General features: G+C 40.3%; 1 protein-coding gene and 1 long non-coding RNA gene across 2 annotated transcripts in view; both read right to left on the reverse strand.

Annotated features, from left to right (window-relative positions):
• Window positions 1-3231, reverse strand: part of LOC136366170 (uncharacterized) — a 14116-nt gene extending 10885 nt beyond the window's left edge. The window contains exon 1 of the long non-coding RNA XR_010744479.1: window positions 3219-3231. This is a non-coding gene — a long non-coding RNA (uncharacterized lncRNA). The remainder of the gene's footprint in view (window positions 1-3218) is intronic.
• A 28752-nt stretch (window positions 3232-31983) lies between these two features.
• RFT1 (RFT1 homolog) lies at window positions 31984-44619 on the reverse strand. The gene is made up of 13 exons (XM_066326833.1): window positions 44545-44619; window positions 44362-44447; window positions 43745-43861; window positions 42071-42260; window positions 41396-41497; window positions 40504-40638; window positions 39483-39561; window positions 39176-39226; window positions 38424-38554; window positions 37446-37590; window positions 37014-37119; window positions 35750-35999; window positions 31984-34936 (listed from the first exon to the last, which is right to left on the reverse strand). Exons 1-13 carry the CDS (start codon window positions 44605-44607, stop codon window positions 34772-34774), a joined length of 1620 nt encoding a protein of 539 aa, XP_066182930.1. The 5' UTR covers window positions 44608-44619; the 3' UTR covers window positions 31984-34771.
• Between the last annotated feature and the right edge of the window lie 22235 nt (window positions 44620-66854).

The following is a 66854-nucleotide window of genomic DNA, read 5'->3' on the forward strand; positions in this document are numbered from 1 at the left end:
TGTTTCTAGGTTAGGGCTCACTCTGGCCTTGAATAAAGACCAGTATTGCCTGCTGAAACCTGAAGTTAGTAAAGTGAAATACATTTATAAGTTTTTTTTCCATATCCCAAGTTTCTGCTATTTTCCTTACACCTTTCACACCAATCTTTGAGCATGAATGTGTTTCAGTGGCACTGACAGCAGTACCAAGCTCTTCCCAACTCGTGACTGAGACAGGGTGAGCAGAGTCAGCTGCACAGAGGCCAAGTCCCTCTTGAGGATCCCTATTTTCAGATTAGGGCACAGCAGCAAGAAAAAACTGGACACGTGTCTCAGTGTTTGTCATACAAACATCTGTTTCTTGCACTCATAAACATGCTCAGTATTGTGTGGAGAAGGGCCTTGGTTTTATTATGCTTTTTAATCATTCTCTAAATCTACAGTGGGATCAAATTATTTCATAGGATGTCAAATCACTGAAGATCCAAAAGAGGATGTAGAACACATAAATGTACCATGGTCTCTTGAAATTACTATTTACTCTCTGTCAAATCCTCCTCATAAGAGGAGGTAGGAGGAAAACTCTAGGAGCTCAGGGCACTTTCCTGTAGGAGACAACAGCATTCCCTGCAGGAGCTGCCAGTGAAAGGGACAGAAGAAACAAAGTCGTCTCCTAGATTTCACAGAATCTACTGACATCGGGGGTTTATTATCAAATCTCTTTTCCTAAAAATAGACCAGTGTATATAAAACAACAGGTTTTAGTACTACAGCTAACAATAAATGAATACATTTTACAGGCTGTGCCTCATTACTAAGAGATTCCTTGCTTTTTAGATTTCAAATTTAATCTTTTCAAGAGGTCCTATACAGAGCAGAGAAGAGAAGTCCATCCAATTTTTACTAGATAAGCTAAACAAGTTTACCTTGGAAAGAATAGTTTCATCAGACTAGGTTAGCACAAAGGTATTGGTGCTATTATTTATGTCTGGAGTGTCAGGTCCTGAAATGATATTCAGATTCTTAACTGAGCCCTCACATAAAAAATGCACAGCTCACACCTACAGAGAAACTCATGTGTGTTTCCATAGATACAACTATATTCAACCATGACACATATATTGTATGTGTGCATATACAGACAAACTTCTAAAAAACAGTCCATACACAGAAACTTAGGCCAACTTTGCTGCTCACCCAACTTCAATAATGATAAAGAATGCAATTAGAATTATCACTTTCCTCTTTCAGGAGTAACCATTATTTGCATTAAAGAATAGCTATTCCTCTGGGGTATTCAATATGCACCTGAAAGGGAAGAATACAGTCTCCTGAAAAAGATAATTTTGTCAGTTTCTAGTCATCCTTACAGGTTCAAAGTACTACCTGGAATATTAGATGCACATCTATCATTCATTTCTGCACTTACTCAGATTCACCCAGGTACCTTTTTATCCACTTATCATACAATCACAGGCTAAGTAAAATGGACTTGCATTGCTTTTAACAAAATCAGTTCAATATTTGACATTGCACACCACGAAGCTGAAGCCTGAAGGTGCAGAGAACAAAGCGGCTTCTATGATATTCTTAGTTTCAACATTTCAGAACTTTCTGCCATCCAAACCTGCTGCAAACAAAGTCCTCAAGCTGTTAGGTGAGGGTCATGGATTGGAGACAGGCACAGAGCACAGCACACACTGAGGGTCACTGGCAAACAGCATGTTTTATTGCTTGAATCTTTCTTATATAGTGGTTTAAAACTTGGGCTTAGACAAGCCACTGGTCTGAGTCTTAGCTCTGCCCAGCTCCCAGACCAGTGATATGCCTGCTCTCTGGACTGGCCATGACTGGCTGAAGTCTCTGTATGTGTTCCATTGTTTACCTAGGGACTTGTTTCTAGAACAAGCTAGGTTAACCAAACTGGATTTGTTATTACTACATTTATCTTATCTAGTGTCTTAGGTTGCAATCCAAGATGCATTCCATTCCCAAACTGTTGAAACTGGTTGAAGAGGTATTTTTCTGTATCTCATACCTCTGGAGGGAGGGGCAGCTGTTAAAGCAGCTGGGGCAGTGTTCTTTGACCCATCCTCCCTCCAGGGGGAATCTGCTGGTCATGGGCCATCCAGGCTCACTGCAGGGCTGAGACAATTCCATCATCCCACTGGGAGAGGCTCCACCCAGGGGGAGGAGCCAAACATTCCTCCCTGGATCAAACCTGGGATTCAGAGCACCAGCACAGCCTGTCTGCACTGGATTCCCAGAGGGAGAGCAGACCCATATCACCACCACTGGGCCTTCAGAGGAAAACTACAGCCTTCTACAGGATCATCTCAGCTCCAACAGAACCACATCTGTCACTGCAGGAGGACTGAATGGGACTGCTGCCAACACCCTGACCAACAGGGGGTCAGGCTGTAGTCTACTCTGTCAGTGTTTCTAGGATTGTTTTTTGTTTGCTTGTTTGTTTTTTTCTTTGTACTCCTACATCTGTATTTTTAATATTCCTAGTAAAGAACTGTTATTCCTGTTCCCATATCTTTGCCTGAAAGCCCTTTAATTTCAAAATTATAATAATTCAGAGGGAGGGTGTTTACATTCTCCATTCTAAGGGAGGCTCTGGCTTTCCCTGGCAGACACTAAACCAAGGCACCTAGCTAAAGACTAGCTGTGACATCAAGCAGCATATGAACTACAGCATTTTCAAGAGAAACATTACTTCCATTACACAAATGCTTATCTCACTTCTGTGAAAATTCAGCACCTGAGAAATTTCCCCCCACACACACAAATTTTCTTTGGTATACTTATTAGGAATAGATATTTTAATCAGATCTACAAGTTACTTCTATTGCTGCTACTCATAGCTTAACACCTTTTCATTAGTTTCAATAGGACCTAGCACTAGGGGAAAAGCATTCATTATTAAAGAGAAAACACTCTGTATATACACAACAGGCCAATCTCTTTAGTGTCTCTACCAGCCACACAGAGACCACACGATCCCTGTGTTTGAGGAAATCCTCCTGAGTCTGTAACCCAATCTCCACAGAACCCCTGAAGAAAAAGTTGGTGCTGCTCCACGTTTGTGACTATAAACTTTTGTCACAGCATGTTCAAATGGTAATAATTTTAGAAGGCATTTTAAAGGTCTGGGATTAAAACTTTTACCAACAGAGAGTTCAAATCAATTTCTACAATAAGATACACATTGAAAACTCTCCTAATGTACTTACCCTTCAACTGCTCCAATAAAAGAGTCCCGTGGCAGAGAATCTTCACCAAAACCAGAGCTATTTACAGTGCTATTGGTAATACAATTTTAAAAAGCAGCTATCAAAATGAGACAGATTTAAGAAACAGTTTTCTAAAGTTCTAGATGTGCTGAAATAAACCAGTGTCCACTCTCAATTTTCAGACTTTAAATTACTGGCAAACAGGAGATCCTGGGTGATACAAGTCCTGGAAGTGTCAAAGCCAGCACAGGCTCTGGATATGAATAAGCAGTAGACTGGTCACACAGAACTTACACCACGAATGGTTTCAAGCATCAGTGCTTTATTATTCCCCAGTACCACCTTTTATACCCTTTTGCCTTATGCATAACACCTGAGTGCCCTTTTACTCTTTTGCAATTGGTCAGTACAAATCAGCATTCCCTGCTCCTTTTGCTTTAATGCTGTTCACCTGTCTGACACAGCTGCACCTTAGCAGGGGTGAGATTGCCTGCAGCACCATCTCTATTCTTTTACAGTCCATTCTCCCACAGACTGGGAGCACTGTAGGGGGAGATACTCTCACATTACATATATTAGAGTGAGAAGTCAACAATATAAGATAATTAGAATTCTTAATAAAGCTGGCAAACTTCTCAACATGGATGTTACCACTGAGGAATTGGATCTAACAAAAAAAAATTTGTTAACAAAAAGGTTTGCCATATTTTCTGTGTGGCACAAAAACATACCATGAAGATAACTGAAAGTTCAGTTCTAGTTCTGATTTTTTTCAGAGGGGTATTAAAACCTTTCCTACCCTCATACATTTTAAGGGGTGAGGAAAGGCACAGAAATTTTAATTTAAGGAAAGAGAAATTCAACTGGAATAGTATTTTATAGAAGAAGTTCCAGTTTTTGTAATTATTTTTAATTCTTTCATGTGTCAACTGTAAAACACCATTCTATTCATCAGTTCACCATCCACCAAGAGCTGTGGTTCCCCACAAACTTAACAGAAGCCTTTTTTTTTTTTTTCCCTAGAAAACTGAGCATTATTACCACTTCCTGAACAACCTTTCCTGATGAATGAAAAGCCATTATTTACAGGAAGCCTTTGCAAGGCAGGAAAGACCAGACTGGGTTCTGGGAGAAAACCAGACTGGTTTTTGGGAGAACTGAGTTTTGCTCATCTCATAAACATTGTGAGAGCTGAATAAGAGCCAGTGTTACAAAGGCTGCAGTGCTGGGCCTGGAGCTGCCTGAGCTCTGCATCCAGAGCATCAGTGGGAGCTGGAAGTGCTCCTGGGTGAGGCTTTGCCCCTCTTCCATAAGGTCTTGGCCCCAGTACTAATGGACCATTCCCTCCAGGCAATTGTCACCAAATACATCAGCCTGGCAAAGACCTCCACTGCATGCTCAAAGCACAAGATCCGAATGCCTTTGATGGGTTACGGCTTTGCAGTACTTTACAGAAGACAGCACTTTTCACCTTATTATTTTTTTTGTGTGTGTGTGTGAGAATGAAGAGCACTAAGCTGCTGAGAGACTGAATTAATATCAAAATCAGGCTAGATACAGCTTTCAAGTTAAGAAACACCAGGCCAGGGCCTCCCTGAATAGGGTCAGCTCTCTCTCTTTATACACTCCCAAGCTTTAATAGCCTTCACTTGTACAACTGTAGACTTATTTTCTACAGGGCTCCCTCCTTGTTCTGTAATGACAAGCACAGGTGTTAACCTGCTGTTCCCCAACATTTGAATGCTCCACTTCGAAATCATCCTTTTTATTAATAAAGTAATAAGTACACCTTAACAAGGTACCCAAAAATACCAGATGGAAACCTGTAATATGCTGCTGACAGATCCCTTTTCTCAGTGTAAGTGCATAAGTATTCCTAAGACCAGCAAGAGCATTCCCATATCTCCGGTGGGGAAGGACAAGATTGATCTATGTTGTCAGGCAACCAATTGTAAACTAAATATAACACTTTTAAATGCTTGTGTATTGCAAATTCATTAAACACAAAAACTTGATAAAAAGGGTTGTGTAACAGAAAGCATAACCACCAGCTTTTTAAAAGTCAATGCAATGTGACAGCACAATTAGCTAAGATCGAATTTTGTATATTGACTATGAAAATTCCTCTATGAAATATGCAATCCTAATAAGCATGAATGTCTCATTGCATACACTCTCATGCAATATCAAATTTAAGCATGTGTGCTATGTGATCTATGCTTAAAAGAAAGTATCAAATGTATCTCTACACTGTTTCCTACTAGACTGCTCACAAAAAATTAAGCATTTTACACAGTAAATGTGAATCTTGAAACTTGTCCAGATTGGAGCATTAACAATCTTGTATTAGTGGACAGCCAAAAAGTTAAAGTGAATTGGACGAGAAGAGTCAGCTACAGTACAAAGCAAGTAAGAGACTTGTTGCTGGGGGCTGCAATAACAGCGCCATATAAGGAGTAACACGATCCCATTTTCTAGAAACAAATAGATTTCAGAGGCATTGTAGATAGTTTCCATCTTAAAAAGTATTCCAGCAAAAGCAGGTGGACTCGGACTAGGGGAGAGATCTGGCAACACTCAAAACAGCAGCTTCAAACCTGAGGACACGCGATGACATCATGCTAATTAGTTCACATTATAATCACACTAGCACAGCAATGGTGGCATCAAAGTGCTCCTGTGAACCTCACATACATTCACACACCTACACCCACCCTGTGGTGCCTCTGTCCTTGAACAGATTCAAAACTTGACTGTACAATTTTGCCTTGAGCCAACTGTAAATCGTCATTTTAACTACACAAAATATAAATGCTACCAGATACATGAAAGAAAATAGAACCAGCTGCATGCAGATAGGGCAAGCAGACCCTAAACCATTCTCTGTCACAAGGCAGGTATCAGACTTACAGATTATAATATATTATAAGGCTGAGAAAGAAGTAATTAAGGGTATAGAGGTTTGTTTTCCCTGTGGTATGTTTTCTAAATGTGTGCAGTTCTTCCCCTGATGGTTCTGTCCTTTTCTGTAACTGAAAAGGGGTTTCTAAATGGGATCCACAGCCTAAAAAGGTGTTAGTATTACATTTCAGCAGGTGGGTGAACAAAGTCCTGATAAGAGCAAACAGGGCAAAAAGAAACAGGTCATAAAAGAACTCAAAACATTACCAAGCTTAAGAAAAAATCCAATTCAACTGTGTTCAAAAATATCCAGCTTCTTTTCAAACAAATACAGGTATTTTTGACTCCCTGGTTTATGTTATAGACAAAATATTACCAGAATACTCTGTTGCTGTAAAGTGCATATATATACTATGTATTTTGAGAGAGAGCTCAAATAGAAACATACAAAATCTGTCTCTAAAATAGCCACTCATACACCAAATTATGTGAACCAATTGCCCGTATCTCACATTGCACAACACTCTTTCCATCTTTGTGACTTGAATCTAGACTTAGCTTACCACAAGTATTTACTCTGTCTGCAGCACAAACAGAACAAATAAAAAGAGTAATGGATGCAATTTTTAAATGAAAACAGATATATATAGGAAGGCCTAATTTTTGCTCATTGCCACTGTTGTGAACAGGAGAAAAGCTACAGTAGTTACCAATGTGTAGTGGCGTGGCAGGAGGGTGGAAATTCTTTGCCCTGGATTGCAATGTGTAGCAGTGTGTCTTTTTGGAGTGCAGCAACAGCCTTTCTAGATCCCAGTCAGCCTCTCTAGTAGAGAAACTTGCTTGAGAAGAATTCAGGCAGCAATTCAAGCTCACACAACCACACAGGTTACAAGGCTAGGTAAGCAGAGAGGCAGAAGGCCTCCAGCACCAAATAAATTTCCAGCAAGTGTTTATTCCATGTGCTGAAGGTGAAACTGGAGCCAAAGAGAGGGACCATGTGGTTTCTCTCAGTTATATAGTGTCTAAAGGTTCGTGGGGGTACAGGGGGCAGGGCAGAGGGCAAGTGGCCATAGGGAAAGAGGAACTGGACACCAGGCCCATAGCCTATGGGGAAACGGGGAAAGAGGATACCATAGAGGGGGTGATAGACTTTTGAAACCCAAGGAAAAGATTGCACAATGTCTGCAAGGAGTCATGGTGGGCAAGGCTTTTGTTACACCTGGGGAAGGGTGTCTTTAATCTTAGCTTTTCCAGAGCATAGCAACTGGAAATTCCTTTAATGGCACAAGGGACTCCACAGCAATGCAAGATGTGACCAGCAGTGTGAATTCTATTGCCATCTGTTGAAAGCAGCTGGGGAGGTGTTTCCATTATCTCTTCTATGGCCCATTCCTCACCACTCACAGGGCAGGGGGGTGTCTTCTGTCAATGGGGCAGCTGTTAAACCAGCTGGGGCAGTGTTCTTTGACCCATCCTCCCTCCAGGGGGAATCTGCTGGTCATGGGCCATCCAGGCTCACTGCAGGGCTGAGACAATTCCATCATCCCACTGGGAGAGGCTCCACCCAGGGGGAGGAGCCAAACATTCCTACCTGGATCAAACCTGGGATTCAGAGCACCAGCACAGCCTGTCTGCACTGGATTCCCAGAGGGAGAGCAGACCCATCTCACCACCACTGGGCCTTCAGAGGAAAACTACAGCCTTCTCCAGGATCATCTCAGCTCCAACAGAGCCACATCTGTCACTGCAGGAGGACTGAATGGGACTGCTGCCAACACCCTGACCAACAGGGGGTCAGGCTGTAGCCTGAGTCTGACAGTGTTTTCTTTTTTTGTTTGTTTGCTTTTTTCCCCTTTGGTACTACTTCATTTTTATTTTTGATATTCCTAGTAAAGAACTGTTATTCTTATTCCCATATCTTTGCCTGAGAGCTGTAATTTCAAAATTATAATAATTCAGAGGGAGGGGGTTTACATTCTCTGTCGCAAGGAGAGCTCTGGCTTTTCCCTGGCAAACACCTGTCTTTCCAAACCAAGACAAGGGGACATAAGGGCAGACCATCAGCCATACCCTCAGCCAATGGGGAAACAGGGAAAGGAAAAACCTTCTTGGATTAGGGACATATATGAACAACAGAGGTGGGCAAGGCCCACAGGCCAATGGGAAGAGCAGAACTGAGGTAGATTAACATAATATTGTAGAGCACCTTGGGGAAAGCCTTTTTGCTCACCGTAAACTATGAGGCTTTTCCAAAGCCTATGGTAGATTTTTCTAAGGCATCAGCCTAGAAGTTTTCCTGACAGGCTCAGGGGCCTCCACACCAATGTAAAGGAAAATGAGGCCCAAATTATTATGAATTGACTCTGGAAAGCATTCATTTTTTCTTCTATCAGATCCAGTTCTCTACTGGCACAGCTTGCTGCAGACACAGCAAACAATTAACTCCACTCTGCATATCTGCTTGGTGGGGAAAAACTTTCCTGTTACAGTAACGTTGACACAGACAGGTAAGAAATTTCATCAGAAATAAGGTGTCACAAACAAACATGACACTGAGAAAGTCAACATGGACCAAAACTACTCCACACAACTGAACTGCTCTGCCATGCACCATGACAACACACCTGCAGCACAAGGATGAAATCATGTATTAAGCAGCTGGATCAAGCTCTCCACAAATCCACACAATCCCTCGATGTCCTAGAAACAGCTGAGAAGTTGGCCTCTCTCCATCTGATCCCATACAAGCCACTTAAAACAATTCCTTCTTTCTCCCTCTAAATGACATCTTATTACTCTCACAGACCAGAGCTTCTACCTGTCCAATAATCCACTGCTTGTGCCAAGACACTGGATTCACTCAGCCTATTAAAATCCTTGTTAGATCACAGAGGCAAGACAGATTATTGAATTTAAAGATGCCCTCTGTGGGAAGGGATAGTTTGCCAGTAAGAATAAGGGGCTTCTCTCTTTTTGCCCATCAATTATTTCTATCCCAGTACTCTTACAACAGCCCAGGACCCTTTTTTTGTGGTGTTGATCAGTTCACATTAAAATAATATAAAACCTGTGTTATCTTCTCTTCCTTTTGTTTGTGCAGAAACAAGCAAATAGAAGTGTAGTGTCAGAAATCAAACACCTGAGTACTGAAGGGACATAAAATGCAACAGCTTGGATGTAAGCAGCTCTTGATGCCAGAGAAACTGAAGGTAGAAAACCACAGTTTCAATTTTTAAAAGCAATCAGACTTAAAGAATTTAAAGGAATACAGATCAGAACCTCAGGCTTATGCTGCAGGAGAACTGCCTGAAGTGAAGGAAAATTTAAGGACACATGCATAAACAGAACATAGAGAGGAAGAGGCAACACAATATTTCTAGAAGAAAATACGACTCGTGAGGTCCGAGAGTTCTTGGAAAAAGTCACAGCCATATGGAGAAGATACATCTGCCTGATATAGCATTGTTGGATTTCCACAAGTCTTCTGATCACGTATATTGGTGAAATTACTCATTAGAGTAATCTGTGAGGGATAGAAATCTACACGTTAAATTGGTTAAATGTTCACAGATGAATGATACAAAAATAAATCCACCATCTAAAACAAAAATAAATTCACCATCCAACCCACGAAGCCTCCAGTGTGGCCCCACTGCTCAAGTAGCAATCATGCAGAGATCATGCATAGCACAGATTTCTGCTAAAGGCTAAACTGTTCAACATATTCATAAATCATCTGCAAAAGGGGCGAATACCAAGATGAGAAATTCTGCTTATGCTGAGAAAGCATCTATAATAATAAAAATATAACTTGTCTGGAGAGATTTGTAGAGGATTTTGACAGAGCTGAGTGACTGATAGAAGAGCAGATAAAACTACTTACAAATTCAAAGTAGTGCATGCAGAGAAAGATGATCCTTACTTTATACACAGAGTGATTGACTTGGAAACTATTACCTAGGAACGAGATTTTGAAGTCACAATCTACACTTTTTTAAACACCTCGACTCAGACTTCATTAGCAGTAAAAAAATCAAATACTAGGAATTATTAACAAAGGAATAAGCATGCTCTAAACTAAATATATCAGTACTACATCTGGAAAAGAGGCAGATAAGAGTATGATGAAGATTTTTAAGATATTAGAAGACAGGGAAATTTAGATAGGAAAAAAGTATTCCATAACTCTCATAATACAAGAGCTATAGGATGTCAAATGAGATTGCAATATGTAATTACATGGTAGAACTCATTCCCCTAGGATATAAAGATTTACAAAGGTTCAGAAGTAAAGTGGATCACTGGAATAGTGAGGGAAGTGTTATTATGTGCTTCTCCTGCTCTTAAGCATTTTCCTAGACGCCTGCCCAAGCATTGTTACAAACAGGATCCGGGTTTGGAGAAGAGTCTGAATTGGGCTGTACTGGGCCAAACAAGCCCACTACAGCTCACTTCACATGTGGGAATTGCATTCTGCAAGGGACTTAACTCAAGTGAAGCATTACAGGATACTCTGAGCAGCTTACAAAAAATCAGAAAACAAGCCTAGCAGACAGAGTTTTCAACATTCTTCATAACATTATGTTGTTTTCATCCTTTGCACCACAAGAACAGTATGAAGAAAATTACTCAGCAGACCCTGCCTAACCCTAAATCACACAGCCACAAACTCCCAGAGAATCAATTCTCCCAGAGAATGTGCACATAGAAGCTGTAATGGTTTCTTCTAATTTCAGGAAAGCAGATTAAGATACTAACTATAATGAAAACAGAACAATAAAGGTAAGAGCAAGAAATTTTATCTCAGTCCAGAAACATTAGAGATCCAACTCTAGGACAAAATAGCCCATCAGCTCTGGGGTTTATGATTTTCCACATCAGATTTTTCCTCCTACGAAGTGCTAAGAACATTCCTTGTTTTATTTGTAGTTATTGCTTTTTTAATATATAGAAAAATACCGCTGTTGAACTATTAGATGACTACTTTTCCAGGATTAACATTAAAGCAACAAACATGTTCTCAACCTTACTTCAACTCTAGAGACAGAAATAGTGCCAGCAGCTTTGACACCACAGGAGTCTATAGGAGATATTGTTATAAACTCAAAACATCTTGTTTATGCCTTTATATTTAATTTCTATTATATTTCCAAAAAATCAAATCACAAAACAGTAATTTGCCTACAAAACAAATGAGCAAAGCCAGGTGCTCCTAATGCCACTACTTGATAGTTAGGGAAACTAAGGCAACAGAACAAATATTTGTTTACTGACTCACAACAAAAGTGGCAGAATGAGTAATATAACTTTACTCCTATATTTAATAGCAAACGTCGCTCTCTGCACAGTAGCCACATAACTTCCCAGCTAAGGCAAAAGGCTCCTTCTTCTGGATGTGATGCTTTGTGTTGGTCAAGTTGAATTACCTACATTGAAGGCAAGGACACAGAGCAATAAAACCTGCGATTCAGACAACTTGTGATTTATTTCTGCTTCCACCACTGCCCTGCTGCTTTGCCTCGAGCATTAATTTCACCTCACCCAGCTGAACATGTCCCATCCTTTGGCTCCACATGGTGCCCCTCAGTGGGCTGTAAGCTCTGCGGGGTCAAGGATTGTGTTTTCACACTCTGCAGCACCACTGCTTCCCACAGCTGGTGCTGTGAAAGCCCTTTGGGCCATGTCCAGGACAAATAGGACATGAGAGGATCCCTTCACACGTGCACAGGGAGGAAAACAAGGTAATGGGCCAGGGAGTGAAGGTAAACAAAAAAGTCCTCTTCAATTACACAAGTGGAATGTTCCTGACACAGATAAAATGTTCCACCTGCAGGAGGAAGACTGTCCAAAAACACCACATGCAGGAAACTGGGATGGTTGCGTCACCACTGGGGTGTTACCAGGCAGGGCCCACTGGAGGCACAGACAACACTGGACCTCATGGCAGGGTGAGGGTGAAGGTCACCGAACACTCCTTGAGTTCTCCTTAAACACTTGAACTAAATCACTGCCTGTGGAAGAAAACTAGTGATTCATTACCAATTCAGCTTCACTTTCCTGTGGGGGATAAGGGATGCTCTCAAGACAGATCAGAATACAGAAGAAAACAAGAGAAAGAGTCCCAAGCTTGAGGCATTTGCAAGAAGGGTAGGAATAAGGTGGAGCAGAGTTGGTGTATTCATGGCTAGTGAACTGGCCACAACAGTCAACCAGCTTTTCATCTTAACATAAAGGACAGTAGAGAGTTTTAATAATTTGGGACAGGTCAGCATCCAGTCCTACCTTCACAAACCTGAGACATTAACACAAGGCATCTCTGAGAACTTTGCCTATGAGTAGAATGGACACTTCTTTTAGTGTGTCTGAGATGTCATGAGTAGCAAGTCAGAGCCATATGAAGTAGGAGCCACCCCAGTGGATCTTTTTTTTAAAAGCACATTCTGCAATTAGTTTGAGCTACCTACTGTAAGGTGGCTTTCAGCTAGAAATATCTTTTAAATGAGAAGCTACAAGTGAGCAAATAGAGGACTATTTACAAACATTTATTATTTATTTACAGACACTCCTGCAAATGGAGCCTTCTCCCTAAAAAAAATTGACAGAAACTTAAAAGAATAGCACCATTTTCTGTGATGAGCATATCAGACACTTGGGAGGTTAAAATGTATGCCTGGCTAGAATAAAAGTAGCACATGAAGGTTCATGGGTCAGCTAACTGGAAGACATGTCCATCAATGCCACTAGTCCCATCATTAAGTGCACACACACATTCCACACCCTAGGAATTAAGGTGATATACTTAAGAAAAAAAACCTTCTGATTGCTCCTTTTGATTTTTTTTTCAAGAAAATCCATATATTTAAAAAGTCAGTTCATTAAGAAAAGTGGGTCTTTACATCAGGAAAGGTAAAGATTTATATAGTAAAAGCCCCGGCAGGAATAGCTCCAGTGGATGGTTTTAAACAGAGCACAGAGAAAGAGAAGGGGGTGGAAAAAGCCATTAGAAGCTCTAGGGTCTTCCAGTACATTCTCCTCTTTAAATGCAGAAAAAATAAGCACAAGGAAAGAAATGTGGAAAAGCTCACAAAGTCTGTACTAATCTCATGTCAAGAATAAGAGAGAGATTCAGTGGAGATCTGGATTTTTCTGAATCATTTGACTCAGCCTTAGCAGAGTATGGTTTTGTTTCTATTTCAGATTTAATAGGTTTCTGACAGACAGGTTCAGGAAACTTTCTATAAAAAGTCTTTGATTACATTACTGTCGATATTTTAGGTTTAAGAGACAGCTGTGGGAGCTCACTCAACCTTGCCACAAACACATACCTCAATTTAAACTGCACTGTCAGTATTGCATTACTGCTTTTAAAAAGCAGCATACCAACAGGATAACTTCTAATCTCTACGATACATTTATATATACACACAGGGTTTTAGACAGAACTTATTTCAAAGTTCAAATCCACTTTAATTCAAAGAGAGTTCTGTGACTTCAAGAGGCGCAAGATCAGATAAAACAAATGAAATATAATCAAGGTGTGTGTGATTGTACCACTAAGTGCTTCTTTTCAGCTGTAGATTTATGCAAAGTGAGAGATGAAACAATCCCCTTGAAAACACTCTAGAAGCAAAGCTACAGCACGACTCTGCCTGTTCTCAGCAGCTCAAAGAGGACATCCAGAAATGAAACTAAAACCAAGAGACTCACACTTGCAGTTTGCAATTTCCTCTGTGAAGAGGTCAGAGAATGCCTTTAATTGGAGTGTCTGACTTCTGAGTGCTCAGACTGCAGACTAATCCTGTATCTAAAGTCAATTTACTTAAGGGCATTAAAATACTTTGAAAGAAAGATAATTATACCAACAGTTTATAATTGCCCAGTGCCTTGTGCTAGTGCATGTGAAGAAATTTTATGTGTTTGGTGTAAACAACTAATGAAGTGAGACCACTGCTATTTTGTCTGTACCACCAACACAGCCACAGATAACTTTTCCATCAAGTCCTTGTGCCCACACAAGCAGACACCACAGGCCACTGGCTTCTTGCACAGTGCTCATTTCCACAGCAAGCACTTCAGCAGCACGCCTGCATCTCACCACAGATAAAATGATGTGACAGAGCTTGTAGAGAGCTCCCAGCACAGCTAGAGCAAGCACAGAGCAGAAGTGAAACAATGGGATTTCAGAGAGAGTTTCCCATACTCTGGTCTGCCTCAGTGTACTAAATCTGCTTCCCACTCTGTAAATGGGAACTCTTTAAATCCCCATTTGGTATGTTAGGGGGAAAGCACATTTTCAACAGTCCTACAGTAACTGGGACCTTAAAGCTGCAAGATGTTTATTTCACTGGTCATCTCCACATTGGAAGACCTTTCCCGTGCAGCACAACATCCCAAATGCCCAAGGCAGCAGCAATTAGAGTTAACACCAGGCTAACCTCACAGCACCACGGGATTGGCAACAACTCCTCACAACGTACTCCAGTTCACAAATGTTTGGCTTTGTGTCCTGTAAATTTAAATTTGCCTCACCTTGCCCACCTCAACAGTATCAGATTTTGGATTATTTACTGATATTTTTTAAGCAATGGAGGAGCAAACCTGTGCATGTTGACTGCCTCTGAAATAGTACTTTGACCTGAAGAGAAAAATATATTTTTAGAAGCAACTGGTTCACACAAAGCATCTCTTTTCCTCCCTTAACTCCCTTTCCCTTCAGCTCACACCTTCCAATTCTCCTAAAATGAATACATATAGGATAAAGCAGTTGAATTCATTAACATTTAAGTTTGCTCTTCCAGATAGTTATGCCTTATATAGAACAGGCAACAAAGTCAGAGTATTTCAAATACAAACTGCTGCAAGCCTGAGTCCTTTTTATTTTGAGAACAGTGCAATATGCAAATATGGCACTGCAAAGGACTGCATTTCAGTAAAAACTCATCACCATGTGTCAAATCAAAGCTTTTCTCCTCCTCATCCTCTCAGTATGAGCATTCTTCCTGTGAACCTGTGATCTAGCTAGAATATCTCCAACTTTTTTTTTTACAATAATGGGTGAAAATTATATAAATGCACTTGAAAGCTGAACAAAGTCTTGTAAGACACAGTTAGAGCTGCCAGAGTTTGCAATGCCCAAAATATACAAAATTAATTGAATCATCAAAACGACCTTCCAATTTGGTGATGTTACTCCTTCACCTTCCCACACTGCATTCCACATTATCATCTATTAAGTGCTTACTTTTGTGGGGTTTTTTTGTAGGACATGAAGGAATCAAGGAGTTATGTCTAAGATTTCATGCTGGGAGGTTGATAATAGAATCATCTGTAACCTGAAATAGATACAAAATCCAAACACAACTCTGGACTGCACTCTGACACAGACTTCCCAAGTACATCCAAATAAGTGATTTAACCTCTCTGCCCCATTTATGCCACCCACCAGGCATTTCATTTCTGTTCCAATGCTGCAAGTTACTGACATTTAAAGGCGAAAATCTGCATTACTGGAAATGTTCAAAGTTAAAAGTAGTACTCCATCTTTCAAGTCTCTGAAGAGCTACAAAGTCAGGACTGAAAAAAAGATTTTCTGGAAGCAGTCAAACGAGACCACTTGTACAGGTGAGATTTCTACAAATAAATGAGGTTGCTGGGGGAAAATAAAATATAAGTAATGGAAGACACAAGACATTAGATGCAACACATGTGCTAAAGGCTGCTGTAAAAACAGCAGCTCACCATGCTGCACCTTTGGAAAATCACCATGGTGCTGCCACACAAAAAAAGGCCACTCCGGGACCAGTTTTACCCACAATACACGTCTGTAGTTCATTTACCTGATGAATCTAAATTGCACAGTCTGTCTCCTGTGGTTTCAGCCTCCCTCAACCCACCCTGATTAGTCTTCCCAGCACTTCTCATTCGGTGGTTCAGATTGGCAGCCCCTAACTCGAGGGGTTGGTAATTGTGTCGAGTCACTCGGTGTGCACCTGAGAGGAGCAATTAGACAGACTCCTTCGGCACAAAGACAGACACCGAGTGAGGTGAATACAGTGACAAAGGTACAGGAAGGAGAAAAACAAATCTTATTGCTTTCATGCCAGTGTAATTGATGGCAGAAGCTCTAGTCACTAGAATACGACAGGTAATTCCAGCGTGGACAGTGAAAATCTGCGGGAAAAGACAATATGTATCCAGCTACGCTCACAGCACACGTGTTTATTCGCCAAGGAAATTTGGTGTTCCATAGCAACTGTCTAAAATAAGCTTGCATCACTGAAAATGCCAGCTTTTCCACTTGTAGTTGTGGCAAGCCAATACTATTTTTAGTTTGATTTGATGGGGAACCCTATATTTGTAGAAGGGACTGCTTTGACCAATAATGCAGATACTTCTTCTCTCTGCAAGCGGTGAAAGGACTGTTTTAAAATAACCCTTTCACACATAAGTAGACAAAATAATTGAAATAAAAACTAGTAAGATAAGACTACTAATTAACCCATTTGTCATCAACCCATCTGTTACCAAGCAATTTGGTCAATTCATTAAGAAGAACTGCCTCATTACATTTAGCACGGATTATGAGAAGTACGAAGCTTTAACACTCGAAGGCAACAGAAAACCTTCCTTCCTTGTGGAAAAGTTCCTCGTTGCCTAGAAAATCAATTAGCAGCACAATCAGTTGAGTAGATCATTTACTCCATCTTTTGGCAGAACAAAGGAGTGCAATGGAATTGAGTTCTCTCTTCCTCTCCCACTCCACCAACGCTGGAAACTCCGAGTGTTGCAGACACAAAAGGCTCATGGCACTGCTCCTCCCACACGGGGAAAGCTCTGGAATCACTGAATACGTCTCAGAAAGTAAAATTAGATGCCAAATAGCGATGCCTTGCATAAAAGGATGCTGCTTAAAAGCATCAAGCCTCAGCTAAGGTCTCCATGCAATGTAACTGGTAGAGACTGGAAGGTCCCAGGCTCCAGCCCAAGAGGTCTCTGTTCTCACTGAAGTTGCCAAGTTATTCCTACTTAATTAATTTGAATAAAAAGTAGATAAATAAGAAAGTCAGAACACCTTTAAACACCTTGAAAAGAAATGTAAATGAAGAAATACTTGGAGAAGCCCGAAAATATTATTGCAGATGAAGAAAGCAGCCTCATTCATTAGTCACTGATAATATTTCCTTCCTACCAGGTGCTTCAGTAACAGCCATGAAACCCCAAAACAACAGTCAGACCCACAGAATTATTACAATTAAATATATAGTGTGCTTTTTCTTTTCCAGCTGTAGAAAATAGATAGAAAGCTAATAGAACAAGTATACAATTAAGAGAGCATTTTGAGTATATCTTTATGAACAACTTTAAAACATGAAGACAATACCCAGCTCTATTAACATCACAAAAACCCTGCCCTGGAGAACCACAGAAGACAATAAAAAAAAACCCAGCTATGTTAAGAATAACTCCTCTGTTATGGGAAATTCTTCCAAATAACTATTAAAATGACATTGCTATTATTTTTGCTGCTGTAATATGGCATTGCTTCAGGCACATGAGCATTATGTGCAGTAATGTAACCCCTGATTACAGGAAGCAGATAAATGGGCTCCCACGGAGCTATTTCCCAGTATTCCTCATTTAAAAAACACTTTTTTTCTTTTTCAGTTACTGTAAGACAAAAACATTAATGAGTCTTATTCACAAATCCATTTCTAGAAATACAAAAATATAATGCTCCGGTAGGAAGCTCAATTTTTGGAGTGTTCTTATTAACTCCTTATTCTCTCAAAGTAGCCCTAAATTTGCAACACAAAAACCTGGGAGAGAAATACTCAGGAGAGGATAAGAAATCACATCAATCAACTGAATTCCAATGTCAGCTTGATCCCTGACTGCACCTTCCACTTCTGACAGGGAGTGAATTTGGGGAGCCCAAAATTTCGCTAGGCTTTTCCTGTAATTTTAGGGAAAAAAAAAATTCTGTAGAGAAATTAATAATTGACTGAAAACTGTTTACAGAAGCACACCTTAGAGGAGAAGAAATACTTTGTACTTCACAACTATAGATCAGATCACATAAATAGAAAAAAAAATGCAGAGCCTCCCAGGTATTGCCAGTAAAGAGCAAAGTATACCTGTACAAATGAAGATCACAAATAGTGGCTTAGTTAAATCACTCAAATATGATTAAGTCTTGAATCAAATAAAAATATTCTCTTCACACTAAGAAATAAATGATATAATTACAAGCAATCTAATAAACTCTTCATTACAATAAGAAGTAAGGCATTAATTAACAAAATTAATTCCACTTTTTTTGTGTTGGAGGATACAACCAGAAAAATCTTGTACAACAAGAGTAAAAGAAGACCCAGAACCTGGCAGAAAAACATTCAGAGAACAAGGGATGTCCATGCCTCAGTGCTAAGCAAACCAGCTACTGAAAGGGGAGCATTCAGGGAGAAAGGAAGGGAGAATCACAGAAAGGGAAAGTAGGGAAAAATAGCAGAAAATAATAAACTGTCCGCAAGGTTAAAGCCATAAAAACACCTAAATTGTGCTGAAACACAGCAATTGTGACAAATGACTCAGGTGCAAAAAAAAGCAAGGAGATCTCCCTAAATTCTCCAGTAAAGAAATTAAATGCCTCTAGTTAGGGAAAGACCAACACAATTTCAAAGCATAAAAGATACACTCAGTTTCAGTTCATCCAAGGGAAAGCCAGACACACACACCACACACAAGTGTTGTTCAATTTTTACTCTTAGGAATCACTGATTTGTGTTTAAAGGCTGAGCTGATTCTTCAGTATTCAGTGCCACTTGTTGATGCCATGAACTGCACAAAGCCTTTTTGCAGGTCACTTGGATTAAAAACAAACTTAGTGAAAGGAAATTCTGCTCAGAATCAGACAGTTGATCTGTCGACTGAGAAATATTTCTGTCATGCCTTAATTTGGCATTTCATCTCAAATTAGGAGCCCTGAAGGGCAGGTTTAATCAGAAAGTCTGACTGGCAACGTCTGCCAAGACAATATACCCTTATGATGCCAGTGAACTATCCCCAGCCCCTTTAATTTGGGTTTAAGCATTAAAAGAAAAAGTATTTGGATAATACCTATAGCACGTTAAAGTCCATAATCAGTAAATGGAAAAGGGAACAGATTTTTCCATCGGAGAATTGCAGCTACATAGTCTACAGTGTGTTCTGCATCTTTACATTGGCTGATTTTATTGCCTCTCAAACTTGAGGGCTTTGCTGTCACTTCTACAGATATATCTGTTCCAGATAAATTTAAATGAGGAGCAAATTAGAAGGTTATAATTTAGGAAAAATTCCTGCCAACTGTTGTGTTTTTACTCTATGCAAACCGTACAGTGCTGACCCATCTCACCTCTTCCTCCTTCTTCCTGCCTTTCAGATTCCCACAGATAGACACAATCCCTTCCCATTCTTGCATGTATATAGCAAATATCTGTCTGTACAATCATCTGTCACTGTGTCACCAACTGCAGGGCAAATCTGAGCACCCTGCAGTCTAAGCACATCCAACCAAGGCAGGCCACACCAGAGCCAGTGCGCAAAATTAGCCTAAGTAACAGGTTGGTTGCAGGGGCACAGGTCTCAGCCCAGCTCAAGCACATCAGCTGCCTAAAAACCAGGATGAATCCACCCACTGACAACTGAGCTGGAACAAGGACTGGGCCAGCTACACTGGCTTTAGTTTGGCTGGTTTCACAAACCAAACTCAGCTGCTTAACTGCAGGCTGAAAAAATTCCAGCCCTGAAAAGGATGCAGGTTTTTAAACTTTCAAACCTTTTTTTACCTCCTCAGCCCCTTTCCATGCTTTACCTACTTTTCTGATAATGTAATTTTGTCAACTCTGTGATGAAATGCCCTGGTCAGAGGTCAAGTTCTAGTTGCTTTAATCTGCAAAGTCACCCACATGCTACAGTAGTTCAATCACTTAGTCACACCACCAAGTCTCCACTTACTGCCTTGGCTTTGCCCTCCAGGAATGAGTTGGTAACAGTTTCTCTACCGACATTCAGGTGCTTTTAAATAGATCTGTCAGGACCTGTGCAGTTCTTGCGAAGAAAGTCCACAGACTTTCACATTTGTCTTCAACCTTCCACCATTAACAAGCTGAATCCAGTTAATTTGGGGCTCACTCTGAGGGAACACTCATTTTCCTGCCTGTCCACAAGCAGCACAGCTTTGCAGGTTTGACTCTGCTCTTGCTTTTAAGAGTGTAGCAGTAAGATAAAGTAAGGAAATAAGACTGGGTAGACGGAGCACTAGAGAGAACAAGATACAACAGCATTGCTAACACAGGCAGACTCACAGCAAAAACGTCACTTTGCTCGTGGACTCACGAGATTTCCTCTAGTCCTACATTCCTCTAGTCCTGCTCCCTTTGCCAGCTCTCAGGCACCAATGTGTCTTCCAGACTCTTATATCACTTTCTTGCATTACTCATGAAGCCTGACAGTTCAGAATTTTGTTGATCTGGATTTCCATCTCATATTTGAATGTTTTTTCCCACCTGAATACCCAGCTACAGCTCTACCAAGTTGAGTGTGTTTAACTGTTTTCACCATCTGTTTTCTGGTCCCTGTGCAATAAAACAAGACCAAACAACAGCTACCACCCACCTCCCCCTAACCCAAGGCAACAGTGTGGTTTTCTGGCAATTTTGGTCCTCACCACCCCTGCTTGCCTTCTCACTATCTTTCTATCCCTGCTGTCTGTCAATGTGGCTTTTCAAATAAAGAAAACAAACTCTCATCTAGTTCACAGATTCTCTGAAAACATTAAAAAGTTTGTAGTTGAATTTGTAGCTAAGGAATTTGTTCTCCAACACCCAGAGACAAAGAAGCCGAAGTATTAATTCAGTTCAACAGCTCCTCAGTAGTTCTGGTACAGCAATAGTCCTGGTTTATTAATTCAAAAAAGACAGAAGAAATGTGCTAGTGAGACAAGGAATTATTAAATATTTTCATATCTGCACTTCACTTTTACTACATAAATCGTCCGAGTCACACCTCAAGAAAGAAAGAAGTCCAGGAAAAATCAAACACTTACCAGGAGAGATACCTTTCATGTTAACTGCCCAAGTCATCAAATCAAAGTTTGAAAGAAATATTTTGGGTTGACAGCTTGAATTGAATGCTCAGCCATATACTTCATTCTTCTCTACAGATATATAAATAGGAAGCACAGGGGAAGTGCAATTGTGCAAAACAAGCTTTTTTAAGCATACAGAAAGTGTCAGGATGATAAACCACATAAGCACAGAATTAAATCAAAATTAATGGCCACTAGCTGGTATTTAACTTACTTTCATTTCCCTTTTCTTTTCAGTTTTCTGCCCAGCCTGCTCAGCTAATAAAATTGCCATTATAAGGGAGAAGGCATGATTCAATGCTACATCAATTATTATGACTTTATTGTGACATACTGGCATTCAGCTGATCCCAGAAGGCTATACTGATGCCTTGGATGCAATTAATTTTTGATTGATCTAACTCACTCTAATACTGCATGTAAAATGTTCATAGACATCTGAATAATTCTATTATATGTAGGAGATTACTGCACAGAGATCATTTGAAATTAATTGCCAAGTTATTTTAGTAAATGTGAAACACCATTCTAGTCCTATTGTGGTAACAGTTATGTAATTGCTTTACAAAGTAAACTAATGAAATAAATGAACTCTGACTAATATGTGGCATAACAGAGCTGAAAAAGTGAAATGACACTGTAGATATCCTATCTACCTCTCCAGGGCTAGGGTTGGTGAGTCAACCTTTCCATTACAGAACTGAACAGGAGAAGAATGACCTCATAAAAAGGGTTTTGTCTCACTGGCTGCAGGTGAACTTAGAGGGGGCTACTTCTAAGAGCAGCTAGGAGGGTGATTACTCAAGACCTAGAGTGTTTGCAAAACCTGAGCTTAAAGAAACTTTCATTATCCCAAGAGGTTGCAGTTTGTTTTGTGTGTATGTGATGATGGGTTTTTCTCAGGGCTGTGTTGCCTATCTGCTGCACACCAAAAGCGAATTTCACATTTGGAGCTGCTGGCTATCTCCCAGTTAAATCACAGACACATCCAGTTCACACAAAAGCTTTGAAATCCACAACTGAGACTTTCACAGGAGCCAGATAATGGAAGGATTGAGGAGTTGGCTTTTAGCAAGAAGGGTAAGAGTCTGAATCCCTGCAAGTCAGGACCTGGAGAAAGCAACTTCAAAGGTAAAGCAAGCAAACAAACAAAAACAAAAAAAACCCAAAAATTTAAAAGAAAAAAAAAAAAAAAGAGAGAGAGAGAAAGAGAGGTTTTACAGGCATGGGAGAAAGAAAGGTGCTCATTCCTGGAAGTTGCCTGCAGCTGCAGTCTCTGATTGTCCCATGGGAGCACTGTATCCATACTTCCAATCATCTCTCCAATGCAGAGAAATACAACACTGTGATACTTTTAGTAGGGTCAGAAGCTCAGAGCCACAGGTGTCAATGCAGCCATTGTAAAACCTTAACTCTTAATTATGAAAGTTGCTTCCTGCCCTCAGAAAATGTTCATTAGAAACTACAACTTGAAATTATTAGTAAAAATACGGAAATGACAACATAAAGCAGACAAAAAAAAAAAAAACACCTAATATTTATGTACCTTAAATTATTTTTGTCACTGACACATGAAGGCCATGACCCCAAGGAGGAGGTAAAGGAGCTACCCCAGTTTTAACCACCCAAGGCAGCGTGGTATGGGAATTCAAGTCAGTTCAGATCAGCAACAGAGTGAGGAGGATTAACCACAGCTAAGAGCAGGGTGAGATCCCCAAACATCTCATATGGATTGTGTTAGCTAAAAATGAAACCTAAGAGCAAATGTAAATCATCACAGGAGTTTACCAAACCTCAGTCACGTGCCTTCAGCACACTGCCTGTAAAATCACTGCCAACACTGAAAATGTGGTAAGGAGGGGGGAAAAAGAAGGCGTGGAGGGGACGAGGTGGAAATTCTATCCCAAAGAAACAGCTCCACCTTATGCCTGAGCAGCATGAGCATTTTGATCAAATTTCCCTTCCAAACACACATGTGAGGGGAAATCCAGCTAAGACAGCCCATAAAACAATGGTCAAAAAGGCAACTTTGCAGCATCTTTGCTCTGGAGTTATATTTTCCCACTCCGGTGTTTGCAGTGTTATTGGTGGTAAAAACTGTGCTCTCCACAAAACAGATGTTGTGTCATGACCTCTTCACTTTTCCAGGCCGAATTCAATGCCAGCACTGAATTTCCTAGTGACAAAACAATGCTATGTTCAGCTTTTTTTTCCATATAATTCACAGCTGCAGGAGAAGAAAAATCCAAATAACCAGTCAGAACCCTTCATAAACTGTTAAAAGTAATCAGGGAACTAGTTTCAGGCAGTAAATCTCAATTCAGGTGACAGAATCTATTTACTATTGGAAAATTATATTTGCTTAACAAGTGGTTTTGAACCCTTTTTTCCCAGGCTTTACTTTAGCAACAGATGATTTCTAAAACTTAAGAACTTAAATTCATGCCCAAAATACGGAGGCAATTTTAAAATAATTGAGATGTGCTTTTTATTTGCTGTGATCAGATGAATACCTTCTTACCTCGAACACAAACATTTAAACCCAGAATTAGGTGGTGAAATAACTGGTGATGTCTAAACCTTTTATTAAATGCTACACATGGACTTTGCTCAAATAATACAGGACTGAGCTGAAGGATCAGCTGGAACATGGATGAAAACATTTCACAGTTAAACACACAAAAAGTGTGTCCTTGGGGTCCCATGGCACTACAGCAAAAGAACAAGAATACAAACATAGATGGCACTGAGAGCAAAGAGGGGAACAAGGGCACCCAGCTATAGGGGGGGAAATTGGTTTTGTTGCTCTGTTTGCCAGGATGGTGCTGTTGGCAATGATTGGCAGTCAGGGCATCAAAAAACCAGAGAGCATCACTCTGGAGTCAGTCACGAAAGGAGGGGGAAAGGACATGCAATAAATTATTTCCCTCATGCAGAAATCAAGAAATCTGAAGCATTTTTTTAAAAATCCATCTTGATTTGACAAAAAACAATACTGTTTAGCAGATGAACTCCATACAATTTCTCAAGTGATCTTCTAAAAAAAGGGAAGAGTTAAGTCACTCCACATACATGTCCAGGAAGCAGCACGTTTTGACATGCACTCAGTGTACCTTCTGTCCTCCAGGAGCAGCAGGGCACCATTCTCTTGGCCAAAGGTTATCACATCCCCTTCATCTCAACCTGACTTTGTACAAGTTGTCACAGCCACCAGCATCCTGTGCACCCTGCCACGACATAAACAATAAGGAAACAAACCCCCAAACATACAGCTTTACAAATTATTTCAGAGGTGAATTTGCAAACTACCTCTGGCATTCCATAAGAAATGGTCCCCAGAGACCGCTACTTTAATAAATATTTATGAATATGTCAGTACAAACTGGATTCCACTGATGTTTAATGCTTGCTGTGCAGTAACAGAAACATTTTCTTTGGTCTGTGATCTTCTAACACAGGTTCAGATTTGTTTGACACACACTTACATTTACCTGGGTGAATGCATCTGGCAGTCAGTGCAGGCTGTCAAAACCCAAACAAACATCAGCACTTTGTGATGGCAACAAATGGCACAGAAACCAATCAAGGTTTTGATATGTTGATACAATTATTTCTGTTAGTGGCCAGGTGATTTATTGATAAGTGAGATTTGTCAGCAAAATTGTCATTAACTGTAGTGCCAAAGATTAGAGAAACTGCATGTAATGACCTGCTCAAGTTCTGCATGAACTCTGACTAATATGTGGCATAACAGGGCTGGAATAGTGAAATGACACTGTAGATATCCTATCCAGCTTTCAACATTTATGCTTGTTTCCTATTTTAGACTGTAAGGACAATTTAAAAATCCTTCACTTTTCAGTTTTTTGTAATCAATGGCTATTTTTCAACTAATATTCCATGGCAGTGGCATTCTTTTTAAATTCATATGTCGTTACTGTTGCTTGTCATTTCTAATGACAGAGAAATACTCGGTTATCACTGAAGAAAAATCACAGTATCACTACTTGTATTATTTTTTAATTTGATTAAGTGATTCATTGAGCAAATCTCCCACCCCTGTCAGGCATTAATTTTATCCAGGCACAAAGTTCTTGCTCTTTTTTTTGCCAATATTCTAGCCAGTAAAGGTCAAACAATACTATCTGCTTATGTCTGCTCACCATTTACTCAACACCTATTGGCTCCACTTTTCCCCTTCGAGAAGCAGCTAACTTTGTATTCAGTACAAATAATTGTTACAGTAATGTTCTAATACAGCCAGGAAAGAACAATAACTACCAAGAATCATCCTGTTTCCTTGGCACAGACACATCTCAGAAGTCTTTGCTCTGAACTCTTACAGCCTGTACAGAAAAAAAAAATGCCTCTCTTGGTTAAGATATCTTATATTATGACTACAAAACAGATGTCTCTACCATTTTTTCCTTTATTCTAATGAGAGGTATTCCTTTTACAGTCAGTTTTATAAAAAGTAATTGTGTTTATCAACTGAAGTCATGGTTAACGTTGAAAATCGTAAAAATACTTAAGGGGAGGGAGGTGGGGGTGGGGAGAGGAGGGAGTTTTGATTAGCATAGACACACCAGCCTCCTCTAACACTCAACTGCACAATCTTCCTTTCATGTTACCTCCACCCCACTTGGGTTGCACTATTTCATTTGTAATTTTTCTTTCACATACACATTAAATTCCACAATTCTCCAAACTCCTTACTAAAGTACTGTCAGTACTTACTGTTCCTCTGTTTCAAACCTCTTCCCTTCTGTTTTATTCACCTCTTCTGGAATCCCTCTATAGGCACACACTTGCTTGAAACCAGCATCAGCCTTACTACTCTGAGCTACTTCTCCTCAAGCCAATAATGCTGGTAGCATCATCCTGTAAAATAAATCACAAGAACTTAACAATGGATATTGACTTACTATGTTTTTAATTCACTCTTTCAAAGTTTTATCTGAATCAATGAAAGCAATTCTTCCAGTACTGGTCTTTGTGTTTTGGTCTATTCTTAATCCTATTATTCATTCCTGTTCCAAAGCACCACAAGCTCTTTCTACAATTATAGCTGGTGGTACCTTTTCACACAAATGTAGTCCTGTATAATCCTTGGGGACTGAGCCCTATGTCCCCAAATGCTGTTTGTACTTTACCACTCCTTGAGCACACCTCTTTCTTGGAAAACAGTGATTTCTCAGAATCTTCCATTACTTTTTCAATGGCTGAAGTTTCCCCTCCTCAAGCAGAAGGGACAGTCCTTTCCTTTACATTCTGTTTCTTCATTTACCCAAATTACTGTACACAACACACACATCACTTTATTCAAAGTAAAGAAGATCTACATATAATATTTACCATTTACTATCTGCAATATCCACCATTTGCCTTTCTTTGCTCATTCAAGATTGAGTTCACATTTAATATATTAAATTTTCTACTATTTCAATAGTGAATATTAGGTAATGCACATCTGGCTGCAATCCAAACATTATCAGTGCATAACCTTCCTAATTTTCCATTTCTGCTCCCTAGTTCATTACACTTAAAAGCCACTGTGCTCTCTGTGGCTCTCCTATACATGCACTGTAAGTCCCTCCAGGTAGCACGTGTGGTGTCAGGGAAAGCACAGTCTGCACCACTCCCTGTGTCCATGATCCCCAGCAGAGACCAGAGCTCCCACTCACATGGTGTCACAGCTGCTTCTGGCAGCAGCAGTTTTTCATCTGCATCCACCTGCAATTTCTCCCATTTTGCCCACATGGACTAGCAGAAGAGAACTGGTCCAAAGAAACTTGTGGAGATTTAGGAAATGTCTCTTCCATGCATTTTGGCATATCACACCAAAGTAATCTGGATTGAACCAACAACCTTCCCTCCAATCCCATGAGCTGAGGTCTCTGGGCTAAATTCTGCACTGACAAATCCAACCACACCTTGCTCCTCCTGCAATGCTCTTCTCAAAGACCAGGAGACTCCTCGAGGAAGCTGAATGATCCAATCCACAATTCTGCCTCTCACTACAGCATGGAAGCTGCTTAAGCTTTTTTTCCACTGCCAAGTAACTGCACAGCTGGAGGTTTTATTGTCTAGCCTTCTGTATGTCCTTCATCACATGCACTTCATCACAGATGCTGAACACAGGCTTTTTCAGCACACACCACTCTGCAGTATTTTTCTTCTGTTCTTCCACTTCCATTCTGTTCTTGTTCCTTTAATAATTCAACCTCTGCATTCAAGTCCATCTTTTCTTACTCTACAGAGACTAATTTTCCTTTTCCTAACTGTAATAGATTAAGTCAAATTGGTTGCAGCTCACCTCAAGGCCCATCCTACAGCAACCTTAACATTGCCTTAGATGTACTGCTCCCCTGACAGATTGCAAATGCCTTTCCAGCCTTCATCAATGCATCTTCAGCCATGAAAGTTTCCTGCTCCTACACCAGAATATCTTTCAGATGACCTACATCACTATATTTTCCTCTGAATGGGTAGAAATCCTTCCTTTTCCTCCTCACCTGGTGAGCAGTCAGCCCCAGTGGAATACTGAGTACCTTGAATGCCCAGTTACCAAACCGAGCATTATATGTTTGTTTTCAGTTTCTGATTTTATTCTGCTTTTCTGCTTCAGTTGTGGCTTTCACAACAAAAGACTTCGTTCACCTGCACTCCACAATTTTGCAATTCTTCCTCTGAGCTGCTTCATTCAGGCAACTTTAGCCAGCTGCAAATAGACTCCACAAGCAAGATATGATGTCTCTGCTCATGGCAGGAGCCCTGGACTTGATGATCTTTAAAGGTCCCTCCCAACCCAAATTATTCTATGATTCTATGTTATGTTCAACTCAAAAAATATAACTTAGGTATTGGTTTAGATGCACAAAACCATTGAAACTTAGAGATTCATAGCATAGCACACATACAACACTCAGAGCATCTCTAGCAGCAGATTCCATTTCAGGAAATTACTGCAGCTCCCTGAAATGGACCTTCAGGACTCAGGAGCTGCCACCTTCCAACTCTGTATTTACAGTCAATGCATACTTGTAGGTGGTTTTCATCCTGAATCCTGGAGCTGCTGCCTCAAGAAAACAATCCTAGTTTTTTTCCCCTGCCCAGATTTATTACTGATGCTTTTCACAGCTCTCACAACTTTTCCTGGGGAATCTGAGGCAAGGTGCTCACAGCTGTGCAGCCAAGACTCAGGCCATGAGTCCTGACTTTCATCCCTGTTGATCAGGGGAGGTTCTACTCAGCCCTCCTCCAACCTGGCTGTGCTGAGTGGAGTCCCAGAACTTCTCTGATCCTCATCCTGTGCTTCTGCAGAGCTCCCAGATGACCATGAGTGAAGCTACTCTGTAATACCATCATCTCAGGGAGAAGAGAAATATACTAAACCTGATCAGTACAGTTCTGAAGGAACCACAGAAAAAAATCCCACCATTTCTACAGGTTAATACACAATCAATCTCAAATGTGAGAACTATTAGTGAGAGTTAAATATTTCCACACACTATTGCCTGTATTTTTAATGTATCAAAAAACCCTACCTGACCAGCAAAGCTTCATGGGCATACTCTGATTCTTCCAAGCAGGTTCTCCTGATTGCCTAGAGAAGCACTTGAGCAGACACATGCTTGAAAGTTTTATCTGCAGCGACAGAAATGCATTCAGAGAGGGAAGTAACTCACAGACTAAAGGCCTCTCCCCAGAGGGACACTCTGTTCCTTGCACATGTACTGTACTCAGCACACTTCCCTTTCCTCATCCCATAACATCTCCTCACCCACACTGAGAGACTGCTAAAAATCATTACACAAATAAGAGAAGGCATATGAGTTCACTTTATGGCACTTGTTCTATAAAATTGCTCCCCAAAACCCTTTCCATTAGGAAAACAGCACTGCCAAGTCAAGCATTCAGAACCAAAAAGAAGCCACAATTAAATTTTTGTGTGTAAGCCTGATCTGCCCCCTCCTCACTCTGTGCTGTCAGGGCAGGCAAAGAGGCCATTACACAACCTTCAGCAAGCTGACCAACATTTCCCTAAGCCAGCCCAGGGTAGGGCTCTTGTGATTTTTGCAATGAGACTGGCTAGGCTGACTTTTTACAGCAAATACGGGACATACCTACATATGGAGTTGGTTATGAATGGCTTGCCAATGAATGAATGCAACAGGAACCAAAACAAACAATCAAACAAAAGAGCTGAAGATATTTCCAAGTGATGACAAGGCTGTTTCTCATAGACAGTGCATGAACAGCATCAGTGTCCTGTTTCACATCCCTCTCTCCCAAGGGAGCCACAAGGATGTATGTCTGGAATATTCCTGCACTGGAGAACGTTGTGAGCTAAACCTTGCAGTCTTCCCCCAAGCTTCGTTATGTTTTTCCCTTTTTGGAGCAAAAGTATATCAAAGAACAAAACATGATTCTTGTTTACTACTGGATTAGAACTACTCATCCACCCAATGGCATGTTTAAGGATTGTTGTCTTAGTTGGTTTGTTTTTGGTTTTTTTTTTTGGTTGGTGTTTTTTTGTTTGTTTGTTGGTTTGGTTTGGGTTTTTTTTTCTTCTCAGCACAGCTTTAATTATTTCAGTCTTATTAACTGGGCCACAGATATAATACCTCTGCCCTCTTGGTTATGTTCCTTGCCACTTTCTCAGTTCAGTGGGATGGCACAGAACTTTGGAGAAAAATTATGCCAAACACGTTATCCACAACCCACAAAATCTCACCAGCGAACAACACACAGAGCTCTGTCAGAGGCTCACCACGTCTAACCAGGAAGTCTGACAAAGGAAAACCCAGAGCTGTTTTACCTTTCCCCACAATTACCAGAAAATCCTACCTTAGCTGCACGGGGGGCTCACACTCATCACATTCCCGGAACAGAGCTCACTACAGGGATGTGCAGTGGCACACACCCCACTGAAAAGGGTTCACTCCTCCTCCCAGACCCCAACAAGGCAGTGCACGAAGCACAGCTCAGATCAGAAACTAGAGAACACACATCTTTCTGTGGAAGCAATCCAAAGTGAAGCAGAGATAAGCACTTCCTATCAGTTCTCTTTAGATCCCCAGCTGCTCACGCTTTTGAGCAGGCCCTGCTGTTCCCAGGGCCCAGCTGCACATCACATGTGCACAGCTTCAAACTTCATTTTCAGCTTATATTGAAAACCAGCTCCATTTCCACAGCACCCTCAGAATGCAGAAGAGTTATGCATTTTGTGCTGAACAAAACCATTACAGCTCAGCACATCTATTGAAGCACTGATAAGGTTCAAAAAGCCTTAGATCCCCTCTCTTTGGCATTATCTTTAAAATCAGGTAATTAAACCACCCCCCCCAAAAAAGTATAATGTTCAGACAGCAAGAAATATGAAGCCCACAAAAAGAATTTCAAAGTTTAGACAGAAGGGCTGTTCAGGAACCAAGGAATTACAGGACTGACCTCAAGGCACTCACACAATCCTTCACATGAACCAAGAAGCCAGTATCCCTTATGGGTGCTCAGTTGCGGTCAACATTCAAGCTTTTATCCATTACCTTTTGTGCCTGTCAAAGCAGATTAACCATTTAGGCAGAGATTTAACTCCTCTTTTCTTTGCCTAAAAAGGGGCTCCTCCTGCCCTACTTTTTTACTAATAAAATATTTACAATACTGAGGAAAAATCCAACAGTAGAACAGTTGGCCAATTGGTTAGTTCCTACTAGCAGCATTGTCATTCACAAACTAATTCATCTAAAAAACTTCATTAAATATCAGATTTATTCCTGGACACTGAAGCAGTTTTTATCACAAAGCACTGCAAAAGCAAACAAAGGAACTCAGCTATTCCAATTCATACAAACAATTTGACAGAAACAAAGACGGAAAAATTGACTGTAACGATGCCAGGCCTCACAAAACTACTACAGCAAATTTCCATCTCTGTGTTAGGAAATGATGGGTATGTTTAGGTAATAATTGAATTTATACATAAAATATCATAGAAAATCCAACCATATTCAAGCATCCACTGTACCAATGATACAAATAAAATTCCAATAATCAAGTGGAAGACTGTCCTGGGATGACTTTAGGATGTTTGCATCCCCATTCATCTGTTTAGCCCAGAAATAAATTCTGCACCTTCAAGACTGGCTCCAATAGTGAAGGGGGAAAAGAAGCATGGGGTTTGTTTTCAGAAACTGCACTCACTGCTCCACATTCTGCTCCTGGACTGGGTTGTCTGCAGTATGGACAGACAGTGGGACAGAGATCTCCTTTGCTTTTATTTTAGCTAGCTGAGGTAGAGACGTTCCCTGAACTGTAGTTTTGGGGTTTTATTTCTTTTTCTTGGAACTCTTTTAAACCTGTTCTAGACTGAAAACCCAGAAAACCACTAGAAACTCACACCTGTGGTGCACTGGGGCTCAGGACAGTGTTTTCCAGTGCCAGAGGGATGGATAAGAGACCGGGTGAGCTGAGCTACAACCCACAGCAAAGACTTTCTCAATTTTGCCATCTCTCTTCAGGACAGTGAGAAGCTTTATTGTTTCATATTAGTCAATTTTTTATGCTCGTAAACACTTTGCTTGTTGAATAATCAGATTTTTTCTACTTTTCTCTAAGGAAATTTTTTCCCAAACTGGTTAAGGGAGGGGCCACCTGAATTTGCTTTCTAGAGGGACCCCATTCCAAGGTTTCTTCCCAAAATTCACCCTAAACGAGGACAAAGATAAAACCAAAATGTAAAGGAAATAAACTTTATTTAGTGTTACCTTGAAAATCATTCATCCAGCAAATAAGAAAACACACCACAAGGCATGAAATCATAACCTTTTCCACTAAAGAAAACGTTTCATTCGCCTTTGGCTGAAACTAAAAGGTTTCAGAACACTGTAAAACAGCTTCATGACACTTTAGACAGTTGTGTCTTTGACGGATGAACAGGGTTAAAACAAAAGGGAAACATGGTTAAGTTCACTCTCAACTTTGTCCCTGAGTTTGAGTTTGCTGCTTTAGCAATAAAGCAATTAACATCTCTGACATTAAGGATCCCACTGATAAAGAAGAAACCAGCAGACAGTTTCATGGGTCTCTACTTCCTGTCTCTGCTTGCAGTTTCCTGCCACACAAAACATTAAAAATAAAACATCTCACATCATAAACACCAGTCAACCATCACTGAGCTGCTGATAGATGATGTTTAAATGAGGAATGTATCCTTAATTTGCTAATGAGCAACTGTTAAGTCACCTGAAATGTCTTCCTGATTCACATAAAATTGTATTTGAGACCAAAGATTTGCCAATATGAAATATGACAAGTCATATTTCCAATATGGAATAATATTAATTGGTGTAAAAATGTCTTTAAATTAGTTCACTGCATTTATATTAAATAATATTTATGAGACTACACAGGTCACTGAAGAAGATCTCAAATCACCCTACTTATGAGATTACAAGTAGCAGAAGTGATATCAGTGTCCAGCTGGGGCTGTAAGAGCAGACAAGGCAGAATGACTTCAAGCTTCAATTTGGTATGAGAAGTTCTTCCATCTCTAAAGCACTTTAGGTACAGGGCTGTACAAAATTTCTCATTCCAAGGAGTTATAAAAATTCACTGTACAGATTGAGAGATTGCCACAGTAGGATCCCAAAGACAGAGAAAAAGACAGACCTTAAAACACAGTCCATAGGTTCAACTGTGTTGATTTTTTGTACTACAAACAAGTAAAGGAGAAGCAACTGTTGTAGCCATTGACCATTCATAGCAAAGAAGTTTCAATCCTCTGCAATATTTGAAGTTGTACTTCATAACTAACTCTACACCTGACAGAAAAGAGAAAAAAGCTTTGGGAACTCTCAGAAGAGAAAAATTTCAAAGGCAAAGAACTAATGAATTCTGAAGTAAGATGACAGAATAATGTCGAGTTTGTCTTGTTTTGACAGATTTCAAAACAGCATAAGAGGAATCAGCAACTCTGCATCTACTTCCAGCCAAGCAATGGAGACAACTGCCCTGGGCTGTGCAAGGCCACTCCTTTCCCTTCACTGTCACATTTTGACTTCTCTATGACAATTTTTCAACCACCAAATTCTCATATAAAGTATTTTTGGCAATGTTTCCAAGTGGGAATTACCAGTTTAGAAATATTTCTAACTATAACCTGAAGGCCCTGACACTAGAAAGCATGTCAGCCTGGGCACTGAGGTCACCAGAATGAACTCCACAATGCCACTGCAGTGAATTTTTTTAAACAGTCTGAAGATCTGCAGAGTTGCTACGTAATTTAAAAAAGCTTTCAACTGCACACATTTTTCACCCCTTGACATTTTTTGGTCCATCCAAGCACGGCAAAGGGAACACTGATTATTATAAACCTAACACTTGTACATTCCGAAACTGCCTGGTTCAGATCTTAAACCAGCAATACAATACACCATTGGTACACCTAAAACAGCAGCCTTACATATAATTTTAGAACTCCTGAATGTCCAAATTTTCAACAATTCAAACAACAACAACAAAAACACCACAAAAAAAACCCCCCAAACAATCCAGAGGTTGAGACTGAACAAGCAAAGAAACAAGATATGAGGAAAACGTTGGAACAAAAGGGAGTATTTACTATCCAATAAAGAAATCTTCAATATGCATAATTCCTTCTAAAAAATCTTACTAAATATATTTAACATTCAACTGCACAGACAAAATAATTTTTATTGAGACAAGTTTCTTCATGCTGGCATTTAAGATCTCAGACAAAACCAAAAAATAATGGAATGAGAGTAAGAAGTTTTATGAGTAACCTTATGAACTGCACCATCAGTGATTGTACTCAACACCTTCTGCAGACAATGCCCAAAACCTCTTTCAGCTAAAGCTTCAGAGTATTTCTGACAAGTTAATAAATGCCCTCAGACATGAAGGATCAGCTGAATGAAATAATCTCACAGAGCCAGCAGGGACACACGCTGTGTACTCCATTAATTTACTTGTAAACATCAGGATTTTCTGTTCCCCACTTTGCACTTCAAACAGTGACAGCTCAATCTCTCTGCACCACACTGTTCTGCTCCACAAGACTCACACTGTGTTGGTCCTTGCTCTAGGACCATCAGTTTTGGGTATTTTATTGTTGTGGTTGGTTTTGAGAGTTTTTTCCCCTGACCATTTTCTCCCCTTTAAGTAGCACCCATACCAAATTAAGTGTCCTGTGGCAGGAAGGGGAGCTCTCTACACGCAGTCTGGCAACCAGGTTATGTCAGGGGATGCAGCTTAGATCTTCAGAGGCTGTTTGAAGAAAAGCTTAGAAAAGAATGGAGCATGAAAAGAAAATTATTCACCTCTCTTTTGCTGTGCTGACCAGTTCAGAATACAAAATAATATTCATGTGGCAATTGTCAACATTGCCACTCCCTTATCAACGCCTCCAAACACACATGGAAACCTTTTTTCCTTATAGATCTTATGGAAGAAACACAGCCCTTTACTGCAAGAATGCACAAGAACCGTTCTGCACAGGAGCAGGTCATGTCCCTTTCTTCAAGTAGCGGGAGAGGAACTGGCTCCTGACAAAGTGGACGAGCTTGGTCTCTGAGCAGAACATGGTAACAAGGGTTGCTGCAAGGCACAGGGCACCTGTGCTGATGTGGATCAGCCTGGCCATCCAGCCCTTGTCACAGCAGAACAACACCTACAACAAAGGAAACAAGGCATTGCAGGAAAACCAGTCAGCACAAAGTAGATTCATACTGTCTTAACAAGAAGTAAGGTCCAACACACCAACGTCACCATCAAGCCAAGAGCAGTTTTGCATATGAACTGACCCTACAATAAATCATCCTTAGGAATCTCAACATTTGCTTTCTTAAGTTCTGTCAGCAAAAAATAACCATTCAGTAGATACCTGCTAAATGAGGAAGCTGCTGTTATCTGGCATGCAGAAATGTGTTAATTGGGAGGACACAAAACTTCGCAGGTGCTATCAGGCAAGTCTGCTACTGTAGAGGCTATTTTCCAACAAAACTGGAAATCTCCCACTCCAAAAAATAAAATTCTCCTTTCTCAGGCATAACGGATTTTCAAGCTGTCAAATTTTTGTACACTGAAAAGCTCCAATCCCCTTAATAATGAGCCTGCACAATTACCATCTTGTACTGAGTAAATGTGTCAAACATGCTCTTAGCAATTTTTGTTTTCCTTCTAGTTTTGGTTACTTGTTTTTATTACAAATTTTTTAATGCCAGCTTCTTGGTGCCAATGTGAAATTTCCATTATTAATAACTAAGAACATAGATTATCTCCACACAACAGAAATGTGTAAAACTTCCTTTTACTTGTCAGATCCACCTCCTACAGGTGGATACAAAGAATCATATACAATATATCCTGCCTTTCTGTAATGCAAATCTCCCAGCCTTTTTTCCTAATGGTATTCCTCTTTTTGTGGACACAAAAGCCCCCTGAGAGCAGCATGGCCAGTGAGAGCAGAGAGGAAGGAGCTCACCTCTGAGAAAGCAGTGACCACTGCACTGATGGGGTAAACCAGCAGCAGAGCTGGTGAGGGCAGGAGGCCTGTGAGAGGTCTGTGGGTGCTTTCTCTGAAGAAGTGATAGATGTAGTGGGTGCTGTGAGCTATTCTGATGCCCATGTTGAAGCAGTTGGCAAGGATAAAGCCCACACTGCCATACCAGTGGGTCAGGAAATAAGAGATGCACAGAAATATGAAAGACAAGGCCAGCATAACAAAATTGTACCTAGAGAAATAAAAAAAAAGAAACAAAACAAAGAAATAATTTAACAATACATGCAGTTACAGCATTCATTTACTAATGATCTTTTATTTTCTAACACGAATAACTGGATTTCTCTTACCATGTTTTAGTGAAAATAAATTTGAGGAAAAAGATGAAAAAAAATAATTTGAAAGAATAGAAAATACATCAACCAAATTAAACTAAGAACTACATTATGTGAATGAAATTCTATTACACTAATCAGCTGTGCACTCATTGCAGAAAATCAAAATTAATAACAATTATTAGTAATGTAAAACCTTGTGCATTTTTTGCTATTTTATGTTAGGAATATATTAAAGAAAATGAATGCTCAAGAACAATTTAAAACTTTATTTTATTTCTGTTATAAACAGTGACTTGGAAAACTAGTGCACATTTTAAAGGGGCTGTGAGAGCAGCCCTTGCCAAGTCCAAAACAGCTCCCACTTTGATTGTGGAAAATAGACCTCACTGAAATTAATCTGAAAGGGCCACATCAAGGACAGCCTGAACACAGAACCAGGAAATAATCCAGGCTGGAAGGGCTCTCAGGAGGTCACCTAGTCCAACCAAGTATAAAGTAGTAAACCACTGGATTCACACCCACAGCTTGGATCATTCTCAAGTGCATGTCCAGTACCTGCACATGAAAAATACTAATAGTCGCAAACTTTCAGTGAGTCAAGTGATTGTCTTAAAAAGTGTAACTTCAAGCTAACCTGTGCAGAAAACACATATTTAAATTACTTTACCAGTTAGTGATGTGCCAAAAGCTAAATTAACAATCATTATTTCTTTCTTTTGGACCTTTTTACCCAATCTTTCCAACTTTTGCTAAAGCTTCTACATCTAAATCTAAATGCAGACAGCTTAGCAAGGAGTTGCTTTTCTGTGGGGCAGGATATTGTGTGTGCCAATTTCAAAAGCACCAATTCCTCTTTAAGGTCAGCACAAATAAATTTACAGGAACATCTTGGAGACGCTGTTTCCTACCTGTCCACTTCTTCTTTGCACATTAAGGCAGATGTAAAACATTCTGTTATTCCATTGACAGCAAGAAACAGGACATACAGCGAGTAACACCGGAGGAGATCTGGACCTAAAAAAACACAACAGAAACAAACAGTTAATCATTTATTGTATCAAACCACTTTGTTTTTACAGGCACTGATACTAAGAGAGAGAAAACGTAATGTTAACACTAATAATGGAAACTTAAGTACATTTGAACAAGTTTCCTGTCTAGATATCTTGACAAGAACACAAATAAACAAGGTGAAGGATTCTGATGAGCTAAATCACTGACTTCAATAGCAGTTTCACAGGAAAAAAACCCAAACTGCTATTTTACAAAAAGTTCATAATAGCTAGAGGGTTTTTTTCCTACAGAGTGGTAGGTTTTTTGCCAGGTCTACAAATCTTTACCTGTTCCAGAACTGAGCATTGAGCCTCCATAAATATCCAGAGCCAGCTGAGAATAGGCATAGCCAAAAACAGTGATGGTGAGGCCAATCAGGAGCACAAGTTTCAGCAGCAATTCCAATACATTTGCAGCCATAGCAACATCATCCTGAAAAAAAAAAAAAAAAAAAAAGTAAATCACATGAACCAGAATCAATGTAGTAACAGCCACTCTCATGCAGAAATGCTACTTCAGAGAAACAGATCAGTTTACATCATGTAAAAAGGTGTGAAACTTGTCTTTTGTTATTAAGTTGTTCACACACATCCTCTTAACTTGGTAACATTTTTTACATATTTATTATTCCACCATTTTTTCAGTTCTACACACCAAGTAGGTTTTATATAAAATATACACACACACATACACCTCCCTTAGCCCACTAAGGACCTGAAGCACAGGATTTAATTGTGCTGGTGTGCAATTAGCAGGACTGCTACAGGCTGACCTTCATGAGTGATCAAGAACACTCATTAATCCTCCTCCTACAACTCGAACACACAAGAAAAATCCAATCTTTTCTTCCCAAAGCTGCACTCTTCAGAAACATTATTTAACAGCTATTGATACGTTTAAGTAAATAAAGTACTTCCAGATAAAATTTATTTAATAGATGTCATTATGTAAATAATGGCTTGCTATATCTGGCAATACACAGTAGAATAGGTTTTCCATCATGCTGTTTGGAGCAGCTGATGTTAACTTTATTGATGGCACTATGCCACTGCATATTTTCATTTCTATTTCATTAGCATTTTACCCATTCTCTTTTCTTTTTGGTCCAGCCTCACAGAACATTTTTGTTCTCCACTTTTCAATTTTAATAGCCTCGATAGTCAAATTTAAACACACATTTCTGTCCACCACATTTCTGTGATGTAATTTATCTGTAACAAAAACCAAGCATTTGACATGTTGACATTAATCCAAAATAAACATACCTGCTTCTGATCCTTTACAGTCTTCCCTCTTTCCAACACTTTAGCAAAAAACACATAAAAGCTCTCCTCAATAGGCAAAAAGATAAACCTGGCCACCAGTGAGCCAAGGTTATTCACAATATCATATACACCTTAAAAAAAAAAAAAAAAAGCAATCTCAGGATTTTAGACAAATAATTCCAAGTCTTTAATAACAACCATGAAATCTAATTTAAGATCTCCAAAAAGGAGAAATCAAGTGGTATTTAGTGCAACATGGAAGCAATATTCTCTAAAAATTCTGACAGTCAAGCAACTACAGCTTAAAATGGCAAGGTTTGCTCATGGCAAAGGTAAGACAGAAACACCAGCTATACAGAAATGAATCTAGAACAGCACCAAGCCACACTTAAAATTCTTGCTCTAGAGAAATCTAGAGGATCCTGATAAAGTTCACTGAATGAGAACAGGAATGTAAGGATTTACTGATACAAGAGAAGAGAAATGCTCATCTAGAAGAGAATTCACATCTAGTGAACATCCCTGCCCATGGCAGGGGGTTGGCACTAGATAATCTTGAAGATCGTTTCCAGCCCAGGCTACTCTATAATACTATTATCTTGAAGTTTATATTAATTATTCACTGAAATGCATCTCAAAGGCTTTGAAACAGTCTCAGATTTTCACACTGTCTTCAAACACTTTAAGTAATTTTCCTTAGAGCAGTGACTAAGAAAACTCTTGTCACCATTCCACAATAGCATCACACTTACCCTGATCTCCAAAATTTAACACATTCAGAAAAGTCATCACATATCGTTCACCTGTAAGTTCAAAATAAAGGACTTCAGAACAAGCCCCTAAATCTTTCCCAATACTTGTTCAGACACTTCCAACCCTAAGTATTCAACAGATAAAGTAAAATGGGACAGCACCTAGTTCTGAAAACCCTCAAAATCTCAATTCAGGTTGACAATCATGTGCCTCATCTTCCCCACCCAAGCTTTCTGAAGCTTTAAGTCAATTTTGTAAATAGTTTTCATGAGCCCTCTTCCCCCACACTTCTGTGTCAAACTTTACCCTCTGTCAAAATCTGTTTCAAGAAGGACTGTTTGAAGAAACTCCAAGTCAAGCGTGCTTCCTTCCAGTTAACAAAGGTCTGAAAAAAAAAAAAAAAAAAAAAAAAAAAAGCTGAAATTTAACAAACGTGATTGAAATTACAGAGCAGAAATAGAAAACAGCAAGGCAGTGCAACACTGTAGGGCAGCTCTAACTGCAGTGGTGAGAAAATCCACTGTGCCACAGTTACTAACCACCAATGTAAAGCATTGCAGAATTCAAGCACCAACATCACTGATCTGGCAAAACCTGATTCCCTTGTTGAAAAGTGCTGTTGCTGCAGACGAAGTACCCATAAAAGCATTCTACAGAAAATACTAATCAGGGTTACAGTTAACACCAGGCTGTTTAACTTGCCAGTATAACTTTCATCCTTACTGGAGATATGAATTGTTTACTGCTCTTCAAACTGTTCTCATAAGACTTGCAACCAAAAAGGACCTTTATATTTTCAATTACAAATCTAATCCAGAATGTTATCTTCCTCAATGAGTCTTTTCATTTCTTTCTTTGCCTCATTTTTGTCCGAGAGATATTTGAGTGTCTCTAGGATGCTGTGGAACATCATGGTTATTTTGTGCAGAGATCAAAGTTTCAAAAACCCCTGGTTATGTGGTTCTGATTTCTTTTCTGCCTCTGAGCCAGTGATAGCTGGTCATTCCCCTGCACAGTGCAGATGGTCTGTCTCCAGTTAACGTCTATTAATATTTTAATTACACAAATTGCACAAACCAAGTCAGCAACAATAAACCCGTAACCACAAACAATTCGAGTTTCATGATTTTTTTCTGACAAGAATTGTACTAATACAAACTTCAAACACAATTTCTATGTAATATTTTTTACTTAATCTATCATATCTTCCATAGTGCAAAAATAACCCCAAAACCACTCAATTAATTCCCCAGTCTAGAAGCAACATTCAAAATGCCCTCATGTGAGATTTTAAGATGAAAATCAAGAAACAAAATGTGCAACTTACCTCATCTTCCACGAAGCTAGGTAATAGAGCTTTCACTCTAGCAACTGGAAATGACTTCTTTGTGGCTTCAGGAGATCCCAAAAACATCACAAAATAAATTACATAGCACATTACCAGAACACTGACATATAAAAGCTGGGAAGATCAGGAAGAAGAGAAGAAAAACAGTGAAACAAAATTAACTTAGAAATACAGAATTATATACTAGGTGAAAATACAATGAGAAGAAAACGTACACAGTCTTTGTGCCTACCAAATATTAAACTAGGTAAGGCTTTAAACAGCTCTTAAGAACGCTGTTGATCTTTCTCTCTTTTTTTTAACCTGTAGGTTATCACAGACCTTTGCTAATTTTCACGTTTTATTCAGCATTTTTAGAACATTGAAGGTCCAATTATAAAGCAATTACTCAATCAAAAATCAAGCTGACAGAGTAGCTACTGCCTACATCTCTTACTTCTATAGGACATTTCCAATTTCCATCAATTATAAGTGATCTACAACAGCCAGGGCAGAAACTGAAGGAAACAAATTATCCTTCCTTCACTGTCGTCAAGAAAAAGTTTTAACCTGAATTAATTGCACTTGATTAACACCTTCTGATTAGGTAACGCAGGTTGGTGGCACAGGCTGATAAAGCTCTGTGTGATTAGAATAACATAACCTTATTTGCAAGATGTGCCTTCACAGACTGAAGGTGTTTCCTTGTACTTCCCTTTAACTCAATGTCAAAGCACCAAGTCAATAATGAGTCAGGAATAATAATCGGGAAAATACCAAATATAAATTATAAATCTTAAGCCTCCTTTCTTTCAGCTCCCCGAAGTTCTTCAGCGGGCTTAACATCAAAGGAAAATTAAAATTCAGCTGAGAGAGAATGAAAGGAACTTACCTGAGCCAAAGAAAAAATGTAAAGGCCCCAGTGAGGATAAAGGATTACTAAAGTAACAGTCAAAACGCATTTTGACACTACTGAAAGGGTTTCAGCAACTACCTTTAAGAAACACAAAACAGAGGAGGGTTATTTTCTGGCAACCTAACCACATACACAAGCTTAAAATATATATGTTTAATGCACAGAATTTATGTAGGAATGGAAGATTTTCAAAGTCAGTGTGAGTTTATTGCCGTTTTTTTCTGCTGAGCTGGCCAGCTTAGATTGTAATTTTTCTGAAAGTTTTCTATTCTAGCATTTCACAGTTCCTAATCCATTTTCCCACTCCTTTGGATGTAAGGGAGAAAATTTTGCTTGAGACTATCATGTTCTCAATAGATGTATTTACAATTTTATGTAGAATTGTGGAAACATTGTCTCTCCCTCCAATCAAAACCTATGTTTTCAGGATTTAATGATCTTGAAGGCAATAATGTCTAAATAAACCAACTTGCTTGCTTTAATGGGTACAAATTTCTGGATATGTTACAAACCAGGCCATGCAATGCTAAACAGTAAACACAGGGGGTTTTATAGGCTTGAATACACAAAGATCTAAGTCAGTAATCTGTGAATCTTCATTTCTCAGTAAAGATGCCCCCCACATGCACACACCCCATGGACTTTACTAACCTTAAGTCTCACAAACAAATGAGCTTGTGCTAAAACCCAGAATGGCTCTCCCAGGAGTTCAATAATGGCAGAAAGGCCAAATGCCACCACACCAGCCTGATAGTGAGGAACCACAGAAGGGTCTGGTACTTCCAGCAAGTGTAGCCAGACCAAGCCCAAGATAAGAGACCAAAAGACACCAAGAGGGACTCTAAAAAGTTAACATAAGAACTAATTAATGGAAATGTTACTTCAGCAGAAAACAAAACAAAACATTAGATTACAGTATCGCATATGGCCACAATGATTACACAAAAAAAGGCCCTGAGGATTCCTACTGTAACAGGAATTCCTATGGCAACAATTCCCACTGTTACCATACCAAGAATGAATGTGTTCCTTTGTAATGAACACCCTTAAAGCACTCTCTGCAAGACACAGAAAACATTTTTCTGAGCTGTCCATTTTCTACTCCAGAGCCATAAAGTTAAATATCTGCATTTTTGTCCCTTAGGACCAAACAATTCTGATCCCACTTCAGCCTGCACATCCTGTTCTGCTGACACTGCTTCAGAAACACAGAGCTTCTGGCAGAGTCCACCAAGTTTTACATCATTAGAACAAGATATCTTTGAGCCTCACACTATCAGAGCACTAAGATACCTGACATCAAGCTCCTAAGACATATTTCAGATGCTTCACTGAAGTTAACCTTCATTTGAAGTTAATGAGGTTAACTTTCATTTCTCTACAAGGAAAAATTTAAAACAAAAAAAGATGCACACAGTCAATGTCATCTCTGTCATTTAATGCTTACTTGAAATGCTATCACACAGCACAAAGCTGACTACAGTAATAGAGAACAGAAACAACACATTTTAAATATTAATTCGTATTAGACAGGGACAATCCCTCTGCTCCATATCTGGATGCAGATGACCACTCACAACCCCCTATTCCTGGGCCAGATCCAGTGAACAGCTGGGCAGTTCCAGGGAAAGTCAGGTGCCCCAATGGGAGAATACTATTTTATCATGGAGGGGTAGTTTTCCACCATATAGGCAGGTACATTTACTTCCCAGCCCAGGGCTACACAGCAGCTAGAGCTGACAGAGGGAGACAGCAGAGAACCAGGAACCAGAAGGGAGAAACAAGCCATAAAATCCACTTTACCGCAATGTGTGATAGCTTGCTGCAGTGCCCTGTGGACTTTAGGCTGTTCTGCTACATAAACAGCACCACAGCTAAAAGAAGCAACCCTACTTCCTCTCGGTTGTTTAATTCCAACTCTTTCTTTCACCTTTTCACATCTCTCCTACTCAAACATTTATGTTGTAGGTTCACAAGTGCACACAGAGTAATGAAAGAACAAAACTGAGCAGGAAAAGGAAGGAAAAAAAAGTATTTGTACAACAGGGTTTTCCTTCAACAGCTACAGCCTAAACAAAACTCAAGTAACAGAAGAAATGGCACTTTTGGCAATGAACTTCATCTCCTCCAACAAAAAATCAAGTCCACAAATGCTAAAGCACCAGACTTGAGCAGCTTCCTACATCAGTCCTACATCAGAAACACGTCTGAGGCTTCTAAATACTGAAATAATTACCCCATAAAATAAACACTTCCTCTCATTCTGTGAGCTCCCAGATAAAAATGAGAAATTCTAAAGGAAGTAAAGTGTTAAAGGTATCTTACGTCAGCCACAAGAGATTAATTGTTTTGGTCCAGTTTCTCTTGGCACTTCCACTCAAACAAGCTCTGCGAAACGCCTCCCTGGCAAGGAAGACAACTGTTGAGTACAGCAGAGTCAGCCTGAAAAAAAAAAAAAAAAAAAGGAGAGAAAACAATTTCTTTTTATAAGCTGTAAATCCTTCATGCAGTAACGTCACAGTTCTTACACACGACTACCTGGCAGACAAATTCTTACAGGTGGGCAAGCATGGTTATATGAGCTAAAATTACCACCATCTCCTAAAAACAGACAGTAATTTCGTGTGATGATTCAAATGGCAAAAACACATGCTGCAGACCAAATGTAAAGATACAGACTACATCCTATAAGAAAAGCACATTGTATCTAGTTTTTCCTCTGCAAACTGACGGTTTAAACACAAAAACCAGGCCAGTGCTAGCGGTGTTCCACACCAAAACAGACCTAGGGAGGCATGAAGTGACCAGTGTGACACAGACAACAGCAGATTGCACAGCATTAGTACGAGCACCGACAGTGACAGCGCACAGAGCACAGAGCAGCGGGGAGCACAAGCTCTGCCCCACAGCCCCGGGACGCCTCATGGTCGCCTCCCCCTCACCTGACATTGACCACGCCGATGAGCTCCCGGGAGAGGTAGCGCAGGGTGAAGGCGTTCAGCCCGAAGGTGACCACCCGGAACAGCACCTGTGAAAGAAGCCGCACGGGAAGCACCTGCGGCGCCGCGCCGAGCAGCAGCAGGAGGAGGAGGATGAGGAGGAAGGAGGGAGGGGCGGCCCCGCACCTGCAGCAGGGCGCTGGACGAGGCCAGCCGGGCGGTCTGCCCCAGCACGTCCTGCGCCGCCATCGCCCCGCTCCCGCCGCCAGGAAGTGGCGCGGCCGCCGTCGCGCCGGATTCTGTCAGCGGGGCGGTACCGCCCGGCCCGGCCCGGAGGGGACACGGCGGCACCGCCCGGCCCGGCCCTGAGGGGACACGGCGGTACCGCCCGGCCCGGCCCTGAGGGGACACGGCTGCACCGCCCGGCCCGGCCCGGCCCCGAGGGGACACGGCGGCACCGCCCCACACCGAGGGGACACGGCGGTACTGCCTGGTCTGGCCCTGAGGGGACACGGCGGCACCGCCCCTCACCGAGAGGACCCAGCAGTACTGCCCGGCCCGGCCCGGCCCCGAGGGGACACGGCGGCACCGCCCCACACCGAGAGGGCTGCGCGGTCTGGCCCTGAGGGGACACGGCGGCACTGCCCGGCCCTGAGGGGACATGGCCGCACTGCCCCACACCGAGGGGACACGGCGGCACTGCCCGGCCCTGAGGGCACCCGGCGACAGGGCGGGTCCCTGAGGGGACACGGCCACAGAGTGGCGCCCGCGACAGAGGGCGAATTGCCAAGGAACTTCGGCCCGGCAGAACTAAGGTGCAGCGCCACAGCCCCGGGTTCCTCCGAAGCCGGCCCAAAAGTGCAGCCTGGCTTACGGGAGGAGACGGTGCGGTAGATGGGGTTGATGTCATTCAACAAGCGCTCTGTTCCAGAGATTGCTGAAGAACCTTCCGAGTTCCAGCAATCCCTTTCTAAAGTCAGGGCAAACCCACCAGCCTTCGCTGACCTAAGGAGAAGCAGCCGAAACGGAGGGAAAACACATTCGCTGCAGGAAGGGGAAAGGATCTTCATTCAGTGCAGAAAAAGAGAAAAACAAAAACCCAACACACACAACCAAAAAACCTCAACCAAACACTAACAAAACCAACCCAGAAAACTCACCCGAAACGCACCTTCAAATACCAAGATGCAATTTAATTGCAACAGATTGGATTTGATAATACAGTGCTTTTCAAACAGATAAGACTTCGGAGTTCGTGTAAGTCAGGACAGTTCCAGACTATTTTGGATCACTGTTTAAGCAGCCATATAAAAAAAGATTCTATCTATTTTACAGAACATTCCCTTCAGAAGCATGGTACTTCTAGCTCAGAGGTCACATTTTTCTTAGCATTGCTAGAGTTGAACTAAAATTTTTCCTGTCTAACAGCAGCAGCTACAAAGAGCATGGAGAAGAGAAGTATCTGAGCCCTACTTGACTACAGCTTCTTAGTGACAGACTATGAACAGCAGCAGTTTAAATCAGGGTCTCAGAGAATCTGGAGAACCAACCAAAATTCTTCAACCTCATGCAAAGCAGCAACATCTCCATCAATTGTCTTTGGCATGAAACCACCTCCTCCTCTGAGCCATTTCACTCACCACTTTATTCCTTCCATGTTCAAAGTAAAGTTTTCTAGGCTGCTTTTTTCCATTAGTCATTTTTCCTAATAACGTTATTTAAGTAATTTGGAAGTGATACATAGATGTCGATGTATATGGCAGAGGAGTATAACATATGATTTAAAAAAAAAATACTACAAACCCACGAAGAAAAAAAAACACCAGAGTAAGAAAAAAAAAAAAAAGGAAAAAAAAAAAAACCAAAAAGGGATTGTTTTCCCATTGTAAATTTAGGGAAATGGGGGGAGAGAGAAGAAACAAATCTCTGTTGAGTAATTGCAGAGACCGATTTTGATTTATAGAAGACTACTGATTGTAGCTAGATGGGAGGAAGCATTGCCATTCCACTCTCCTTTAAGCAGTTTTCCAGTTATCAAATGGAAAAAAAACCCAACTAAAATACTGTCCTACCTCAGACTCTGGAGTTTTCTTTTGTGGCAGTAATGGGTGACAGGAGAAATGAAAGAAAGACTTTTACTATTTTATGGCTTGTGCTGATCTCTATAAGGGGAGATTAAAACCCATTATAAACTACCAGATAAGCTAAACAGGGAAACAAAAATGCAGTTGAGGAGCATGAAGCATGCACCACAGAACTGTTCAGGTTGGAAAGGACCCTTGAGATCAGAGAGCCCAGCTGGTAACCAAGCACTGCCAGGTCCACCACTCAACCATGTCCCTAAGCACCACATCTACTTTTGAAATCCCTCCAGGGATGATGACTCCACCACTTCCCTGAGCAGCCTGCACCAGTGCTGTTCTCTTGAGGACATTTTTCCTAATATCCAGTGTAAACCTGCCAGGGCACAGCTTGAGGCTGTTTGCTCTGATCTTATTGTTTGTCACTTGGGAGGAGAGACCAACACCCACCTGGCTGAAAAAGCCTCCTTTTAGACAGAGTGATAAAGTCTCCCTTGAGCCTCCTGCGATCAGTTATCAGCTGCGTTTGCAGCTGCTCCTCATAAGACTGATGCTCCAGACCCCTCAACCATCTTAATTTCCTTTCTCTGGACACGCTCCAGCATCTACCAACACTCCAGAGTAAGGACTCATGCTATTTTCTCTCTACGCATAAACATTTCCGTGACAGAAGGGGGTAACTTCAAGGACTAAAACATGAGGATCCACTCTGCTACCTGGAGGCAAGGGTCTGACCTTTCCAGGCAGCTGCCATGGGCAACAGTAAGTGACAATGAGCGATGTTTTGTTGGACAGTTTGGCTTGTCACCTCATAAAGCCGAAACAGAAACAGCTGCAAAGCCTGAGGGGGGTGGGAAAAGAAGAGGAATAAGTGTAGCTCCAACTGGTTTTTATAGGAAGCGGCTTTGGCAAGGTGGAGCCTGTGGGCATTGACGCGGCTCGGCCGCGCGGTGGCGGCCCCGGCACGGCCCGGAGCGGACGGCGCCTTCCGGACCCTGCTGCGGGCTGTGTGCGGGCACAGCCCCGCTGGCCACGGACATGGCACACAGCACTGCAACTGCAGCAGGAGCAGCGTTTCATACAACAGCCTAGACTGGAACGGGCCGGAAAGCTCATCTTGCTCCAGCCCCCTGCCATGGGCAGGGACACCTTCCACTAGACCAGGCTGCACCAAGCCCCATCCAGGTGTTTGGTTTTCAGCACTTCTGGGATGGGGTAATCACAGCTTCTCTGGGAAACCCGTGCCACTGCCTCACCACCCTCACAGTAAAGAGCTTTCTCCTAATATCTAATCTAAACCTCTATGTGAAGCATTCCCCCTTGTCCTATAACTCCAGGCCTTTAAGTTTCTCTCCATTTTTCCTGTAAGTTCCCTTCAGGTATTGGATGGTCACAGTTAACTCACCCCAAAACCTTCTCTTTTCCCATTTGAACAACAGCAGTTCTTTCAGCCTTTCCTTATAACAGAGGCACTCCATCCCTCAATTCATCTTGGCATCTCCTCTGGCTTGTTTCCAACAGGTCCATGTCCTTCCATGTCCTTCTGTGGCCCCAGAGCAGGGTGCACCCAGGTGTTCTGGGTGGGTCTCACCAGAAGGGAGCAGAGGGGCAGAAACCCCTTCCTCCGCCTTTGCCCACGATGCTTTGGATGATAACTCAGGACTAACTGGTTTTCTGGGCTGCCAGCAGACATTGCTGGCTCATGTCCAGCCTTTCATCCACCAGCACCCTCAAGTCCTTTTCAAAACATAAATTGACCTATCAGCTAACTTAGTTTAATTCACAACCATGCCTGAACAGAGTTGACAACTGAGTTGACAGAAAATGCTTTTAGTAACACAATTTGAGAATAGGAACAAGTTAAAGGAGGACCAAGTTACTGAACTGGAACGCAGTGTCATAAAAGCTTCATGAAAACATGAAGTCAAAACAGTTGCTCTCTGATTCCCACAGCAGGCACTGCCCACTTAAAGCATTCCTGCATCTTCTCAGCACAACATTCTCCACTTTTGGCTGCCCTGAGGCAAGAGTTTGTGATGGGATACTCTAAAATAGTTCACTTTTCTTAAGAACAAGTGAGGAAAGATTAACTACTACAGAGATTTTTACATATAGAGTTAGCCTGCATCTGGAACTAAACTAGGCTGGATTTTCCTCCAGCACAGACCACATACTCCTTGATTTGGCACAATGGGACAAACCCCTGTTTTTATTAGAGGTAGGCAAAATCTCCACGTCAGAGAGAACTCCCTTAATCTACACTGAAGTTTAGTTAGTCCAAAAAGACCACACAGTGTATTCACAGGCCTTAGAACGAGTTGAGACTGTTCCATCAGAATTTTAAAAATGAAAATTTTTTGTCTTTCAGTAGCTTGGTATCTGTGTTCCACTAGGGGAACTCAGGGTAATTAATTACCCAACTAATAAGGTATTTCAGGATGACTTTGACTTCAAATCACAACTTTTATATAGACTGATAGTAGCCCAGAAAACTTCAAACCTGTAAAGAACAATTAGAGACCTTCCATAGTATCACCTCCTCAGAGAGGAATTCCTTTTCTACAAAAATATTTCCTAAAGTAAAAATAAAGTGAGACTGGGAAGCAGGAACCTATTGAATCATTGCACAACCAAAATCAAATCCACTATAAAGGATCATTACAATTTTGTATTTTATTAATCCAAATAAATGCTGCATTTTAGAGTTAGTAATATATTTTAATTTCTTCATTTTATTTGTGGATTTCCATTCCCTTTGAGGTCCCTTGAAGACTTAAGCTAGAAAATCAACCGTGCTATGAAATCATAGGCTCCTGGAACAGTGCATAATGTAACACAAAATGACACATTGGGCTGTGAGCTAAAGACTGCAGATTTCTGCAGCTACTGAAAGAGCTTTCGAGTCAGGACTGATTTTGGAAATGAGCAGAACAAATACTCAAAACCCCTGGTGCTGGCTGAGCAACCTTCCCCCTCAATGTCACCCTGTCCAGCTGCTTCAGTGCACAGAGCTGAGATCCCCGCAGCCCCGGGAGTAGCCCAGTGGTGCTGCTGCTGCAGCCAGCCCTGCTCTGTGCCCCTGGGCAGGAGGGGACGTCCTGAGGGCAGCATGTACTGCATTAAAGGGTAGATGCTCTCCCAAAGAGGTGGATATTCTGCTCCTCCCATCCCTCTGCCCACATCCCTGTTCTGTCCCATGGATCCCACTAAAGCAGCTGAGTGGTGCACAGGGTACTGCTCTGCAGAGCTCCTCCCAATCCCCCCTCCGGCCTTTTTCAGGAGCCACGGTCCTTAACACAATTGCTCTGCCTCTGCTGCAAGTCCACATTTTGCCATTTCATTAATGAGGACAAAATCATTCGTTGCTGGGATGGCAAAATGTCATTATTCCTAGTTTTGTGCCAGCAGAGGCCAAATTTTGTTGTCTGGTTTAAATTTTATTTCTTTTTCAGAAAGAAAGAAAGCATAGAAGACATTAGTGTCTTTGTTCCTGATCATATAAAGCTTGTTCCTTTACAGCAATAACTAGGAGGTTGGGATCAACACAAGGAGTCACATGGAGACTTACCAGACTAGGCACTAAATCTCTTTAAGCTTCCTTCTCTCCTCTGAGCACCCCTCTTGGGTCAGAGACACATCCAAGCCTGGAGATGCAACATTGCCAATGCAGTGCAGAACTGCAGGAAAAAAAAGAAGAGAATCACATGCCATTCACCAGCAAAGGACTCTTCAGGAGTTACTGCTGTGCCAGTTTTTCTTCCCTCCAGCCAAAGTATGCCCTAGACGACTTTTTAGATTAGTTCCCCAGGCCCTGTGCACTGAGTTAATCTCCATGAGCATGTTAAATGGTTAAACAAAAATTTGCAAATTTTTTTTCCTAGCTGCATTATTAGTTCAGCAAGGATTTAATGTCCTTGCTTTGGGAGAAAAGAATAAAAGGACTGTTTTTGAAGAATGCAGAGAAGTGGGGTTTTCTGTGGTGTGCAACATTTGAAAAAAACAGTGTTGCAGCTTTACAGCACAGCTTTTGACTTTGTAGTGTTCATTTCCCCTCATACATTTTTACAGTTTTAATACACTTTATATGTAATTTGATAACTGGTTTTGCTGCCTTATCAGTTTAAATTGTAAATTCAACTTTTCTTTATTGAAATATTTTACATATAGAGGACTAACACTTACACATGAAATAATAAACCGATGTTCTGCTCGAGGGAAAGGCAAAAATATGTAGCAAAAAATACAAATCATAGTAAAATGTCAAGGATGGGACAGTGCCACATTTTTTATAACTGGTAAATAATTCACCTGCATAATTCACAGTATATTAGGCAGATTTTAAGAAATTGTATGTATTGATTATAAGAGCAAAAACAAGTGTTCTGCATAGTGTTGTCTGCTTCCAAAAAAGCTTTGTTTTTTTAACCTTTTCGATTTAGAAATCTGTGGCATTCACCAGACATTTTAAAGATCTACAAAAAAACCCCACCTTCTGGTTATTTAATCTGGAGAAGCAATAAATTACAATATTTTGTCACAGGAACTGGCAAGCTCCTTGCTAAGAATTAATACAAAATGAATTCTAAAACATGCACATAATCAATTCTGCACCATCTTTACTGTCTTTTGTGTTCTAAATACTAAGAATTTTTTTTGTATATATTTATATATGTTCAACTGAAGATGATTTCTGTCTTGCCTTCTTCAAGGGTAGAAATTCCAGCCATTTTTGCTAGGATCTGCCTAAGAGTCTGTCTCTTAACTGTCTTAGGAAGCTTTGTATCAGCCCCTCACTGAGCACTGGTAGACAATTTATCTAATTGCTATGTGCTTTAGAAGCCTATCAATATATGAAATAAGAAAACTACAATGGAACAGCTCTTGATCTTTTTGGAACATTTATCCTGTCAGCAATAATCAGAGATAAGTTCTCTTGTGGATTGTTTCTTTTCCCTTGCAAAATCGCAGTGCCTTCACTCATTGCTCTTGTCAGTTAAGCACAACTTCAGCTATCACTGTGATCCAAATTGTTTCTGGAGAGTAGGACATCCCAAATCCTACCCTGCAAACCTGAATTACAAAGGTGGTGATGAGCAGGTGCTGAGGCAAAATGCACATTTTTTTCTCCTTCCTATTTTCTCCTTGCTATTCTGTAAGGTGAACCCCAGGGTAACTAACACTCACTGCTGCAGGTTTGGTGCCAGTGCATTGCTGGTGAACAGACAGAAGGGTTTTCTGGTTAGAACAGCCAGAGTAAAGGTACAGGAACACATTTTGCAGCTGTGAGCACTTGCACTTGAAAACTCTTTACCAACTAGTGCTTGGTATCTTTGCACTACAAAATCATTCCATGAGCTCCAGGCTGCATCCCTTGAGAAAAAATCTACTTGAAAGAGAGAGAGGTGCAAAAAGTCTGCACAAGAGATTTGTGCTTGCTGTGCAAACATTTATATTCAGCAACGCTACTTGCTTTAATAGTCATATAGAAATAAGGCTCTGTTCATTAAAACCCTTCACAGCTGCCAAGTATTCAAGCAGAATGATCCTCTTATATTTTAGAATTCAACAAGAAGTGTTATTAAACTTGCTTTGACCTCAGCATGATTTGTTTGTCCATAAAATAACCTTAAGACTTTTAAAATCAAGTGTGACATTAACTCAATGAACACAGTAAAATGCACACTGTGTAAAGATGCAACAGGCAAGAGCTTCTGAAATACATATGAGAGGAATTTGGATTCTGAAAATTAACTGAATGCAAGGTATTCTTGAAAAATATTCCAGTGTCTTTTTTTTTTGTCCCCTGGAGACTTTTGAAGGAGGTGGGGACATGCAGGAGTTGTACTTAACAACCAGGAGGGTACGACACAAAAAAAGTGTGTTTGCTACTCAAAGTAATTCAGCACCTAGGAGGAGAAGAATCACTTCACGCAATGCCTTATAAAGTTTGAGGATGCAGAATTTGTGACTCACCATACACTGCCTTTGAACTGCGTTCATATGGTGTTATATAACACTGTGCATGCTCACCTGTTGAACAGAGTTCATTATGAGTCAGGTATCTCTTCACATCACTCATTTCCTTCTCACTTGAGAGCTGACTTTAATTCTTTACTGAAATAATCCCTCTCACAAGACAGTGATTAGTCTGACAAATGGATAGAATAAAATACCTTCAGCCCCTTTATGGGATCTCCTCTAGTATTCATGACAGCTCCAGCTAAGTGTAATACATTTTTTGGATTTCTCTTACTCCTTAGTGGCAAACAAGGAGTGTCTTAAATAAGACCATCCCAGCCTATGTTTACCTATTCAGTTTCAGAAACTTCTACATTATCCTTCAACAGTTAAATTTCACTTTCAGTACAAAACCCTGGAATATAAAGGAAAATAACTTCCATAGGAAAATGGAGAGCAGAACTTAAAACTGTGCCCAGCAGCACTCTCTCAATTAAAAATAAGGAAAAATGAAAGCTCATATTTCACCTTTTAGGGGGAAGTTACCTAAATATATCCCTTCAATACGGGAGAACAATATTGAACACCAAAATCATCTCTGCCTCTAATCCAGATGTTCATAGAGTCAAAATCCTCAGCTTCACTGTCTCTTTTTGGATCGAGAACATGACTTTGTTGGACAGCTCTGTTCAGACAAAATCATTCTCCCCAAGCCCAAGGAGGCCCAAGGTCATAAGACAATCACCTTTAAAGTCCTGTTGCCAGGGCATTAGGAACAAGGCTCTGCACTCCAAGTTTAGCTGCACTGCCACCCTCGCTGGCTCAGTCTTTAGACTTATACGGAACAAACAAACACAGGATGGCTTAGCTCTGAGGACACCAGCTGTCCTCAAACATCACAGTTATGGTGACAGAAAAATAGAAAAAGACAAATGAGATTAGTCATCACATGAGATTAACTTCTGCAAGTCTTCAAACACAAGATCTTGTGTCACGCTAACAACATCAGGGGATTTCCCCACTTTGAGAAGATTGCAATAAAAAACTCCCCTCTCCCTTCTCTACTATATAAGCTGCTTTGTTTTATTTTCTCTTAAAGACACTTTGTTTTCCGCTTTGCCAATCACTCTGAGTTTGTGTGCTAAGCAGTCATGTAGAAAAAAAATACTTTTCTTTGTTCAGCCAAGTTGTGAGTGTATTACAACTGAACCATGATGTGTCAACAGTTAGTGTGTAACTTGGAAAAAAAATAATATATCCTCTCTCACTATTGAGACTGGTTGAGGAGGTGATTGTTTGGCCTTTTTTTAAGGACCAGGTATATTAGGCTAAATTTCCAAATGACATAAATCCCCTAAAAATAACAGCAGCAAACTGTTTCTTCAACTGGGCTATGTGGTTTTGCTTCATCTCTCCCTCTGTGTGTTCATGGTTTAGTGACAGAGAGCAAAACATTGTCTATTACAACAGAAGATGTTGTCATCCATTAATATATTTCTGACCACAACTAAATCTTGGTGAAAAGATTCTTGTAGTACTGTGAAGACACTTTGGCATAAATTATTAGGTACTTTACACTTAAAAACAGGTAGTCTATCCTAAACATGATTGGAAATGTATTCCAGACACATTCCATAGGCTCTGTTTCAATCCCTGAGAATTGCATGAGGGCTGCAGGGGCACCTTGGTGCTCATATGTCTATATTCACTACACTTGCCATGTTCCTAAGAATTTATGCTGTGGACAGAGCTATATATCCTACCAGATATTCCATTTTACCAAAAAGTCTGCATCACTTCACCGAGAGTCATGGTTTGGCTTCTTGCCCAGTGGAAGAGAGGTGAAAGCAAACACAGTGAACTCCATAGGCCATAAGAGAGAAAAAGTAACCCAACTTAAAATAAAAAGAAAGAATGAAAAAAGTAGGCCTTCCCAGGTCCATAAGAAGATGATTCTGGAGAAAATTTATTGTCCTTACCAGAGGGGAGAAACTCTGAATGAGCAGTGGGCAGAACTGCTCATAGCAAGTCAAAGGGTCTGGATATTCCTCTCACAAAAACAGTGTCCACACTGAGCAATGGACATGGATGGTAAGGACAGAAAGCTACACCCTGGCTCTTGTATTCTGATGTGGCATCTGTGGCCACCACTTCTGTCAGAAGATGTTATATATGATATGAAATAATTCGTGCTAATGTGATATATATGGTATAAAGTCATCATATGGTATAAGTATATGGTATAAAGTCATTCATGCTCAAGAATTAAAAGTTTCCAGGAATTCTGCTGCCTCTGCCAGTAACAGGGGAAGAGGCCCATTTGCAATAGAAAGAAGGGTGGCACCGAGAGAAGATGAGACCCTCAAAGAAAAGCCCAGCATGACCCAGTGATCAGCACCTGATATGTATCTAATCTACATCATCAAGGGCGTGCATCCCAACACCAGGCTCTCTGTAAATCATAGAATCAAGCACTCATCCCTTCCCAGAAAATCCTTCAGCAGACTGACAGCGAGGAAAAGAGGCTACATGAATATGCAAGAAAACCAAGAAGAACAAAATAATGAAGCAACCCCTGTCCAGCCAAAAAACTGTATAAAACTGGACCCCACCAAGGCAGAAATTGTGAACGGAGGAGGGTTTGGTGTGATAGAGGCCAGATCTAAGGTTCACCCAGTGCCAACCCCGGGCTCGGCACTGATCTTTGTTTGTGGCTTTCTTGGACTTTCATATTTCGATTTTTCAGTAAATTCCTTTATTGATAAGATTGGCTAATCATTTATTACAGAATAGAAATGCCACTAAATGGAAAAAGCTTCATCTTCCTGACTCCATAACCATAATGGTAGAAAGCAAAAGGCGCAGCATACAACTCCTATTAATCTGGAGCCTCAATCTGTCACTATTACCTTTATTCACTGTTTTGCAGTTTGCAGGCCACAGTCCACACCACCCTTCATTCATCAGCAGATTTCAGAATTTCACCTTTTGTCTTTAGACAAATGTGTATTTCACCATTTGTCTTTAGACCTCCATGCCTGTCCTACTTCAATATAAATTTAAAATTGTTTTATTAGAAACCAGCAGTATCAGAGGTTCACTGTAAGAGAAGTCACAGGAGTCGTTCAAGGTTTTTATGTATGGGAGAATACTCCCACTCACATCCTGAAGAATGTGGGGAGGTTCAAACAAAAGGATCTGACCACATGTCTGAGACTAAACCAGCAGTGCATATCTTCTTCTACCCACATGCTGCTCCCAAAACTCAATCTGTTACAAAACAAGTTCCTTTCCATCTGCAAAGCTCACTATTTTATGTTGTCAGTCTTGCTCAGAGTATAAGAGAAAAAGCAAGAAATGGTTAGTGGCAAAGAGTGACGAATCTTGACATCCTTTCAGTCTTGGACACACAGAGAACACTGTGACTTTTCTATAGAAACATTTAGAAATACAAGTCCCTTCTGATTATTCCACTGAATTGTGTCCTTAGACTTTAATGCCTTCATTCTCTGTCAGATATTAAATTTTACTGGGCTTTGTTCTGCAACGCTGTTGGTAATGTTTTCAAATGCTATATGCACTGTACTCTGGGAAAGTGCTAGTCAGGAAATTATGTAAGAAATTAGCTTTATTTTGTTACTGCAATTCTGGCAGTCGTCCAGATCTTTGTGTCACTGGCTGCATGTGATTATCAACGAAAAAATACCAGAGATGATCTTGCTGTAAGTGTAATTAATTCCAGTGTTCACATACACAATACATAATTTGCAACAATATAAGCCCAAAATTTGAGGTAATCCATAAGAAAGTCAACAATCCTTCATGTCATTCTGGATGTTTCACCAGTCTTATTTAAAACTGCCTCTTTCTTTACATACTGTTTTTTCAAACATGCTTTTAGTTATACTTAAGAACATTTATATTAGCAGGATGGAACCTGTTGATTCCAACTTAAAAATACCAGGCAATTTTAAAATAACTGCATATTTTTGTATCTCCCCCCCACCTAAGAAGAACTGTCTGTTTGTGTAAGACGTTCATCAGTTATGACTCTACTTTCTTCTCTTTATGACTAAAACTGTTTGCTTTTAAGTGCCATTTACCAGTTTCTCCCCTGATATAATACTGTATATTCTTTTCTTTACCAAGAGAAGTGGAGTGGTTTGGGGTGTAACAGGTCACTAAAACTGAAATCTGCACTGGTAGGATTGCTTCTGAACAGTTCTGTTATAAGTCATTGTGAATTTGACAATGGAAAGCACTGCCAAAGCAGGGAAAGCTGTTCAAAAACCCAGATTTCTTTCTAGGCATATTACTCAAATCACAGGCTGGAAGCAGGAAGCCTGCTTTTTAGATAAAAGACACAAATATTTGCAGGGAGACGGGGAAATAAAACTCATTCACTTGACTTGTTTTTTTCACAATCTAGTCTTACATTCAGCCACTTTTCACCTCCAAGACAAAATCCTGCATCATGAAAGAGCAAATTTAAAACCATTCATTTGAAGTTAATTCCATTTGGTCACTCCAATAACACAGAGGTACATGAGGACTTTACAGCTGGGTAGTGCAGTGTAAGAGACAAAAACTCAAAATTCAGCTAAGAAACCACTGAGCCTGTGCTTTGCTGCTACCACCACTGGTTTTGTTCTCTCACTGCTGCCAAAGAACCAAGCCCAGCTGTGTGAAAAACAAGCTCTGTGCTGGTAGTGGGCAGCAACCTGCTCATGCCTGGCCACTTTTCCACTCGCAAAGGAATGTGCTCTTTGCTACTCTCCATTCTGGATCAAAATTGGAAAGGAGATATCTCCCAATGTGCAGTAAAACATTAAGAAAAAGGAATAAAATGTCTTCACAAGTGCCTATGGGAAATGGCAACACAAGAACTCTCAACACTTTGTTATATTGCAAAAGGAGAAATAAATATCTTGAAAACAAATAAGACTCATTGCATTGAGAATTTTAAAAAATAATTATGAGTCTATATTTAGAAAAGAAGTCAGACACTGGATTTCACCACCATATGTGGAAAACATTAAAGGGAAAACTGAATGGGATTGTCAAGGCAGTATGGGGCCAAGAATTGCCACCTTTTTTAAGCTCACCCCAAAGCACTGGTGGGGGGCAAAGAAGTTTAAGAGAACTTCCCTCTGGAACTACTGCTAAAATAAATTTGACTGGCAGGATGCAAAAACAGGCAGTGCTGGAATGATGCTGACAGCACTAGGACTAGTTGGGCAATTTTGGGACAGTTTGCAGTGTTATTGCCCATTTTTGACTGGTTTTTGAATGAAAAGGAATTTTTTTGTCTTATTATTCCAGCGTAATTTATGAGCTGAATAGAGAATAGATAGGAGAGCAAGACTTCCCTTGAAAGTGCATGGGAGGATTTTCAGTCAATAAGTAGTGCACATTAGCCAAAATGTTACTGCCAACAGTAGAAAATTTGTGAGTAAGTTATCAATATAAATAAAAATTAATGGCCTGAACATGCATTGTTACTATTTTCATCTGAATGTGTATGCCAAGAATTGCAAAAAAGCCCTGAAAAATTAGTTCATTATCAGTTTCTTCTTTTTTGGGAAAATATTATACCTAGTGAAAATTCATAAAACTTAGAGAAGCCAAACAGCAGCTTTGCCAAAAGGCATATGGCCAGGTTGGCACTGACTCTGTCCAATCCTTTGCACATCCAGAGCAGCATTTCAATATTGATTAATTTTCAGAATGCTGGAACGAGACAAGCAAGCAGAAATCTGACAGCCACATGCTACAAACAGCTCTCTATTCACACAGATCATGTATTATACTATCACTGCTTTCCCCCAATCTTTTCAGGCTGAATAGTATAACTTAAGTTGCATGTTCTCAACAAGCATTACAATACAGTACATATTTACAGAATTAAGTACAAAGGTAAATGAATTATGGGGTTGGAGGAAGGAGAAGGAGCAGATCATTATTTGTAAGATTAAAATTCATCTTGGGATATTTTTTTTGTAAACTGTGCCATGCAATTCCTAAATCTCCTTTTCATCCCAGTGTTACCCAAATATTTTGTCCTTCACAAGACTGTGTTTGCCTCAGGGGAATACTGAGCAAGCATGACAACTTGGCAGGAGAGAAGAAAAAGCATATTTAACTAAGTGAACCTGAAAGTCGCATTTACAGACTGAAATGGTGCAGAGACCCTAAGAGCAAGTGTCCTCCTCTTAAAAGAGACCTAAAATCTGTATTGGAGTATTTACAGCCACAGCTTGTCCTCTGTCCTCCTTTTCATCACCCTGGAGCATGTGGCTCCTTAAAAGGATGTCTGTGCAATCCTTCCCTTCTCAAAGCAAAATATGAGAGGGGTCAAATGACTCATTATGGATCAAGACCTCACAGGCCCCATCATTGCTTCATCCTCAGGCAAAGAATGAGGACATGCAGAGCTCCTCACAATACTCCCATGGGAAGATTAGTGCTGCAGGAGTCAAGTGAATCAACTGGGGAACAGCCAAAACCTGGCACCCTGGGAAGGAGATTGCAAAGGCTTGGACTCTGAAAGGACAAAATGTATGGATTTAGTTTACTTATTTGCCTTCTCAGCAACACAGCATACACAGCTTATCTGGAAATGAAGGCAGTTCTGGTCATCAGTCCCACTCCCACTGCCTGGAATGAGGGTGCTGTGGCTTAGCACAGCAATTCACTCTGGGCTCACACACTGCTGGGGAAACGGGAAGCAAACCTGCATAGGCCAGAATCCCAACAGGGAGTTTGTAGCCAATATCTTGATACCTCAATATTCTCCTCAAAATCAACCAGGATAGTTACATTTCAGAAATGACAGCTGACTCACTGATTTTTAGACTAACTCCCCTTGTGGTGACTCTAGCTCTTTCCTAGGCACATTATAAAACTGCTAGCATTAGATATCTTGTGTATGTGTGCACAGAGAAAAGTATCTCTAATTTCCCTAAGACATATCAGTACAGGATGTGCCCCAAATGAGTTCCTTCATCACCTTCTGAGGGCAGTGGCTTTAAGAGATTACATAGTATGCTCCTACACCTGCATAAATATGGCATTTATCTGAGTACTGGGTATCATTCTACAGTATTTTAACTGCCAGCTGTTATTCTGAGAGACAGACAATGTAAATAATTAACAGGCAGGACATTCTTTCAGCTGCTAATGCTGTAAAATAATTTCTCAGATGTCATCCCAGAATTAGATTTAATACTGATTAAGCACTCAATAATAATGTGTGGTGAAAGACAGGCAACTGTAACAGAACAGTGCCGAGGAAATGCTGATTATTATCTGACTGGCTTTCTGCCTCTACTGATGGCAGTCGATTAAAAAGCATTTATTGCATGCAGACAGCAGTTTTCTGCACTTTCTTCCTGCACTTCTCTCACATCTTTGTTAATAGTGACATGCTTTCATTAGCAATGGGGCAGCAGTAGGCACTGCCTCAAACCAAGTCAGACTGAGGTGTGCTCTGCTGCTCAGGATCAGATGGTTCCCCCTTGCAGCACACCAAGGAGGCTGGCTGTTCTACACAAAAACCCTGTTCACACCTGCTGGGCAGGCCAAGGAGACAGTCATCAGGACACTCAGATCCATTCCATGTACACAGGACACTTTCATGAGTCACTACACACTTCAGAGGTGGAATCGACCCGGTTCTGGTTTTTACACTCAGTTATCAGAACAGATGGCCCCTTCCCTTCAGCTTTCTCAGTCCCAGGAAAGTCCCCTGTCACTGCTCACAATGGAATAGAAGTTATTTTAGCCTTTGTGAGAGCAAACCAATTAGTGTAGGCTTCTGATCGGACATTGATACCAATGATGTTGCTGGTACAGACACAAACTCAGTCATGTCTGGAAAAACAAACAAGTGCTTCATCAGCCAGGATCTGCATCTCATCATCACTTGCAGCTTGCCCAGGCTGTGGAATTCGTGAATCCAAGTTAATGAAGACTCTCTGTTTAGCACAGAGATCACTGCACAACTAAAACTACATTTCTAAAATGGGAGTTTGGATATTAGCATGTCTGTAGGGCTTTTTAAGCTGCAGTACACAGAAGTGGTTGTATAAATGGACTTGAACACATTCCAGTAACTTGTATAATTAACAAAGACATGAACTTCCTTAAAAATTTAAAACTGCATCCCCAGATACTGTCTCCAACTCTGTCCAGTCACCCAAATAATCACATCCACCCTAGTATAGTTATGAATTTCAACTTTAAAAGCATTAAACTGATTCTCATCTGGTGACATATTATGTTGACTTTGTTGAGAGCACAATTAGGCTACTGCTACTTGAAATCATCACCAAAACTCTCCAAGTTTGTTTTAATGTCACTTTTGACACATTGACAAAGCCAAAAATACCCGATATTCTGTAAGAGCTAAGTGTTATGTATAAAGCAGATCTTAAGAGCTGAAGGAACTCAGTATTTGGATGCAATTCCTAGAAAAGCTTCAGGAAGCTTTCATTAACAGTGTGAGATCAGTAGGTTTCACCACTTTTCTATTATACAGTTATTAAGCTGATTTTTCAGTACCTGCAGAAGTTTGTGTATCTGTAAAATACTTTTGGTAAAACTGAACTACCAATCCTGACTGTTACAAATTTACTGGATTATATTTTTCCTCTACAGGAACACGTGCACTATGTTCTGAGTGTCTGTACTACTGCAGCTAAACCAGCCTAGATGCTCCACTTACCTCTGCTGAAGTTCAACACTGCAGGGCAGTGTTTAAATGGTCTGTTCTGAGACAAATGCTTAAAGCTGAGGTAACTCCTCTCTGAACTTCACATATTAGGTGAGAGTCAAATCAGCAGTCTGAAAATGTTAGTAGGTACAAGTTAAATTCATTTTCTTTTTCAATGACCTTTCACTCCTAGCCCAGATGAGAGTGCAGCCTTAACACCTGAAATATTGATCTTTTCTTCCAAAAGTGCATTTGTATTATACTGCTACTATGGAGCTGCTGAAAATTATGAATGCATAATGTTTCCTTAGCAGAAGCCAGTCAATGGCAACAATAAGAATCCTTCAACACTATTGACAGAGCTTAAAAAAAAAAAAAAAAAAAAAAAAAAAAAAAAAAAAGGCAAGTTAAAGACTTTGTTAGAACATGAGAGACCATGAACTTCAGAGTTTTGGCCAGGCTACAGACTATTCAGCAGTACCTTGCCTTTGTAGGCTTTCTCTATATGACCACATAATGTAAAAAACCAAAGCCACAAAACCCAAATAAAATAAAACTAAACCAACCCCAAATACAGAAAAATCACTGGGGAAAAAAGGACTTGTACCCACCCCTCAGTGAAAGACGCTGCTACTTACACACACTATGAGGAACAAAAATCTCCTTCCAGAAAGCAAACAGCTGTACCTTGAGGCTGGAAGAAGTAGATGATATCTGCCCATGATAACTCTGAGCCCACAGTCATCAGAACATCATCAGTGATTTCAAAGATATCCTGATTAATCAAACTGCATAATTAGGTATTTTAACTGTCCCTTCTCTATCAAGTGCCTTTACTATGGCCTCGTAACGTGGTTCATTTTAAACTGTGACTGGATAGAGGCTTAACTGTGCTGATAATCCAGTTATGCTTCAGGAATTACTGTGTACCACTTGATTAGATTAAGAGATAAAGAGAGAATTAGGTACCACTTGCCATAGCTGCATCAATGTAGGCCTCTGTCACTGTCTGCTGGAACAGACTACACAAATTCTGAACAGACAGATGATATTGGCAAGAGCGTTCCCTTGCTGTTTAGGTTGATATGTGAACAAGCAAGGCAAAAATTTAAGACAGATTTACTTGCTCTTAGATTAACAAAGAGAAGCAAGCTGGCCTAGTAAAAACACAAACAAGCCCCATTTCCAAAATGCTGTCCTGCTTCTGTTCAGCACTGGAATAACCTAAATAAGCCACATCATCAGGAAACTATTTTTTTTTTCTACTGTAAGTACACAAAATAAGCTGTGTTTGTGTTGGGGTGGGTGTGTATAACTTTTACCAGCCATAACTCTACTGCCATTGCTTAAGGGTAAAACAAAAGCACCCAAAGGGTGTGATCCCATAACTAAGCCTCTCTCATGAGGAAAGGCTGAAGGAGCTGGGGCTTTTCAGCATGGAGAAGACTGAGAGGGGACCTCATCCCTGTCAGTGTCTGCAGGGAGGGGTCAGAGCAGGCACCAGGCTCTGCTCCTGGTGCCCAGCAATGGGAAAAGAAGCAATGGGCAGGGACTGATGCCCAGGAATTTCCACCTGAACTTGAGGAAGAACCTCGGTGTGCAGGTGACGGCACGTGAGGCTCCCCAGAGAGGGTCTGCAGTCTTCCCTGCAGTCCTGTGCCATGGGTGACCCTGTTTGAGCAGGGAGGCTGGACCAGATGGCCTCCAGTGGTCCCTTCCAATCTGACCCGTTGGTGATTCTGAGACCCACTCATACTATCACACTGCCAGACACTGCTTTTGAAGTTTTTACAATTAAATAAGCCATAGGTAAATGTCTAGACTAATTCTCTAACCCTACATTCAGTCTCACAATAAAAATCACAACCACTCTGCAAAATTTATAGTGGGAATATTACATGCATAAATTGTCTTTTAAAAAGACAAGCTTTTGGTGGCAGGAAGCTAATTTGCTTCACACCACTGCACATTTTTCAGAGGTCTCTACTGAGTATTTTAAGAGTGATTCAGCAGTAATTCCAAAACAATTCTCATAAATTCTTTACCATGTATGGACACAGAAACTTCTCCCCCCTCTTTTTTTGGAGCATGCTCTGCAGCTTACCAGATAAATGTAAGATTTCTGACACAGCTTGAAAAAATGAACAGAGTTCTAGGTTTTAAAATGATCGATTAGTTCAGTTTGGTTTGATAGCTGACTGTTCAAAAAGAAATAGTTTTTACTGGTCAAAGGGCTACAAGGCAAGACACCGGGCTCAGTTTCCCAGAAGGGTCTGAGACCTGACTTCAAGCACTCATGTACATTTTGTGTTTCTTATTTTCTGTTGTATACAAAATACTTCACTAAGACAACACAATACAGAACAAAATGTACAGCATACATACACAAAACCAAACCTGTTAACAATAAAAAATCTGAGAAATATTGTGAAATATTAAGAACTGAGTTTTGTTTCTAATCTATAAAACATTCATTAATATGAATGGAATTGTACTGGGAAAGGGAAGAATTGAAAATAAAATGAAAGTTCAGGGCACAGAGCTCTTAAATCTTCACTGATGGGAAAATAGATACAATTTATTTCCAGGAAAAGTATAAAATGCCTGACTACTAAACTATGAATTAGTTAAATTCTCATTTATTTCATATATTGTTATTGGATAGTTTGCTCTAGGATAAAATACAATCTATCTGTAACTAAAATCTTGTTATTTCCACAAGGTATGTGGGGAAAAAGTTAGTTCTATGAAAAAGGTATTTTAATAAAGAATCTATTACAGACTTTAAAAAAAAACCTGAACTTGTCATTGTCACTGTCAAGAGACTGATTTTTAAAGAATAAACCATTGGAAATTGTGCTTAGTTTTGTGAAAGGATCCCTCCTGCCTATTCACTACGTGGGTGGTGGTCTTTTATCTAGAGATGTGTACAGGTTAATATTTTGAGCATCAATTCCACATGCAACAGATACAGATTTTAGTGGCAGAAACTGATACACAATAAAAACAAGCAAAAAAACCCCTATTTCTCTCAGTCAGTGACCTCCCCAGATCCAGACACAGGCAGTAAATTAACAGATGGCCTTAAGCACCTCAGGATCTATAAAAGACATAAACCACAAATACTATTAACTGCTCAGTTTTGGGAGCGGGCATTGATTTTTATTGTCAAACTGCATTATTGCTGCAGGCAAAGATTCACTGCCTTCTTCTGCTCTGTATTGATTTTGTTGAACTGCAATCAAGAGTTCAGTATTTAATGGGATGTAGCTCAAACTGGAGTTCCCACTTACTGCACAGAGGGTTTAATCAATTACATCTGCCCATTACATATTCTCATTCATTCTGTGTAACTGCCTTGCATAAAAACATAAAGGAATGATAATGTCATTTTGTTATCATTAATACTCCATGAAATTGCCTTTACTCATTAATTCAGTAACATTTATAGATCTTCAGCGTGCAAAGCTTTAGAAGCAGTCAAAGAATTCTGTCACAGATTTTCTGCATGGCTGCTCAACCTCACCACTTGGAATTACACAACTGCAATGAAAGACAAATTGAAGTATTTGAGAGCATAATTCTCTCAAGTTACCCAGCACTCTGACAGGCAAGTTGACCTTACCACACGGGGTCCAATTAAGAATCTTTTGCCATCTAGAATTTAAATTTCTTCTGTTGATGATGGTTACAGCATCAAAGATGGCAAATGTTCTCCCCAATACAAATAAAATATACTTTCTCTTTGGCAAAGATGATGAAATCACCAAAATAAATCCACCAGGAAGCTGAACAATAACAATAGTTCCAGACTTTGCTGCATATGCACCTTTCAAACTGCGAACAAATGCTCCTGTACATGTGAACAGAATTACATGAACAGAAATTCATTCTGATTTTACCTTTGCAGACACTTTGTGATGATGGTTTCTGATGGAGAGAATTTGTTAGTACCATAAGAGCAACATAATGGAAACCTGAACGACTGCTCATACACTTCCTGAATCCGCTGCAAAAGCAAAGTGAGGTATTGCGTGTAATTATGTGATGGGTTAGATTTTACAGACATTTAAGTAATTAACAATTACAGCTGATAATATGAAACAAAGGGAACCATTAAAATCCATTTGTGTGAAAAGCAAGTTGGAGAACATAAACAAGATATGAAATTATTCCTCACAAATAATATGAAGCAAAATATAATAAGTCATAGCATACTCAAAATGCTAAAAGGAAGGAAAGCAAAGAGACTAATTAAGGCTTGGGGGCAGTGACAGCAGAGTCTTTATATACATACCTAAAAATCAGTACTCCAACAGGAAATATCTTGCTTGATATGAAGTGAAAAGGATGAAAATCAGTTAACTAGATCAAGGGGTTTTCACACTTTCCCATTTATTTTACACTTTCCCATTAGACAGGCAACTGTGATCACTTTACAAAAAAGGCTGCTGATGAACAACTAGTGGGCTTTGGGGTTCTCAGATTAGCCAGGCTGAGCATTAGCAGACAGATAGTAAGAGTTCTGATGGTAATTTTTTTATGGGGGGAGAAAGTGAAATACGGTATTTTTTAAAAATTGGAACAAATGACCACAAAAAACAAAGGAAAGAATGGTCTTGTCCTTTGAGTCTGCAACATCTGAGGAATTAGAAATGTGAAGAATAAACAGCAAGGAGCTTTCTGGCAAAACTTAGTTATTATGCTGGAAAAAAGAAGGAAATAAGCAGATGTAGCATTTTCTATTTAAAAATTCAAACCTGTTTTCCAACACTGTTGAAACTGTTTAGCTCTTTCTCTTCTGAGGAGAATGTTCTGTAGACTTTATTTTACAAAGTAGTTTTTGAAATTGTAGGTGGTGATATAATGCAAAACAGAGTGAGCTTCTGAAAAGAAGTGATAATTGGCCACTGTACTGAGGCAAACTCCTACCCAATGCTGTGTGTTAACTACCAGAACTTACCATCTCCATAAACACAATTTCAAGTTTTAGCAAAAGACACATTCAATTGTTTTGCTGTCCTGTCAGTGGAGCTAAAGCAGGAAGAACTCTTATCAAGAAGTGATACCTGCAAAGTGCAAAAGAAAATACATTTCTGGGAAACAAAACAAGAGGGGAGAAAAAACAGTTAAAACAACAATAAGAAGGAAAGGAAAAAAGTAGAAAAAGAGCTCTCTGTTGGTTTTCCCACTTTCTCTGAGTTCTGTGCTAACTAATGCCAGGGGTGCCAATGATAACATTGATCATCTACAGGCTGAAGCAGAGGATATTTTTGTCACGTCATTTTACTGATAATAAAGATGGTATGTTCATATGAAATGGCAAATGGTAACAGGTAAGAGCCAAGGCAGGAGTTATTCATGCCTGTAGCATTCCTCAGCTTCAGCTGCATGGGTAGCAGGCAGATGGAAATTGGAGCAGTCAATACCCAAGTGACTCAAGTAAATGCAGATCCTTCTGGGTGGGTTCTGGCAATAACTCCAAGAAGCTCCAATTAGTTGATCATGGGCATTGCCCGATCAACTAACAAACCAATAAACAATCAACTTCTAATCAGTAAAGATAATCGATAGCACAGGTGTTTATGTGTACTCCAGTAGCTCCCTACCCAAGACAGTTTGTCAAGTGAAGTAGCATTCCAGTAATAACTGCAGGAGATACAGGAATCAGTGTTTCCTGCCACAAGTGCTCCTTGGAAAACCTAGGAGTAACCACTGTGTGGATGATTTCAGTTATCAGTCCA

This window comes from Sylvia atricapilla, chromosome 11 (assembly GCF_009819655.1).
Source record: "Sylvia atricapilla isolate bSylAtr1 chromosome 11, bSylAtr1.pri, whole genome shotgun sequence".
Classification (NCBI taxonomy): domain Eukaryota; kingdom Metazoa; phylum Chordata; class Aves; order Passeriformes; family Sylviidae; genus Sylvia; species Sylvia atricapilla.

What these genes read in the sequence shown, in the direction of transcription:
- RFT1 (XM_066326833.1), bottom strand. Translation starts at nt 44,607, where the DNA reads ATGGCGGCGCAGGACGTGCTGGGGCAGACCGCCCGGCTGGCCTCGTCC. An exon ending in ATTAATCTCTTGTGGCTGAC is followed by an intron (nt 42,261 to 43,744) that starts GTAAGATACCTT and finishes TTAACTTTTTAG; the next exon opens with AGTCCCTCTTGGTGTCTTTT. An exon ending in GAAACAGATTTTGACAGAGG is followed by an intron (nt 39,227 to 39,482) that starts GTAAAGTTTGAC and finishes TTGAACTTACAG; the next exon opens with GTGAACGATATGTGATGACT.